Here is a 56,008-nt window from a genome sequence, read left to right as displayed (position 1 = left end):
AGTCAATTTGGATTTGAGTCAAAATTTATTTAAAAAAATGTAATGCCTTAACTACCATTTACCACGAAATCAAATATATAAGACCATTATCTTCATTGTTTCTCATCTATGCGTTCTTCTGGTTCATTTGAGTCGATTATGTGTTAAGGATTCAATCATTTCTCCATTTTTTTTAGCGCGAGTTATGAGAGAAAGATATAGAGGAGTGAATTGCTTTTGACTGATGAATAGTAAAAGGTAATTTAGTCATTTCTGAATTCATAAACAGTAAAAAAATCTAAAAAACAGAAGGAAAGACTAAATAGTTCGTCGAGAAAAAAGTTAGGGATCTTATCGTGTGTTTTTGAAAATATGGAGACTAAACAATGTGTTTTGTCAAAATATAAGGACTAATAAATTAATTATCCTAATTTTTTTAATAATTTACGTTGAAATGATTGAGAAGACTATATAACAAATAATTAATTTATGATGACTATGATTAATTTATTAATCAAATATGTCAATTGAAGTTTTGATATTTTATAAAGGCTATTGAGTTTTTTTTTAATAAAATAGTTGAATTTTATATTTACTTTGAGTTATTTTTGTTGTTATACAGAAAATAATGAATTATATGTCAACTAATTATTATGTAGGACATGTTTAATTATTATGGCTGATGTGGAAAAAACATGACAATCATATGTGTCGTGTGCTATGTCGTATATCTAAATGCATTAGGAGCTTCCTGAACTTGATCCCAAAAAAAATAAATTGATATCGTAAATTTATAAAGTGTCTCATAACATTATGGACTTACTTAAAGTGACTTATTAGTCATCTTAATTTGTTTAAAGTTACATATTGGCCTCGTTAACTTGTTTACAGTGATCTATTGATCTACTGGATTTGCTCAAAGTGATATATGTTGTAATTTGTCTAAATCAAATCTTGTTCCGCCACGTGGACTTAGAGAGTTAGTCATATCATTTTAAGCATGTTCATACAACTAACAAAATATTTTGTAAGTTTAGAGAACCAATTAATTTTTTGGACCAAGTCTATGAGGCTTTTGGCCTCGTTTGGTACGTCGTTGGACGTTGTAATGGAATGTTCATTACAATAGATGCTTATTACCATGTTTGATTAGTCATTATTTTCGTCGTAATACAATCACAAATACATCACTTAATTTATTTATTTTTCAAATTTATGTAACGGACATTATGAGGAAAAAACGCATGAATCACCATTATAACTAGTTCTTGTATTTTTATTAATTAATACTTATTATCCATAATTGGTATTAAACGATAAAACGAAAAAAAATGAAAATAACGAGTAAAATGAAAAAACACAGTAATCATGAAAATGAAAAAAAATGAAAAGGAAAAGAATGTAAAACACAAAAAATTAAACAAAAAAAATTAAACGAAAAAAACGTGAAAAATAAAGAGAAATGGGAAAATAGAAAAAAATGAGAAAACTGTGAAAACCCCAAAAAAGGGGGAAATGAAAAATGAAAATAAAAAAATAAACAAACACGAATGGTAAATCTATTGAAAATCTTACGTTATTATCAGTAGTGAAAAAGAACAACATGTTATAGAAGTTAAGGATTACCTATAAGAGTTGTTCATTATCAATGATCTAGGTCTAGTAAAGTATTTTCTGGGCATCGAACTTGCTAGATCAATGACAAGAACTATGGTGTACCAAACAAAGTATATCGATGATATTTTAAAAGATGCAAGAATTATCAATGCACACCAGTTACAAGTCCTATGGTCCATAGATTAAATCTTACAAAAACTAGAAAACCAATTCAAAATCTAGAAATCTATAGAAGACTTGTTGGGAGGTTTCTGTGTATGGCTTATTAGGACAGACATCGCATATGCTACACGCTAGCTTAGTCAATATATGCTGACACTAGGATATCATCATTTTCAAGTTCACTTCATGTTTTAAGATATCTTAAAGGTACAAGAAATTATGGATTATATTACCCAGTTTCGCCTAGAGATAGCTTAACAATTTCTGCATATTGTGATGCAGATTGGGGAACCTGTAAAAGCACAAGAAGACCCTTAACAGGATATTGTGTCGTATTGGACAGTTCACTCATATCATGGAACAAAAAATAGGTTGTTGCTAGTAGATCTTCAGCAGAAGCTGAATACGAGAGCATGGCTTAAACAAGCTACGAAGTAAAGTGGATTAGCTGCATGTTAACAAAATTTGGAATATATAACAAAGATTCAATTCTCTTATATTGTGACAATGCAGCAGCAATAAATATTGTAAAAAATACAGTATTCCATGATAACATAAAACATGTGGAAATAAATATTCATGTTTTAAGGAATTACATTTAAAAAGGGTTCATTCATACACCACGTATGTATTCAAAACAACAAATAGTAGAAATCTTTACAAAATCTTTAAGTTCTAGTGTAATGTTTCCTTCTAATGTAATGAGTCCTTCATTCATGTTTTAAGAACACAACAGATTGTATACATCGAAGTGTAGGAGATTATTATTACTTTTTTTTTATTTGAATGGAGGGGAAGAACCCCGGAAAACAACATAAAACAAGTTAAGTGATACTAGTCATCCTAGGGAGACAAGTACCACAAACATCAGAAAATAAAATATCCAGGATGCAGGGGCACCTCACACTCGTGAAGACCCAGAAATTACTATTTCTATCAATACAAAATTAGTTGTTCAGTTACAAGTTGGCGAGAACACTCGAGGGTATTTTAGTCTTTCGTTTTTCATTATGTTAGAAAATTAGAAGCTAAGCTAAATGTATATAAATATCATAGTTGTAAGTAATTAGCCAAGTTGAAATGAATGAGTTTCTTCTGATTATAGCTTCTATTCAAACACGGGCATCTTGGTCATTTTTCTGTCTTACCTCGGACGTGGAAAGGATTCCAACCATCACCGGAGCACTATCACACAAATTCTAAGATTATAAGAAAAATATCTAACATAAACATAAAATATATTATGCAAAAATGTGATAATATTATTTCATATTTATGCTCTGTTTTTAGATTTAGTGGATTAATTTATTTTATTTGTATTAAAAAGCAATTTAATTTTCCTCATGCTTTATTTTAATCTAAAAAGATTATTATTTTTATACAATTCTTATAATTTTTAAAAAGCAATTCTTATAATTTTTAGTATGCTTTAATTAACCATATGACTTCCTTTCCTAATTAATTGATATTGAGTCAAATGTATATACATCTTTCACAGAGTCAAATGAAATTAATTAATTGAACAAAAATAGACTTATTAATGTATATATTGTTTGATTTGAAACATTATTTTGGTAGTGTATTTTGTATGTATTTCTTTACAATGCAATAACTAGGAAGTTAATAATTACCTGAAAATGCAATGTATTAGCTTGATAAATATATATGGACTAATTTAGCTAACTATACATAACAATTGCTCTTTTTCTATTAAAAAAAAAAAACTTTATAAATCAAAACTCACTGAACTTGTGCAAAAAGTTTCATTAGTTCCGAATTTACATGGTATCTTATTAGTTCTATAAAAAAAATTTTAAAAATAACCTTTTATCACCTAAATTTGTTTAAAGTGGTCTATTAGCCTCCTGAATTTGCTTAGAGTGGTCCATTTGATCTCTATACTTGTTTAAAGTGATATATATTGTAATTTGTCTAAATTTTTAAAAAATTCAAAACTTCAGAAATAAAGACCTAATTTATGATTTTAAGTCTTTAAAACAAATTAACTTTTTTTTTGTATATTTTTATAGATTAGAGACTTTTTTTTTATGGAAATGCATATATCTTCATTAGATACGAAAAGAACAAGTACAACAAGAAACGAGAAAGGTAAAAAAACCCTTACAAAATCCACAATGGGACGAAAATGACTACAAGGAGCATAAAAAGCCATAAAAGGTACAAAACCAACAAAAAAACAAAAAAAAACATATACTTCATTGAAATCCAAATCCGCAGAAAATCAACTGCAATCGAATCTTCATCATTTAGGCCCTTCCGAATATTCGGATCTGGGTCATTTCGTTTGCTGCATCCACGTAGATATATTGATCCACGTATAAAATAAATCGTTTCTGCTCTTGCTAAATCCGAAAAAAATATAGAATAATAGAGAACAGATACAACTCAAATGGATAAAGAGATCCAATAAAATATATAAACACTGACTGAAAAAAAAATACAATAAAAAAATACAATAAACCTAACCCGTTGAGAGGAGGAAGAATGAACTTCCTTCTTCCTCCTTAACGTAGATCCACAAAAGAGAGAAAAAAACTTGAAAACATGGAGAAGAAAGCAAGGAGGAGCGGCAGTTTTTTTTCCAGAGAGAACAGTTCTCAAAGATATCCTTATAGATTAGAGACTTAATAATGATACTTTAAACAAATTTAAAAAGCCAGTGAAACACTATGTAAATTCAGGAGGTCAATAAAACTTTTTGGATAAATTTAGAATGCAACTGATGTATTAGAAAAAAAAAAACATTTGCTTCCTCTAAAAAAAACCTAGACTTAATAATCTCTCACAATTGAATATTTTCTTTTCCAGTAGTACTTTTTTTAAGTATATCACGAATATTCTTATGTCAATTATCACATAAAATACTTGTCATAAAAAAGAAGTGAGGAGGCAATTTTATTTTTATAATTATAAATGGTACGATTGGAGATTTAATATTCGTATTTACTAACTTTAAATATTATTAAAAGAAAAAGAATATTATGTTCACGTATTATGTTCTAGTTGCATATCAATCAATTCAAAAAATAAGAAATTTGCATTTTTACGATTTTAGAATAGATTTTAGAATGAAATGTCCTTAAACTCGATAAAAAAATTTAAATTTTTTTTTTTATTATTTTTATTCAATACATATAAAACAAATGAGTTTGAACAAAGATGAGAGCACATGATATCACGTGTGTACACGTATTTTGTTATCTGTTACTGATTATATGACACATAAGTATAGTGGAATAAGATTCATAACTAATAGGATAACTTTATTAATGATGTTTTGAATTAGCCTAATTTTCTAATGTTGGGATTTTAATTATATATTATTTATTTGTGGGGTTAGAGGTAAAATTATTTAGATGTATTTTTGTATTTTACATAAAAAACAAATTAAGGGTACGTTTAGTTCACATGTTGCAGTTTACTGTTGTTAATAGATAGTAGATATTAGTTGATTTTTTTTTATTTCAAAAATTTACCAAATATTTTTTATCTTCTGTTTAGAATTAATATGCAAAAAGTAATTTCGAAAAATAAAAACAAACAGACACTAAACGGTTGCTCATTTTCATGCTCATCTTTGCCTTTTCACTTCCTATTTGTCTTTCATAGCTGAAAAGTAGCTTTTTACAAAAGCAGATAATTTTTTTTTTTTAAAACAGTCTTTTCAAACAGCAAACAATACGTAATCCAAACAGGTCCAAAGGAGGTGTTTGGTTGTCACTTTTCATGCTCATATTTGCCTTTTCACTTCAAAATGAAGAGTTTAGGTGTTTGATTATAGACCTCCTATTTTCCTTTTACACATCAAAAGTAGCATTTTACAAAAGTAGAGAATCCCTACTTTTTAGAAAGCAATATTTTTCAACAGCAACAGTAAATAGTAGGTAAAGCAAATGTGTCCTAAATGTTTTTTTTTAATTGTTAACAAAATTGATGATAATTATGAGCAAGTGTAGTGGAGTGGGTAATGCATGATTGTAGAGGGAGCTATAATGTCACTTGGCTTATAAGTTAAGGAATATTCATCCAAAAACACTATAATGATATAAGAGAAGGTGAGGAATTTATTAATTTGTTATATTAATTAATATTCTTTAATTAAAATTTTGAAGTTGTAGGTAAGAATTTGTTGGTATTTCAACTTCAAGTGGTTGGCACTCTTTTTTATTTTTTATTTTATTTTTTTTACTCAATTTTGTTATGAATCTCTAATTAAATTATGAAGTATAGAATATTTAATCTGCCTAATTGATGCAATATTATAGTGATGTAACAACTAATTAAAACAATTAGCAAAACATTTGGTGCCTGCCTAATCAATAATTAATTATTTAATGTTGCTTTTTGTGGTAATGATGCTGAGAATTGAAAACATAAGAAAATGTTGTAGGATTAATGGCAGGATTAGTATAAATTAATGTTTTCTGTAAAAGGTAAAAGCAAGAATTAATAACCCTTGATTTTAAGAGAATAGTTATACGAGATTAGAGTTGTAATCGAGCCGAGTCGAGCTTTAATATGTTTATGTTCAGCACGTTAGAAAATTAACAAGCTCAAACTCGAGATCAACATCTTGTTCGTGAGCTGCTCGCAAGCTTGTTCACGAGCAATTTGTTAATTATGTCTATAAACTTTGCTCGCAAACAACTTATTAATTATGTTCATTTGAAAAAAAAAATTAACACAAAACTACGTAGTTTTGAGAAAAAAAATTACATTTAACACAAATTTATCGTTGTTTTATATTTTCTCCCTTTATAGAAATACTATTATTAAAAATATAATCAAACCAAGTTTTCCAATGAGTATGTTCATGAACATTATAATTGAGCTTGTTCATGAACCTATAACTGAGCCTACTCGAGAGTTTTCTAGCCGAGTTTCACCGTGCTCAAACTCGGCTCATTTATAGATTAAGCCAAAGATAAAGTCGAACCTCGAACTGCTAATGAGCGGCTCGGCTCATTTATAGTCTTATATGAGACAATGGTAAAAAAAATAACTCCCTAAAATTAATATGAAAGTTGAATTTTATCTCCAACGTAGAAAATGTGTTAATTGAGGGTCTCTCTTCAATGATGAATAATATTAAGGGTTAATTACAAATAACTAACATGTGGTTTAGCCGATTTGCAATGTGGTACCTGTGGTATTTTTTTTTTTTTTTTTTTGCAAATCCAGAATTCACTAGCAGTGGGTGTTTGAGGTGCTTCCTGGTGATCTATGGCTTAAATTTTTTATTTTTATTTTTGCAGAAAAAATTAAAAACTAATACACAATTCCATGGTATTTTCCGTCATTTTTCAGCGATCAGTGAATGCTCGAATCCTGTTCCCCTGTATATGTCTTGATTTGAAGTCACAACTGAGCGTGAACCATAAACTCGCTCTCAACTTGCTTAAAAATTCTAGTTGCGGCGATTTTATTTTAATAAGAATCTGATAATGAAAGATATAATTAGCCGATTTAACAATGTGGAGTTCTCAATTCATCATTTTATACGTTCAGGATAAAATTCAAATTCAAATGATCTCTCAATATTAATCGCCTCTTTTTTTACCATTATTCCTGTGTATATTTATTGTCTACACTACACAATTGAATTCTGAAATCAAAATTATTATATCTCAATATTGCAATCACAAATATTTGTATCATTAATTATCAATAAGAAATGATTAATATAATGATTATTGGTCCAAATTTAAGTAGGGAGTCCTTTAAAAAAACAAAGAGATACTAATTTATCAATGCAAGTAAGACAATCTTTTCGTACAAGCAAGGAAAATTTTGCCTTGGAGATGAGCAATTATTTGCTCCACTTCTAACTCTTGCCATGCTTTTCAATCAAAATTTATGGCCCCGTTTGTTTTATTTACTGTTGGAAAAAATTGTTTTTTTTTAAAAACAGAGATTCTCTGCTTTTGTAAAAAACTACTTTTCAAGTGTAAGAGGCAAACATGATCACTAACCAAACACCTAAAACTTTCATACTAGAGCATGAAAATGAGCAACCAAACACCCTCTTAATGAAATAATATCAATGACGTATTCCAATTTAGGCCTCGATAACGGAACAAGATATATCATTGATAGTACTGTTACTCCCTTAATGGAGTAATATCAATGACACCCCTTTTAAAATAGTATCAATTTAGCTCGAATTTCTGTTACTTAGTGCTATAATTGCACCATTCCATAACATTAACTCATTGAGGTTAAAAATGGTACTGTTTTATAGTTGGGATTAAATTGGCACTTTTCCAAAATTCCTTATCCTTATAATAACATTGCAAGTTCAAGGATTTTAGGCTAAATAATGAAGTTCAAGGACTAAATATGCATTTCGTCCAAATTTAATTGCAATTCAATCAAGACCATAAAATCAAAACTCACTTCATAAATTAATTGAATTTGTAGAGCAACCTTAATTATATTGTGGTAGAAAGTAGAAATCTTTCAAAATCAAAATTAGGTAAAACTTGTAGCAGTTAGAAAAAAGATTTGAAAACTTGAACTTGAATATTGACATTAATTTAGAATGACAATTAGATAAAGATAGTTTATATATCTCAATCATTTGGATTTCCTTTCTCATTATACAATATTTTCTTTTATCATGTTTGTAACAAATTCAAGTACCATTTGACAATGACAATGATTTGATAAGAGACACCATTTAATTCATTTGTATATGTTGATAGTTAATAAATAAAGAAAACTAATATATATATATATATATGATTTCATCGATTTGTAAGTAGAGTGAGAGAAATGTGTTATTTAAAAAAAATGTATGGCTTTAAATAGGTCCGTTTAGTTTGTTGATGCTGTTTAATGTTGGAAAAGCAGAAATTTTCTGTTGTTGGAAAAAGTTATTCTTCATGTATAAAAGACAAATAGTAGTTTCTTAATCAAACGTCTAAAACTCTCATTTTTAATATCAAAATGAAAACAAGAGGAGAAAGTAGAGTAAACAAACACCCCCACAGCCAGTGGTGAATACAATTGCTGGGTTAAGAGCCGATTTTACACGTGGTGTGTAAAAAAAATTGTTAAATCGAACTTGTTCAAATTTTTTTCGTATATATATGTGTTATAATCTAAGTGGTCAAGAACCAATTTTTAAATACCGTTGTAAAACTTCTCAAAATTAAGCTACATTGTGTTTAAGATCCTTAACATGTAAAAAAATTGTGTCTAATAGAAAAAATCGGATGTAGGGGAGGGCATAATAGACCAAAAAAATTTAAAAATTTGGATTTAAAAATGGTCTAACAGGCCAAAAAAATAGAATTTTAGATTTAGAGATGACCTAAAAGGTAAAAAAAATATATAGAATTTTAGATTTAGAGAGTGCCTAACAAGATCTGATCTAATTTTGGGGGTGCTAATTCAGCATCCGGTCTAAATTTTTTGGAGACAGGGGGACCAGAACCACCACAACCTAATATTTTATGGAGACAGGAGGCCGGAACTACTCGTGGTCATGGTAGTTCCGGCGGTCAAAGTGGCCCGGACCCCCTACCCACAGTTAGCAAAAAAAACAAAATTAGTTTTACTCTTCAAGGAAATAGAATTTTAACATTAATGACATGATATGCTGACGTAGATGACATAATACGCTGATATGATATAATAAAATATTGACTTTTATTAACGTATCATGTTGACTTGATGATGTGATAAATAGTGTTAGTTATTATTTATTTATTTTTTTTAATCGTGTAAAACATATATCCTCTTTAAAAAAAAAAACACCATCTATTTGTGAATTGGTGAAACCACGAGTTTTTCTTAGAAACCCACAAGATTTTTTTTTAAAACTCGCATATTAGTTGATTTAGATGTTTCTCAATATTAACTAATTTTTTTTATATCTAATGTATATAGTAGAACAACAAAAATGAGAACCGAACGTGCACTTTGTCACCATTTTAAACAAAACCTTTTTTATGGAAAAATATGATATAATCAAGTCGGGTTATTATATTATCTCTTGGAGCGTAGATAATCTTTGATGTTATAAGCAACCGAATAATATATCACCGCGATCTTCGTATTACTAGTCACCCTTCGACTACGATGGCATTAATCAAGAGATGAAACGATAAATCCACAAACTAAGAGTGATTGCATGTGAAAGAGAGAAGGGGCAACACGTATTACGAAGGAGATGGAGAGACAAAATTTTTGTCTCTCAACTTACTAGAGCATCAGATTTTTTTTTTTTTAATAAATAATAAGCTGCAAGAGCTGGCTAAGAAACCTTAGCCTCATTTTCCTCTTAATGAATTCGGGGCCTTCTATTAGATTTGTCCATGGGTCGGGCTCGGACCGGACTGGGCTCGGGTTTGAACATCAAATCCCAAACCCAGTCCATATAAACCCACCTAAAAAATATACATAATTTTTAATTAAATAAAATAAAAGATATACCTAAAAATAAATATTTAATTTATTAATTTATTGATTAATATTAATAGACGGGCCGGACTGGACCGGTCCGTATTATTTTTATCAATTTCAAACCCGTCCAAAATATAAACGGGCTTTAGTGGAACTGGGCGGATTAGGCCTAAGATCAATTTTCATTGTCCAAATCCGGTTCAAGGGATACGAACTTGGACTGTCCGGACGGGTACCCGGACCCGTAGATAGGTCTACCTTCTATTCACGGCGACTTATACCTGAATATTTCCAACACTTTTAAAAAAAAAGAATTCAATCAAATTCTCACATGATTTATAATTCTATCAAATTAACTTATTTTCTAAAGAAAATGATTGGATTGCAACAATTTTATTAATTTTCAAACAACAAATTTAAGAAAACAGAATTCCAACTATATAGGAGATTTGTCTTTCTATAAGGAAAGACAACATAATTATCACATATATGAAATGATGAGTCTTTTTCAATATTTTCATGTTGGTATTTTATTAAATAGTTTTCTTGTTTTAGATAAGACAATGAAGATTTAATAGTTCTCTTGTTTTAGATAAGACAAAAATTAACTGATTTATATTAAAAAAATTATATATAATTTGAGATAAATGTAATATTTTATTTACTTCCAAATTAAATCTTTTCAAAGTTCATCAAAACAAAAGTTTTGAAATAAATACACATACAATAATTAATCTAAATAAAAAATTATATACAATGATAAAACTTAGCGCATCTTTGATTCTGATGTTAGTTGATGTTAGTTGTAGCAGTTAGCTGTTTGTTATTCTGATGTTAGTTGTAGCTGTTAGCTGTTTGTTATTGTTGTTAATTGGTTTGTTATTAGTTGATTAATTATTACTCATTCTGTTTCATATTCCATGTCTTTTTGGAGAGTTGTACAGAAATTAAGAATATTAGGAAAAAGACTTTGTTGTCGCTTATTTATAGATTCCACTATTTATTTATTATATGATAAGTACATTATTTTAATTAATTTTCATAAACTCATGTTTTATAGCACAAAGAATGTGAGTTAATGTGTATTGGTCATATATTATGACATGTACTATGAAACAAAAAAAATCTCTAGAAAAACATGTAATATGAAACAGATGGAATAATGTTTATTGGGTTAAGGTGCAAAAATACCCCTAACGTTTTGGGTCAGGAGCAATTTTACTCCTAACGTCTAAAATGGTGCAATGTTGCCCCTAACGTTTGTAGCCAAGAGCAATTTTACCCCTAACGTTGGTAATTTGGGTCAATTTCAGACAATATTATAAAACACATATATTTTTGTTCATTATTTTGCACCAGTTGCATATCAATTCATTCTAAACAAAAAGGATTTCATGTTTTTTATAATTTAATAATAGAATTGGAGATTAATATTTATAAATTCGGTGAATTTTTTGAATTTTTTTTGTCTAATTCGTAGAAAAGACAGTATATTTTTTTTTTTTTTTTATTTTTTTCACATCCCAACATATGTTTATGATTTGTTGTTGATAAAATGATGCACATGTGAAGTGTAGATGATAAATTCATGACCGAGAAGACAGTTTGATGAATTATTTCTGAAATTGACCCAATTTATCAACGTTAGGGGTAAAATTGCTCTTGGCTACAAATGTTGGGGGTAAAATTGCACCATTTTAGACGTTAGGGGTAAAATTGCTCCTGACCCAAAACGTTAGGGGTATTTTTGCACCTTAATCCATGTTTATTAGAATTGTTATAAATTATTCCCTCAAAAAAAAGAATTGTTATAAATTATTGTTGTTAGTATGTAAAATGTCTAATATGAGTATATTTTAAATTAATAATACACAAATTAATAAAAATAACTTAAATAATTAAATAAATATTAAAAATAATAATTTATTGAACAAGAAAAGACATTATTCTTCCAGCAATAATATCATAAACATAGAAATAATGTTTTATAGATATAAGAAGGATAATTTTGTCAACCTTAAACAAATATAAACTGTTCTTTTTTTTTGTATGAAAAGCTTTAAACATAAACTTTTTTTGTAAAGCAAATTAAAAAACACTATAATTTCCATTAAAAAAATAAAAGCTTATATTATATAAACTTAATCAAACACTAAATTTATTGCAATTTAAAGTGGAACATATTATTCTAAAAAAAATTAAAACAAACGTCTCCTTAGAGATATTATACAATGTCATTCAAGTTATAAAACTTATGGCCTTGTTGATAGTTATCTACACTATCATTGTTGTAGTTATTTACGGGGAAAAACTGTCGTTTCAAATCCACTAGTTCGTTTTCTACTCCTCTCACAACACATGTCATCTTTTTTTTACGTGGATCCTGTTAATCCATATAATATATTATTTTAATTAGGTAACTCTTTATGAGAGAAAGGGAGATAGAGATTCGGAACATAAATTTTCTTCCGTTATGTACTATTATTAGTGGTAAAAATATTAACTGTTTTTCATCCTAATTAATCAGCTTATTTACTCTTGGCTCTTTTGGCAGGCCCATAGTTGGGCATATGCAAGGTGCCCAATTGCACAAGCCCCCAGTTTCTTTATATATGAAATTTTATTGTTGTTTAAATTTTTTTTTTTTTAAGATAGATTATTGTTGTTTAATTGAATATATAAGATTTTGCATATTTTTATTAAGGCAAAAATCATCATTAGGTCCCTGATCTTTTATCTTTTAGTTTATTGAGCTCTTAATCTTTTATAATTTAAGTCTCTTATCTTTTATTAAAGACAAAAAAAATCAATTTTGAATATAAAACTCGGTTAACAAAGTGTTACTCATTGCACATGCATGCAAAATTAGTATTTTTTCGCTGTTTGAAAACAGTTTTTGATGTGTAATTTAACTATAGGAAAACTGTAAAACTGTAAAAAATATTTTTTATAATTTCAAATACAGATAAAATTAATAATATCCCTTTAGCATAAATGTTCACAACTTACTAATTTAGTAAGCAAGTGTTTTTTCAATTATACCTTCTAAAGTAAAAAAAAAATACGAGTTTGGATGTAAAAAAAAAAGTCCAAGTGTAGCACAGAGCCCCAAAATCTTTAAGACGGCCATGCTCTTTGAAGTAAAATTAAAAAAATATAATTAAACTCATTGTTTCTCAATCATCCACTGAAGTTGAATTCCTACTTTGACTTTGACTTCTATTACATATGGGATTATTCGACTTCAAATGCTAATGTCTTAAATTAGGACTCAACCGTCTATTCCTCCCATTTTATGGTGTGACAACTTAAGTGCCAATTATTTGAAAGCAAATTCGATTTTGCATAATCGTGTTAAACATTTGGAACTTGATTTTTATTTTGTTTATGACAACGTTGCCGAGAAACAACTTCGTGTATGCTACTTCTCTACTTTGGACCAAACAATCGATATTTTCACTATACCATTGTCCAAATCGCGCTTTCAACATCTTCGGAACAACTTATTGATTCATCCACCATTAACGCGAGGGGAATAATCAGGATAATTTGAATTTCTATGTTATAACTGTTATAGTTTGAACTAGTCTCTGTATAGTTTTCAACTTCAAAATACAATCTGTTGTAATCATATCTTTTGTACAACTATAAATTTACAGTTTTCTCAACTAAACAATTCAATTGAGACTGAACTGTTTCATTTACAATAGACGTATCATGACTTGTCTGGCATGAATTGATCTTCAATAATTGGCACGCAATATATTACGAGTTCAATGACCGTATGCATTTATCTTCAATTTCCATAGTGATGGTTTACATGTAGCACAAATCTATGTACGGTTTAAAACAAGCATCAAAATTTTGGTATAAGAGATTTGATTCTTTCATCGTGAGCCTTGATACAAGAGACTTAATGCAGACCCTTGTGCATACTTCAAAAGGTTTGGTAATAATAATTTTATCATTTTATTGTTGTACGTCAATGACATGTCGGTAGCAGGCCCCAACAAAGATTGCATCAAAGAATTGAAGACACAGTTGGCTAGGAAATTTGAAATGAAGGACTTGGGATCGACAAATAAGATTCTAGAGATGCAAATTCACCGAGACAAGAATAGCATGAAGAATTGGCTACTCCATAAAAACTATTTGAAGAAAATCTCGCAGCTCATGAATATGCAAGATTGTAAGCCAATTTCCACCTATTTCTTGTTAATTTCAAGTTATTCTCCAAAATAAGTCCTAACAGTGAAGCAGAAAGGACGGAGATATCTCGAGTACTGTATGCTTCAGCAGTGATATGTATAAGACTAGACATTACACGTACAGTGGAATGGTTAGCCGATACATGGCAAATCATGGTAGAGAGCATTGAGATGTTGTGAAGAGAACCCTTAGATATATGTCACGGACACAACCTCCCGTAGTGCCGCACGGTCGACAGATAGACGGGAGGTTGTGTCCGTGACATATAGGGACCTCAGATATTGCACTATATTACGAAGGATCAGACTTTATTGTCAAAAGATATGATGATTCAGATTATGCATGTGATATGAGTAAAAGCAAATCTTGCATTATGTTACAAATGATCAGACTTTATTATCAAAAGATATGATGATTCAAATTGTGCATGTGATATGGATAAAAGCAAATCTACTACGGGCTATGTGTTTGCACTTGCTGGTGGAATCATAAGCGGGGTATCAAAACTGCAGCCAATTGTGACTACATCAACAACGGAGGTAGATATGTAGCAGCTAGACAAGCCAGTAAAGAATCGATGTGGTTAAAGAAAGTACTGAAGGAACTCGGGCACAAACAAGAAAAAAATTCTTTGTTTTGTAACAGTCAGAGTGCCTTGCATATTGCAAGAAATTCAGCCTTTCATTCAAAGATCGAACACATTCGAGTTCAGTACCACTTTGTTGGAGAGAAAATGAAAGAAATAACTGTAGATTTGCAAAAGATCCATATAGATTTGCAAAAGATCCATATTGATAATAACCTAGCAGATTCTATGACAACGGCAATTTGTAGTGATATGTACATTGATATGGTGTCGATTCTCAGATGGCTTGACATAAACATAAGCAGTGGAGGAGGATTGCCACACGTATATAAGAAGTTATATAGTTCTCTAATTAAGCAATGTGAGATATTTAACACAAACCCTCACGTACATAACCATTTGGAGCGTGAAGCAAATATGTATGGATAACCCTAAATCGAATATAATGCTATGATACCATGTAAACAAATGTCTAACTCGCCCCCAAATGGTACCTCAAAAAAGAGAGATTGCTTCACATATATAGTCATACAGCTCCCTAGTTAAACAATACGGGATATCTAATAAGAAAGGATATAGCCAATTATTGATAGATGAGAACAAGAGAATCATCTCTCCAAATTTCAGACAAAATTCAGTGGTACGTGGACAGTAAAAACTATATTTGAACTTTGAACAAGCAAAAGAACAGTAAATATTCAATGGTGAAATTCAAACTTGGCTCAAGAAGCTAGACGAATGTCAGCCTAAAAGGAATTAGTAAAACTATATTAAAACTTACCTAAAGAACCAGCTAATAGAATGTCAATGAACTACATGTATAAGAATGAACATCAACGAAAAAGAAAAAGGGGCCCAAAAATGAGGAGAAAAATTATCAGGAGGACTTACAAAGTCTGTTCCATTGTAACGGCCATACCAGACTATCAACAATCATTTGCTTCCATAAAAGTGTTATAGTATTCGTTTAGAAGTTGACCGGAGAATAGGTACTCCGGTGAACTTCTGTAGGTCCTCTAAATTTCCGCACCAAAGATGCAAAAAAGCTCTGCAAGGAAATTAGGTAATATGTTACTACTTTTAAAGACATTACAAACACGTCAATTATGTTCTACCAGTTTTGATTATTTGAAGCAGTTTCTAAGATTTCTCTCCACATATTACTGATCACTCACAAAGTTGACACTGGACAATTTCTAATTTTCTTTCCGTGAACCTATTCTCCTATTGAACTCTACCAAGGACCTAACATTTTGCCTCTTTTGAAGTGCATATATAGACAAGCATAGACTATAAATGAGAAACACGAATCAAAAGAATATTAGCATAGCAAAATTCCAGGACACAGCTACAAAGAAAATTAATAACTCGAACAAATACCGAAATACATAAGATGGGATACCTGTGTTTTCTGTGTTATTCTGGCCCAAAAATCCATATTCGGAATCATCTGATGAAATATGAAAACAATATCAGTCGAAGTACAATACGAGCAAGTTATAAAACTCGTATCTGAAGAAAGCATGATGAGCATACATCTCCAATAAGCATATACTGGTACTAGCACTATCTCCAAGATGTTTGATCATACAATAAAAGATGAAAATGCAGTATCATTATCAAGATGCTTTGACAATGTGCAAACAAATCCCATGTTTGTGTTTCCAAATAGCAGAATCAGTCTATGAAAATTAAAAATTAAGAAAACTTGGTGTCCGCTAATACTTAATCGATAAGTTAATTTTTCTGAAATAAGTTTCACCTCCTGATCAGAAAGCCAATTACATGTTTCTCCACCAATCCTAAGATCATATTCAGTACAGAGTTAATCATTTCAAATCTGCATTCGTGCTAGAATCAAATGGAATTCAAAGCTGACAACTCTTCTTGCTTGGTATTGGCTCAACACCTATTCAATATTCCAAGTACATTAACATACCCAATGAAATGTTATAAAATCCCGAATAACAACCGATTAATTGTCCATCCAAAGCCTTTAGCAGATCATCACATAGTTTGCTTACTCATCCCACTTAAAGATCATAAGAGACCCGATAGTCAATTTCAGCATTTTATTAATTAAGCAAAGATGTGAACAGTCTTATTCTGTAATGCAAAGATGAAATGAAGCATAGATTTTATCAATTAGGAAAAAGAATCTATTCAATTTAGACATTCTGATGGCACTTCATATGGTTCAAAAAAATCTCGAAACAGTTGATTCAGGAACATACATCTAAACCATGAACGCCAAGGAAGAAATATCGAAAACCTGTGCCCACCATCAAGTACGCTCCAAAAAGGCATAAGATACTGAAAGAATAAATATAAAACACATAGTCAATCAAAATAAATCCAAAGTAAGATAGTCTTAACCAAATTAATATAGAAAAAAGAATATCAAAACCATTACATGATTACTAGGATAGAAAACCAGCCCAATCCTTTCCCATGAATAAACAAAATTGTAGCACAACCAGCTGGATGTTGTAGTTCTGCAGCCTGTCAGATAAATAAATACAAGTTTCAAACCCGGATATGTATACCAAATGTCGACAAACAGAAGTTGATCATACAAATAAATTGACAAAATTAAACCCTTAGACATGATAAGAAAGTACAAAAACCACATTTCTCTATTTAAATAGCCACCCTGCTGCATTCACATGCCAAAATCTTCTAGCCAAATAGAAAAGTTACTCTGCTTTCCAACAGTGCACGGAGCAACAGACAATAGCATGGAACTGGTTGACAACACTTTACCCTTCCATGTGACAGTTAAAAAATCAGTCTGGTCATTCAACCAAAAGAAATTCAGCTGTTTTTTCTATTTATCATTCTGAACAAAAACTACCTACTAATTCTTGCTTTCACTGATCTTAAGAATGTCATCATCAGCCAGCAATAGGCTTCTTGTTACATGGTAATGCTGAAAAGAAATTAATTACGTCTAAGTCTATTTCCAGGAATGTAGAATCAAGCATAAAGCTATACCCCATGTCCTCAAGTTCATTAAACGGGAGAAGAGATCGGAAGCAATAGATATGATAAACTTACAAATACTAAGATTAGGTGATAGCAAATCATCACACAGACAAACACCCGACATTCCAATAGATTTTGGAAAAAGAAAAAAGTACTATGAAGTACATAATAATGGCTAGTGAGTTGATAGTCCATATTTTATTGTGACACAATTCATAAGAGATTTTATCTTCGAAACAAGAATACGATCATCAACTGCAACAGTTTTACATAAACAAACTTGTGATCTCATCCCGAAAATATTACACAATATTAAAGTGTATAGGAAATGGCTGAATTTCAGAGACTCACATAATCACATGTCCCTAATTTCTCCAGTGAGTGTGGCCCCTGTGAAGCAGAATGATAATGAATTCAAGAGAACAAACAAGGTATTAACAGCTGCAACCGAAATTAATGCATTATAATCAGCAAAATGGAACGGGTAGACCTCGAAGAAAGATGTATGCTCACCTGAACACCATTTGCATTGCAGATTACAGAGACAGTGAGTGAACAATTCATCTCAGAGCCAGTGGATATCTTAACTGTATTTGACATCTTAACAAGAACACCCTTCTCAGGTTTCTGTTTATCTTCAATATTGTAGTTATAAGAAAAGTTAGTTCATAGAAAAGTATCAATCTTAGAAGCCAGAGAGCATGAGATAGGATGAAATTGCTCATACCATCATAGCCAAACAAAAAGCTACAGGTCAAAAATAAAGTCTGTACATGATCAAACGGAAAATATATCTTACCAATGATTTCAGTGATGGTGTTTGAGACATGTCCAATAGTAGTGCATACATCATAACCTGCAAACATGACATTGCTTGAATTAAAACCCAAAAGGACACACTTCCAACCCAACCTTCCACAATTGATGTCCCAAAGAGAAAGCCGCATATTTCCTAAATCTTAAGGTGCACGAGTCTAGGAAATTCTTCCTTGTAATCCTTTGAGGGTGACCTCCTACTAATTAAATTAGTTTCCAATTTTCACCCCCTTCCCCATATGATTCCTATGAGTATGAACTCAAACGGAAAAAGTGTTCTACCACATCCTATTAAGTTATTCTCTATTTGGTCATACAGAGGTATTTTATATTCTTAAATTAAATCTGCAACTTGTTCCCTTTTCAATACAGCAAAGAATATGTATATTCTAGATGTCACAAATAATAAGGCTCACAATGATGCCTAGGAGCAGACTGCAATTTCTGCTAAATGTTCAATCAACAATATGGTCGATTCTTGTGAAATTTTGACAGATATAAATCACATATATATTCGGATTTGTATCAAGGAATAAATTGATGAAATGATTCCAGTGTAAGATAATGATATTGAAACTTGTTTTTGAACATGAACACTGGATTATGTCCTCTGTTATACATACTTAGTATGCAATACAAGAAATCCATCAACAGGAAGCGCCAAAAGAAACCAATTTCTATTTTCCTCCCAACAAATTTTTATCATACATGGCGAATCTGTATTCAGAACTCAACTAAATAAATCTTTTACTTTGTGACTACATCTAATACTAATTTGCAGGCCATCAAAGCTATAAAGTTTGGGAAAACATATTAGAACAGTCACTGTACTTGCAAATGGCCACACATTATATGTGCTGTGTATAGACAAAATACCGTTTAGAATATTTGCACAAGCTTCAAAGAAAAGCATTTTTGTAACATTTATTCTACCTCCTATACTGTTTGACACAAGTGCACTACATTCCATGCCACAGCGTGATGGGCCCCCACATTCCTACAGAATGAGAAAAATAGTTATATCAAAGAATAGATTATACACCTCAGGTTGAGAAGCCATATTTACTTCATGATAAAAGTACACACAATTGAGCATCTAATTAGTATTCCTGAATAGTGCTGATGCGAGTCCAAGACTAAATAATCTGTTTCTTAGATCTAACTATGCCTCATTGGCAGGGAGAAGAAATGAAAGCTACTCTATCTAACAATGCCTCATGTGGAAGTATGTATAGCACCTACATCTAATGAAATTATAGATTATTCTGGAACTACAACGAGACATATCCAAAAGGTTGTAACCCAAATAGAACACCTCACTCTCTAAATAACCTTGCAAATAATAATTTATATTTTCCAACTTTGGTAGAAGACAAGCTTTCAACAACATCACCTGTTTCATGACCCTATATACATAAGGAAAAAGAAAAGATGCATACGGGAACATGTTACTAAATGAACCAGCAAAAAGCACACTCAGCTGAGTTGATGTCCTTGCATTTCAAATAAAGCATAATAGTTAGACATATATTGAGGAGAAGAACTTACCAGACAATCAACACATCTAGGTGGGTTGTGATTAAAAATCATTCCATCGCATAGCTGTCCCACATGATCAAATCAAACTGAAAGAAATTACTATAATGGCAACCAAAAGACCACAATAACAAAGTAACATTGGAAGTAAGAAAAAAAACAGTAAGTCATTTGATTTTGTGCAGTTCTCCAAAATCTGAACATTAATGCATTTATGTAGAAAAGAAGGCCTAAGCATACTACAAACAACAACAACAAAGCCTTTACCTAAGCATACTACAATGGCAATAAAAATAACTAGAAAGCACTTTGACTGCCAGAAGTTCTTCAAAACCTGAATATTAATGATTGTGCCGAAATGAGGCATAGCAATACTTTACATTTTAATTAATGTGTTCAAGTTACTAGCAAGGAGAGACACATGCTCATTTTATTCTACATTATGAGGTCGCAAGGCAATTTGAAGACTGTTTTTGCATCTTTGAGGAGAGTTAAGTCTATCCAATTGCCAAGTTATGCTAATTTCAAATTTACTTTTTTTTTCCTTGATGAAAGGATGCCAAAAATTTCAACACAACCGCTTTTATACTCTGCCATGGAGCTTGACAGAGAGAAATGCACAAATTATCAAACATCAGAGTGTTCTCCTGTTTATACTTGTAAGTTGAGTGATATAGGACGAATTGACGACCCCTTCTACTCAACGGCGCACTCCTTTTCTTTCTCATATAATTTCATTTTTACTAAAACAATATCCTATCAGCATCTTTGACAAACCTAAGCATGGCATCATTTTTCTTGTTTCCTTGGAATGACTTGAATATCAATTTACTTCAAAATTCTAAAACTAATTGAATCCCAAAGAAAATAAAGTTCAATCTCCTAAACATCAAAAGAAAAGGTAACAGTAATTTCAATAATGACATAGATAATTAAGAAACAAAGTGTAACCTGATAGAGCCAACCTGAAACCAGAGCACAGACCCGTTTTCTGCTACCTTATAAAATCTACAGCAGAAAAAATGAGCATATTGTTAAACACTGCATCTAATTGGCAAAAGCAGGTATTATACTAAATTAAGGTCCAGGGTTCCATTATATAAGAAAGATTCCGATCTTGATAAAGAAATTATTTCACCAAATGGACAGACATGATTTTTTTAAAAAGACCAACCCTAAATTGGTTTCAATTAAATATAAACCACAAAATTCCAAGTCTATATAGTACAGCTAAGTCAAACAGCAACTGAAATTAAAATTAAAATAATGTCTATGCCTTTGACCCTTGCAAATTGTGTTAGATTATGAGCAAAGCAAAGCAGATATAAATATGGTCTAACTTAATTTCTTCCTTTATTATAATACACCAAACTATTATCTGTGTCTTTAAAATTGATGGCGGAGAAACCTACCAACATCAATGCAAAGAAATTTCAGTGAAGCAACATCAATGCAAAATAACAACTGAAACTCCTACATCGAGATCAATGAATCGAGAAAGAGAGAATTACTTACCCATTTTCGCTAGAAATTTCAGTGAAGCAATGTATCAAACAGTATAAGTGCAAACAACTGAAAGAAACTCAATCGAGATCAATTAAGGGAGAAAGAGAGAATTACCCATCTTCGCTGAGGATACCATGAGGAAATTTTGGGAGAGGAGATGCCAAAGTGAAGTTATAAAGCTTATTTCCGTCGAGAAAACTGAACTCGCAGACGGCAGCGACCGAGTTGAGAGACCCAACTCGGTGTAGAATCGTTATAGAGACTATAATCAGGAACCAATTCATCGAGTTGATTCCTGATGTCATTTTGGGGGAATTCCAATTGAATTGTGTTTTGATTGTCTTTCTCAATTTCTGTTTGGTATGGTCATTGTTGCTGGAATCGTCGCATAGATGAAAGAAAGAAATTGCATAGAAGGTTCTAATTCCAAAGCTTAAACAAAAACTTAGCTGGACAAAGGTGCTTGGAAATTAGAGTAACAATTCGGGTTAATCATAGAGTTAAAGGTACAAAAAAGAAAAAAAAAATCATTGGATCAGCAGCAATTTTACCTCTAACATAGATAAATTAGATTAATTTTAAGTTTGATATAAAATACATATATTTTTGTTTCTTATTCTGCACCAATTGCATAACGATTCATTCTAAAATAAGATTTCATATTTTTTATAATTTAATAATAGAATTAGTAATTAATATTTATAAATTCGGTGAATTTTTTTGAATTTTTCTTTGTCTAATTCGTACAAGAGTCCGGAAAAATTGGCTACGATTCAATCCGAGGACTCTACTCCACGCTCCCCTAAACCTAAGTCTGGGTTGAAGTTGGGGAAACCTCCCTTCGGTTTACAGAAATCTTCTAGAAAGGCTAACAAAGCTAGTAGCTCCTCTCACTCGAAGTTAATTGGTAAGAGCACTTCCTCGATTTTTGAGGGTGCTCCGGCAAAATACTATGTTTGAGTGTGTCTTTATTTCTGGGACCGTTTTCTTCTTATCCTTTTTATGATTGTTCTGTCGTGGAATGTTAGAGGTGGAGCTAGTAGAGATACTATTTTGCACGTTAAAGATATCATTTCTGTCCATAATCCGACTATTTTTGCTCTCCTTGAGACAAAGATTAGTGGGACTACTGCGAGTAAGGTTATTGCAAAGTATAGAGGCTAGAAGCATGTTGTTTCTGATGTTGAAGGTCGCGCTGGGGGAATTTGGGTTTTTTGGAGGGAGACTGAGGTTGAGGTCCAGGTTATTAAAACCCATTTTCAGTTTATGCACTATAGGATTATAAAGAATGGTACTCTATTATGTTTTTTATCCTTCGTTTATGCGTTTCCTAATCCTGTGAATCGCAATGTTATGTGGAATCGCCTTGGGGTTTTGAGCTCGTCGATTTCTTCTCTTTGGTTTTTAATGGGGGATTTTAATGATATTTGGTCTTTACATGACCAAAAAGGGGGTAGTTACTTGTATAATAGAAGGTATCTGAATCATGTAAGACAAATGAATGATTGTGGAGTGATGGATTTAGGCTTTAAGGGTCAAAGGTTTACCTGGCGTAAAAGACATCTTTCAGCCCGTCTGGATAAAGTGTATGGGAACCCGGATTGTCGGCTTATCTTCCCTGATTGTTTGATCACGAACCTCCCATTTAGGAATTCGGATCATGCTCCAATTCTTTTTAGACTGAAAGATCAAGTTGGTAAGGTTGAACTGAGGCCTTTTCGTTACCAGATGTGTTGGGATTACACGAGGATTTTAACAGGTTTGTGGCGGACATTTGGTCCTCCTTATCTGACCCTGTTCAAGCTGCTGTGGAGTTTAGAAATGGGGTTACTTGCTGGAATAAGAAGGTGTTTGGAAATGTCTTTACTAGAAAGAGGGAGATTCTCCAAAAGCTGAAAGGGATTCAGAATGCTCTCATGTCTTGTCATAATGAGTAGTTGGCGAGGAAGGAAATGGCTCTTCAGAATGAACTGATGGTTGTGCTTAGAAGGGAGGATGTTATTTGGTTTCAGAAGTCGAGAAGGAATTGGGTCAAGGATGGTGATAGGAACACCCATTTTTACCATCTCTCTACTATCATTAGGCGTAAAAAGTATTGGTCCAGTGTAATTAGTTCCAAGGGGGGGTTAGGGACTAATGTAACTTTTTCGCTTAATTGCTGACTTAATTTAATTCTTTAAACAACTTTACTCAGTTTAGGTCAGCAAGGCTGAGCACGATGCAAGACAGTTTTAGTAAGAGGCTGACTAGTACTGTTTTACTTGTGAGTTGGGAAATAACACTTAAGGTCAGCTTCCAACTCAGCACTCTGATTACTCAGCGTCGGCTTATACAGATTATATACTGAGTAATTTAAACAAGCAACACATACAGATATATATATCAAGAGAAGGGTTAGAAATTACTCAACAGTCTTATCCTGGTTCAGCCTCACCGCCTACGTCCAGTCCCCAAAATCCTTCCGGGCTTTTTTAATCCACTATTGAACTCTTTAAAGGTAGAGCACAAACCGTTTACAAGCAATTGAGTATGCAAGAGTACCGTCCTCTATTCGTCTACTCAATCCTACTGAGTGCTATAACCAAACACTCAGATTTTCTCTACCGCGAGTACTAAAACCGAGTACTCAGCACCACTCTCTCAATCTTTACAATTGATACAAATTTGTTCTTTCTAGATGAAGAACACTTTAGATGAATACAAATTCAATCTAGACTTTTACACAGAGATAGGATTTGGGTGTAAGTATTTGCTTTTCTTGTTTGTAAGTGCTTGTATGTATGCTTTTCTTTTTGTACTTGGGCCAAGGATCCAAGTGATGAACTTGTCCTTTTATAGTGAAACCTGATGCTTCAATCATTTGAATTCGGATGTATTCGTTGAATTCAAACGGTCTTCTTGCGTCATTCACTGGTCAGCATACAGATTTGCAGGCCAATCCTGTCGTCTGAATTTAGCAGGCGTCAGGCTTGTCTTCTTCCGCCAGTTTCGTCTTTTAGCCAAATGCCAGTTGACCCATGCGTCTCGAAACTGTCTCTTTGCATGATTCCAAAGCTTCTGAATTGGCGCAGATCCTTGTCGGTTTTTGTCTTTTAATTAACGGATCATTGGCGTTGTCCTGATGAACACTCAGCTTGACTTTAATAGACGTTGCCTTCGATCTTTATCTTTGACGAGGCTGAGTTACGTTCTACTCAGCTTCTTCGGTCAGACTCGTCTTCAAGCGTTTATTCTGAAGAAGACTTTTCTTCTATGGTACTGAGTTGTGTTCTTACTCAGCTTCTGTGGCTCATGCTGACTTCGTCCTGTCTTACTTTTTATTTCTGTTCTCATTTATAAATATATTTAACATTGAACAAACACATTAGTACAATTAAATCAAAGCATTTAAATTTAATTGTCTTAATCATGGGATTAACTTAAATAATTTTGTCAAATCAAAATCATGTGGAAAGGTGTTTCAACAAACTCCCCCATTTTGATGTTGGCAAAAATATTTAATTGTGGAACTCAGCATTGAGATTCCCCATGATTGTTCTACCTTTTATTCTTCTGAAGTTACTCCCCCGTAAGGGTTGCATCTATTGACTCAATTTAACTCTAAACCTTCTAAGATTTAATCGAGTGAAATTAAGACATGCTTTTACTAACTTAGTTCAGTTCTATACCTTCCAAGATCTAATTCAGATAAGCCTAGGTCAGCTTTCAGAAGAGGGTCAATACTTGGAACATTTAGTTTTTACTCAATGTCGCATATAAGTATCAGAGTTGTGTGCTGAGTAAATTTTACTTGTATATTTCTTACGTTCACAAGCTTTTATTTTGTTGTTCAATGAATGGTTAAGTATGACAGATCAGCATATAAGCATAACAAGTAAGCATCACATATATATAAGTCAGTTTGGATAAAAAGATGCTTTCAAATTATATAACTCAGCATAGCACGCCACAAAATACAAGTTACAAACACTATAGACTATTGCTAGCCCTATTTCCTAATGTTGGCTTGAACTTGATTTGACTTAGGTTTGATTTGGGCAGTGCGTTGTTGCTGAGTGTGGAAGTGCGGGTTAGCAGAAGTCTCCCCCGTTTTTTGCTGAGTTTCAGCAGCTTGCCTTGAGCATTCTTTCTCCCCCATTTTGCCAGCATCAGGAGTTGGAGGAGGAGGATAGAAAGTCCCATGTTGAACAACACGAGTCAGTTTTGATGAGTATAGTTAGAGTTGACTCGTACTCTCCCTAAGGCCTTGGAAGACTTGCATGCCATCGGACATAGTGGAAGCGAGGATCTTAATATTGGCACTAAGCATACTGAGCAGATACTCTTGAGATTTCCCGATCCAGGTTATTGATTCTATCATCCGGACATAGGATTGATGATACATCATGAGCAGGGCAGTGTCATATTGTTGACGTTGAGTATTTGTTTGTCGGGCCTGTGCAAGGGTGGTTTGAGTGCATTGCAGAATCTCATTTGTTTTCACTAGGTCAGTGTCCATTTCCTCTTTATTCAGGTTGAGTAGGCGAATGGCTTCACCAATCTGTTCGATGGAACACTGAGAGGAGGAGGAAATAAGGTCACGAGCTCCGGTCAGCTCAGAGGTCAGCTGGGATAAATGTTGATTGACCTCAGCAGAGGTTGCATATGTTGAGTTCACAACTGATAATGCATTTAGTTGACCTTGTATGGCGTTCATATGATTCACCATCATCAGTTGGAGTTCAGCCAGCTTCACTGTTGACTCTTACTTGGGCTGTTGAGATGCAAACGACGTCATGACACTCATCAAGTCTTTGAGACCCTTGATTTCTGTGAGGAGCTGAGTGACAGAGGAGATTTATGTTGGCTCAATATGAACAGACCCAGCAACATCGGCATTAGTTTGATGAATATCCTGAAGTAGAGCTTGAGCTGAGTTGATAATCTTCCTGCCAGACTCAGAAGCATTTAAGTAGGCATAAGATTCATCAGTTTGTAGTTCAGAGGCCGGAAATTTGTCAGCACCGGATGGAGGAGGTGTTTGGTGCTGAGAACTAGAGGTGTCAGCTTGGTCAGCAGTTGCACTTTTATCCTGGCCAGCAGCATGAGCTGACAAATTTTCATTCTGCTTTGTTGGAGTAAGAAGAGGGGGATCAACAGAGATATTGACCTGCTCAGTATCAGTCTGAAGTTGAGTAGATTTTGAAGGTTGAGGCAATTCAGAACTGACTTGAGCAGGAGTTTTCTTTGCTAGCTCGTTTGGTTGAGCAGCATGGACTTCGAGCACTTGCTCAATGGAGGGTTGAGCAGAAGTGTCGGCAGAAATTTGACCCTTAGGAACTGTTGGGTCGGCTTGTTCCTCAGCTCGAGAAACAGAGGCTTATTTTTCCTTGAGTTTTTCCGGAGTTGGCTCAGTGACAGTGGAGAAAAATTGGAACTGAAGCTTGTGAGGTCAGTGATTGGATCTCTGAGTGGGGAGTCATCCATCAAATCAATGAGGTTGGGCTTTTGAGGCTTGCTTTTGAGGCTTGCGTTTGAAGCGCTTGTCCGTACTGTCCTTAGAAGTTTTGGTTGTTGGAGTAGGATCAGCAGGAATAGACTCAAGAGATTCAGAGGAGGAGTTAAGGTTAGTACCAAGGCCTTCCACAACCTTTTCCTTCACTGGTGACTCAGCAAGATGCTCATATTGGTCAGCATCTACTGGTTTACTTTGCTTAGCATCACCCAACTTATCAGCTTGAGGCTATCCCTCAGTATCACCCAGTTCTTCCTCCTGACCAGAAGGAACTTTCTCCAGATCTATTTCTTGACTCTGCACGAAGTGGGATACCTTAGTGATCACGAAGTCAAGTGGAGGAGCGTCAAGTGGCTTTAGCCTAGAAGTTTTCTTCCTTTTCAGGGGCTGATCAGGTGTCTCCTCACTTTCTTCCTCAGGCTCAACTTGCCTTTTCTGTTTCTCCGCTGACTTAAATTCCCCTTGAGCTTGCTCAGCAGTAGCTTTCTTCGCACTAGATATTATCCGAATCTTCTTCGGAGCTGTGTTAATGTCTTTGGAGGAGGATTGGTCAGCTTTTCTCTTTTTATCCTGCCTGGTGCGGTCAGCGGGTTCTTTGTCACCCATCACTTTCTTTCCTTTCTTGGTCAGCGCATCCTGTGCAGCTTCAACCATATTATCCCCTTCTTCATTGTCATCAGTGGGATATTCTTCTACCATAGCCCCCTTTCCTTTTTTAGGCTTAATGGGTTGGTTGTAGGCTAAGCCGAACAGAATGGCAGCAGTGATTTCTGTACCCCAGATTTCAATTTCTTCGACTAAGCTCACCTTGTGATCCTGAAGTATCCTGGTGATGAGGGACCCCATCCTGAGTGACCCGGTACTTCGTTGAAACGCGCCGATGAGAAAGACGGGCATATTGAGTGGTTGGTAGGTCAGCATGTGCCAAATGAAGCACTACTCAAAGTTTGAAGCTGATGAGGAGGAGTTGACCTTGGGGAATAGGAAATTGGTCAGGATGTAGTGAGCCATTTTCTGAGGCTGACCCATGCAAGTATTGGTGATTTCTCCTATGTGGTCCTTTGGTTTACAGAACTCAACAGGGTAATCAATTCTCGAGTAGTCGTTTGTGGTCCTGAGTTCTGAACCTTTTGCTGTTAGTTTTAGAAGTTTAGCGAGGTAGGATGGAGTGATCGTGATGTCCTTACCTTTGACTTTGGTGACTAAGTGGTCAACATCATCTTCGGCAACTTTGAGGATCGTATAGAATTCCCTCACTAACTGTGGATAGGTGGTACCGGGGAGAGAGAAGAGCTCGGTCCGGCCGTTTTTGGAGATCCATTCACAAAAGGGTTTTTCAGCTTTTACGAAGTCATCGGAGAACCATCGGGAACAGATGACTTTACAGTTCTTTACGTTCTTATAGACTGGGAGGAAAAGCTTCTCCTTTGGCTGCTTGTTTTTCTTCTCCTTCTTTCTTGAAGGTGTTGCTTGGTCAGCTTTGGGGTTTTTGCTCGGAGTGCTGACCTTGGACTGGTCATACTGACCTTGTTCTTGAGACTCAGTGGAGGTCTCTTCATAGTCCTACTCAGCATGAGAGTAAGTATTTTCATCGGAGCGATTGTCGTCGTAATCGGCACCGGAGATGTTCTGAGAATCGTTAGATATGGTTTTCTCGAGGATTTTTGAGAGATTTGAAGATTAGGGATTAGAGAGACAGAATCGAATGCCAAGGATTTCAAATGTAAAGAGGGATTAGTGGGAATTCGTCCACTATTTATAGAAGTTCTGAGTTGATCTGATAGGTCGGAATGGCGGTTTGACCTCGAGATGATCAATCGACAGTTATCTCTGGCATTTATGAGACATTCGACGCATGTGTTTTCTAATTATTGCGCTTACATCATCCTAGGTGGATATTTAACGCGCGTGCTAGCATTTATTGTGCAAGTGGCTTCACTCAGTATCTAGAATTCTAAACGTTTTTTAGGTTCTGAGTGCTCAGTTTTCAAGTAGAAGGAATTTTATCATGCTTAGTAACTCAGTTCATAGTAATCACTCAGTATGTATGTCTACTCAGCATAAGGTGATTTTATGTTATTCATATTAGCTCAACATGCAATAGTTACTAATCACTCAGCATGTAATAATCATTCAACATTCATTTAAGCGCAGAAATCTATTGAAGAGGATTAGACATACCGATAGCTTCCCTTAGTATATTAAATTACTCACGAGCCAAGGGCTTCATAAAGATATCTGCACGCTGTTCATCTGTTGGAACATATGTCAGCTTGATCTCACCTTTGAGTACATGGTCTCTAATGAAGTGATGCTGAATGCTGACATGCTTCATCCTGCTGTGTTGGATTGGATTTTTTGGATAAGTCAATGGCACTTTTGTTGTCGCATTTGACTTCGATTATATCAGTTTGTACTCCATAATCCTCCAGCCATTGCTTAATCCATAGGACCTGGTCCACACAGCTTCCAGCAGCAATGTACTCAGCTTCAGTTGTTGACAGGGCCACTGACGATTGCTTCTTACTGAACCAATACACTAGACAACTTCCAAGGAAGTGACATCCTCCTGAAGTACTCTTATATTCTAGCTTATCTCGTCCATAGTCAGTGTCAGTGTATCCAATGAGTGTGAAGTTATTTGTATTTGGATACCATCAACCTGCATTAACTGAGCTCTGCAAATATCTAAAAATTCTTTTTACAGCTATATAGTGAGATTCCCTGGGGTTAGCTTGATATCTTGCGCAATAACATACTGAGTACTGAATGTCAGGCCTACTAGTAGTTAGATAAAGTAGAGAGCCAATCATACCTCGATATAACTTGTTGTCTACTGACTTACCTTTCTCGTCAGCGCAAAGCACAGTGTCAGTACCCATTAGGGTAGATATGGGCTTACATTCTTCCATATCGAATTTCTTCAATATTTCTTTGGCATACTTAGACTGACTAATGAAGATATCGTTCTTCCCTTGCTTAATTTGAAGTCCAAGGAAGAAGTTGAGTTCGCCCATCATTGACATCTCGAACTCAGTTTGCATCTGTTTACTAAATTCTTTGCACATAGATTCATTAGTAACACCAAAGATAATATCATCTACGTAAATTTGTGCTAGCAGGGTATCTTTACCCTTTTTCTTAATGAATAAGGTTGTGTCAGCTTTGCCTCTGACATAGTTCCTGGTCAGTAGAAAACTGGTCAACCTTTCGTACCAAGCACGTGGTGCTTGTTTCAGGCCGTACAGGGCCTTCTTGAGTTTATAAACGTGGTTTGGAAATTTTGGATCTTCAAACCCAAGAGGCTGACTAACATAGACCTCTTCGTTTATAACTCCATTAAGAAATGCACTTTTAACATCCATTTGGAATAGTTTAAAGTTTATGAAACTAGCATAAGCACATAATATTCGTATAGCCTCTAACCTAGCTACGGGTGCAAAGGTCTCACCATAGTCAATGCCTTCTTGCTGACTATAGCCTTGAGCTACAAGTCGGGCTTTGTTCCTGACTACATTACCTTGCTCATCTAGCTTATTGCGTAACACCCACTTTGTTCCAATGGTCTTTTGATTCCTAGGTTTTGGCACTAAATCCCATACCTCATTTCTCTTGAACTGATCAAGCTCTTCTTGCATAGCATTGATCCAGAATTCGTCGTGCTCAGCATCGGTGAAGTTCTTTGGTTCATGGACTGAGACGAACGCAACATTGCTAAGATATCTCCTAAGTTGATTTCTGGTCATCAAGTTGTTCTTAGTAGCATCAAGAATGGACTTCTTCGAGTGTCCTCTTGGAATTTTGATCTCTCTGAGTAGTGTTGAGTTGTCAGGAGCAGGTGTTTCAATAATCTCTGTAGTTTTAGATTGGTCAGCAAAGGTAATTTCAGGTTCGTTTTTAACTTTGGTCAGGCCGTGTGGTAATGACTCAATGGCTCCATTTTGGTCAGCGGAAGCTGAGCATGGGTCATCTTCGGCAGACTGACTTGACTTACCTGCAGGGTCAGTTTCATCGAACTCGATATGGACAGACTCTTCTACGACTTGAATTCGTTTATTGAACACCCTATATGCTTTACTATTAGTTGAGTACCCTAGAAAGATCGCTTCGTCATCTTTAGAATCAAACTTGGCAAGGTTGTCTTTCATATTGAGTATAAAACATTTACAACCAAAGGCACGAAAATATCCAATGTTGGGTTTTCGTCCTTTCCAAAGTTCATAGGGAGTTTTCTTAAGAATAGGTCTAACTAAAGCCCTATTGAATATATAGCACATTGTGTTGACAGCTTCACCCTAGGAATACTTTGGAAGCCTATTCTCACTCAGCATTGTCCTAGCTATTTCTACTAATGTTCTGTTCTTCCTCTCAACTACCCCATTTTGTTGAGGAGTTCTAGGAGCAGAGAAATTGTGGTCAATGCCGCTGACTTCACAGAATTCATCAAACTGTTGGTTTTTGAATTCTCCGCCATTATCATTACGGATGTGAGCTAATTTTAAATCTTTGTCATTTTCAAGTTTTCTAATCAGTGTTGAGAACATCTCAAAAGCTTCATCCTTGCTACTCAGCAAGATGACCCAAGTATACCGAGAGAAATCATCTATAATGACCAAGAAAAATCTCTTACCGCCCAAGCTGAGTGGCTGGACAGGTCTGAAAAGATCCAAGTGTAGTAATTCCAATGGACGCTTGGTTGAGACAATATTTTTACTTTGAAAAGACCTTTTGGTTTGTTTACCTTGCTGACAGGCATTGCATAATTGATCTTTCTCAAATCTAAGTTTGGGCAAACCCTCAACTAATTGCTTTCTTGTTAATTTGGCAAGGAGGTCCATGCTTACATGACCAAGTCTCTTATGCCATAGCCAGGAATTATCTTCCTTTGACACTAAGCATATGTTTTTCGAAAAATTCTTTTCTAAACTCAATATGTAAACATTGTCAACACGAGGGGCAGTTAAAATTAATTCATTTGTTTTTCCCTCGAGTATCCGACACTCAGTGACATCAAATACAACCTTTCTACCGCTGTCACACAGCTGAGCCACGCTCAATAGGTTATATTTGAGACCCATGACTAAGGAGACTGGCTCAATAGTAGGGTTTCCTCCGATAGTACCTGATCCTACTATCTTACCCTTTTTGTTGTCTCCGAAGCGTACACTTCCACCTCGTTTACGCTCAAGTGTGATGAACTGAGTTTCATCACCAGTCATATGCCTCAAGAATGCACTGTCAATATACCATAGCTTTGACTTCTCCGTGCACCTCAGGCTCACCTGCATTTTAAACTATTCATCTTTAGGTACCCAATTCTTTTTGGGTCCTCGTTGGTTAGCATAAACAGGTGAAGCATCATATTTTATTTTGTGACGGCATACATTTATGGTGTGGCCATCTTTACCACAATAGTCACAAAAAACTACCCTTTGAGGGTATTTCCTCTTTTGGTCAGCACGATGGTGTTGAGCATACCAACACACGTTTATAGTGTGTCCTCTATTTCCACAGCAGTCACACTTACTGTTCTGCTGAGTGTACTGTTTAGGCTGACCAGTACTATGATACTCAATATGTGGATAAAACCTTTTCTTAGCCGATGTACTCAGCTGGTTCTGTATAGATGTGATGTCCTTTCTCGGTTTCTTGGAATCTGATTGGACTTCCGAGACAAACTGATGCATGATTTTTAGATTTTCATCTTGCCTGGTGTTGTCCTGGAGCAGATGTCGGAGGTCACTCAGTTTGACCTCTTCAATCTCATCACATCGCTTGCTGAGTGCCTTTATTTTCTTGTTACACTTTTTGGTCAGTGTATATAGATCACTCAGGGCGTTAACCATTTCATTTCTAAGCAAGAGAAGAGATATTACCTCATTGGGATGTTCCTCTTGGTCAGATTCATCCGAGAGGTCAGCTTGCTCAGATCGGCATTGGTCAGCAGATTCGTCAGCCATGAAACATATGTTTGCTGACTCAGTGGCATCAGCTTCTGATGAGGTTGACTCATCATTGTCGCTCTATGTTGCCACCATTGCTTTTCCGCTACCTTTCTTTTCTTTCTTCAGAGTGGGGCAGCTTGATTTAATGTGCCCTGTTTGATGGCATTCAAAGCAAGTGACAGGCTTCGAGCTGTCCTTATATCTGTTGTCGCTGGACTCAGCTTTGTATTTATCGCTTTTCTAAATGGCCTTTTGCTGTTCTTGTCATTCTTTCTGGACAGCTTCTTCATCTTTCTTGTGAATATGGTCATCTCATCTGATGAGTCAGCTTCTGTTGAATCCCGGATGATCGAATTGCTTCGATCCATAGAACTTTGGATGGTGTTACTGCAGCTTGGGAGGTCTGGCCGAAGTTGACTGTAGGGGGAAGCAGACGAAAATTGCTTCAGTGGCAAAAACTGGATAGGGACTGGTTTAAACTCAATGTGGACAGCTCCTCTAATGTTTCGACGGGTCAGATTGCTTCAGGTGGCGTGATTAGGGATAGTTCGGGGAACTGGTGCAGGGGGTTTACTCAAAACGTCGGTCAGGGTGATATTTTAACTGCTGAACTGTGGGGGATACATGCTGGTCTTAAGTTAGCATTGGATTTTAATTGTCGGAGGTTGATTGCGGAGTCTGACTGTCTTTAGGCGGTTAGTATGGTTAATTCAAATACGCCTCTTCATCACCCGACTCGTGCTTTAATTCGGGGTATTAAATCCCTTATGTCTCGGTTTGAGAATATTGCGGTGTGCCACATCTACAGGGAGTGTAATAAGTGTGCAAATTTCCTTGCCCGTTCTACTATCGGTCTGGCGCCAGGTATTACGGTGTTACAGACAGCTTCTACCTTGTTATCTCATCTTCTTTATGAAGATCGTGCAGGCAGGCCCTGTTTGAGGCTTTTGGCTTCTTGATTTTTATTTCGGTTCTGTTGCTGTTTGTTCTTGTTTTGTCTGTTATTTACCCAAAAAAAAGACGGCATATTTTTTTCACATCCCAACATATGTTTGTGATTTTTTACTGATAAAATGACGCATGTGTGAAGTGTAGATTAGGGCTGTGCATTTAAACCGCAAAACCGAACTGACCCGCATTAAAATTCGGTTTTCGGTTTGGTTTTATTACTGTTCGGTTCGGAATCAGTTTATATTTTTAAACTTATCGGTTTTCGGTTCGATTCGGTTTTATAAAAATTACTAAAAAACCGAACCGAACTGATTATATATGTAACAATCATTTTATAGTTTCTAATAGTTTTTGATCCGTGCGATGCACGGATTCATTTTAATATATAAATATTAATAAAAATATAATCTAATAATTACAATTAATGATATAAAGGTGCTATATAAATTAAATATTATTATTTTATTTTCACATTTAATTTAAATAATCTTTTTATAGATAAATATAATAATATAATTAAAATTAATATATTATATACTATATTATATTTTTTATTAGTAAAAAAGGAGGAAGTGACAACTCAGCTCAATCGTTACTATTCTATATTATATATATATATATATATATATATATATATATATATATATATATATATATATATATATGCAGAGAATTAGAGAGATTTTAGGGATTCATTTAAATTCTATAGAACTCTTAGATATAGTACGAGTAAAATAATCTTTTTATAAATAAATATAATAATATAACTAAAGTTAATATATTATATTCTATATTATATTTTTTATCAGTAAAAAATGAGGAAGTGACACCTCAACTCCATCGTTACTGTTTTATATTATATATATAGATGCAGAGAATTAGAGAGATTTTAGGGATTAATTTAAATTATGTAGAACTCTTCGATATAGTACGGATAAAATAATCTTTTTATAGATAAATATAATAATATAATTAAAATTAAGATATAATATATTATATTATATATTTTATTAGTAAAAAATGAGGAAGTGACATCTCAGGTCCATCGTTACTGTTTTATATTATATATATAGATATAGATAGATGGATTTCCTATATATAGATAAATAATTTATAGTCATAAATTTATAGTTCCTGTTTCCCATAAATAATTAGGCATAAATTTAGGGTTTTGCTATTCGTCGCCCCTATTTTCCTTACCGTCGCCTCCTGTTTGACATTTTTGCCATTTTCATTTTTCATTCAAAAAAATGAAATTCTTTCAACCCCGAAGAACAAAACGAAGAAAAATCATGCCTCCAAAACAATGAAAAATACTTGAACATCTAAGTTTCGTATTAACCAATAATCTGAAATTTAACGAATTTAACTTGAAACGAACTTTTTTTTTCGTTGAATTTACTCTAAACGGGTAGCCCATACGGTCCGATCCATGGACCGACCGTATGAACTACCAGTTTTGCCTAGGCAAAACTGGTAGGCTACCCGTTTTCCTTTAGAAAAACGGATTTTTTTTAATTATAATAAATATTAAAAATTAAAGATAAATTATGTATTGATTTGATAGAAAAAACGTATAGATAAATTATTGATTGGAAATAAAAAATACGGTATTGAAGTGTCCAATTAATTTTTATTTGGTAAATTATATTTATTTACCTTTTAGAACGTAAATTTAATTATACGTAAATTATGTATTGACTGGATAGAAAAAACGTATATATAAATTATTGATTGGAAATAAAAAAATACGTAATAACGCGTGCAATTAATTTTTATTTGTTAATTTATATTTATTTATCTTTTAGAACGTAAATTCAATTATTGATAAATTATGTATTGATTGGATAGAAAAACGTATAGATAAATTGGAAATAAAAAATACGTATTGAGGCGTCCAATTAATTTTTAATATTTATTATAATTAAAAAAATAAATAAATCCGTTTTTCTAAAGGAAAACGGGCAGCCTACCAGTTTTGCCTAGGCAAATCGGGTAGCCTACCCCTTTTTACCTAGGCAAAACGGATAGGCAAAACTGGTAGTTCATACGTTTGGTCCATGGATCGGACCGTATGGGCTACCCGTTTAGAGTAAATTCAACGAAAAAAAAACGTTCGTTTCAAGTTAAATTCGTTAAATTTCAGATTATTGGTTAATACGAAACTTAGATGTTCAAGTATTTTTCATTGTTTTGGAGGCATGATTTTTCTTCGTTTTGTTCTTCGGGATTGAGAGAATTTCATTTTTTTTGAATGAAAAATGAAAAGGGTAAAAATGTCAAACAGGAGGCGACGGTAAGGAAAATAGAGGCGACGAATAGCAATCCACTAAATTTATAGTTCCTGTTTTCGAGAAAAAAAATTATACTAATTCCTAACAATCTATAAACAATTAGGCATAATTTTTTTATCAATCCGGCTAAGCCCCATCCCAACACAAAGTATCTCTTCATATTCCTCTTTGTAGGCCCTATGTTCACTGATTCCAGTGATGATATTAACATTATTAATCATCAATTCCTTTCTTCAAAGAAAAAAAAACATTAATTATCAATTCCCAAATTCAAAAAAGTCTCTTCCTCTTCCCATCCTATTTATCTTCTCATACTCACCGTAGATTGTGATAGGCTAAAACTAAGGTTTTAGATTTTTATATGATTAATAATATTTGTAATATTTAGATTTTTATCATAATGTGTTATTAATTCGGTTAAAAATCAAACCGAACTGAAAAAATCGGTTCGGTGTACTATCGGTTTATTTTTTTATTCGGTTTAAATCGGTTTAATTTTTTTTATCAATTCGGTAGTCGGTTAATTCGGTTCGGTTCGGTTTTACACCGATGCACAGCCTTGTAGATGACAAGATTCATGATCTAAAAGACAGTTTAATAAGTTATTCAAATTGACCAGATTTATCAATGTTAATGGTAAAATTGCTCTGGGTTTCCAACATTAGGGATAAAGTTACACAATTTTAAACATTAAGGGATAAAATTGCTCCTATCCCAAAACGTTAGATACATCTTTTTTACCTTAACCCGTTAATGATATAAATATAAATATAAATATTTAAAATTTTTTATCTAACACATCTAGAATGCATAATAATTTTGACTTATATGTTAAGAGGAATTTGGTCTATTCAAGTATCTAATTAACCTTTTAAATTTACTTAAAGTTAGGGGTGAGCATTGGTTCGGTTAACCGAACCGAAGTTCGTGCTATTTTCATAATCGAATTGAACCGAATAAGATTGGTAACCGAATTTTATTTAACCGAAAATTTTCGGTTCGGTTACCGACTAAATAAACGAAAACTCATAATATTTAATTTTTGTATATTTTTGTTTAATTGGTTTTCAAATAATGTTCTCGTATAAAAGTTATAATTGAAGAAATTAAAGACGAATGAACCAAAATTTATATATATAAAGATAAAAATATTTTTTTAGGGATTGGATTTTATATTTTATAAGTTATTTATATATGTAAAAATAAAATTATATTTTTTATATTTATATAATAAGTTCGGTTCGGTTATCGGTTATACCAATATATTTTTTCAGTAACCGAATCAATAACCAATTACCAAACTAAGTTAAAATTAAAACCGAACCATAATGTTAAAATAACCGAATCAAACTAAAATTTTGGTTCAATTATCGGTTTGGTAATCAGTTACCGGTTATTTTGTTCACCCTACTTAAAATAATCTATTACTTAAAGTAATCTATTACTATGTTTAATGTAACTTAATTGGTTAGATGATCTCAACTTATAAGAATGCTCTATTTTTTTAAATTCAAAGTAAATAATAAAAAAATTTAGTAAAAAAAAAAGATTAGAAGTAAATCTTTTTTTTTTTTGAAAGGCAACGTAACTTTATTATTAGCAAGTAGAAGCATCCCTAATTAGGGTGTCTCCAATATATACAAGAAAGAATAATAATGAGAAAATTAGCATAGGCCCGAGCATTCATTGCCAATGCATAGGCTGCTTCGTTCGCTAATCTTGAAATAAAGATTACTGAAAAACTTGAGTGAGAATAAAGAATAAACCTAATATCTGCAATCACGTTTCCCAATTCAGTCAGATCTTTTGTAGAAGAGTAAATTGATTCAACTACAACCTTTGCATCTGATTCAAAAATAATGTTGTTGTAGTCGAGTGTTTGAGCCCAAATTAGGCTCTCCCTCAGTGCTAACGCCTCTGCAAGTTTTGTTGAAATTTTTCATTCATTGTGCGTGCTTAAGTCGATTAGATATGTACCTCTAAGATCTCGGATAATAGCACCTCCACCAAAATAGCCAACTTCGTTCCAAACCGCTGCGTCAACATTACATTTGACATAACCCGAAGGCGGCATATGCCATCGTTGATTCCTGCATGTTGTCTGCCTTTGAAGTGTACCGGCTAGTGAATTATCAGTACCGCTGTCGACTCGTTGTGGATGAGAGCCTGCAGCACTGACCGGCGTCGTAGTCAGCCCCTGACCGACACATTGACGATTGCTTGACGGTTCTGCTGTGTGGATTTCTCCTCGTTTTCGCCCAGGGGAAATTGAGGTAGACTACTGTTGTCCGCCATTGCTCATCTCCCGCCTTGTTGATGTCGCAGCATGGAACTGCACTTGCTGGTGCGGGAAAAGTCCTCTCGGCTGAATGCTGGGCGTAGAAGTAAATCCTTTTGATATATTGTTAGACATTTTATAATTTTAATTAATTATTTTTTATAAAAGGCAATTTATATAAAAAAAATGTAATTCACGATTTTCAGTGAATAACAATTTTACCCCTAACGTCGTCAAGTTAGGTCAATTTAAAAAATATCCAGTTTTAGTTTTAAATAAGGATAAATCCTAATTGGTGAGCTTATACCTGCTTCCGAGCTCTTAGTTTAACCATAAAACATTTATATTTTGTTCATATTAGTTCGTTTTAAAAAAATTACATATTTTACGTGATTTAATAATAGAATTGAAAATTAATATTTATAAATTCAGTAATTTTTTTATCCAACTCGTACAACAGATAATATATTTTTTAATTTTTTATTCAAAATTGTCACGTCTAATCATATGTTCATGATCTGTTACTAATTAGTGATAAAATGACTCGCATGTGAAGTGTAAGATGACAAGATTCATGACCAAGAATACATTTTGATAAATTGTTTCTCAAATTGACACAACTTGACAACGTTAGGGGTAAAATTGCTCTTAACTGCCAACGTTAGAAGTAAAATTTTAACATTTTAGACATTAAAAATAAAATTACTATATGCTATAAATATTATGAGTACTTTTATACCCTATCTCTAAAAATAATAATAATAAAAGAAAATTTTATATCATTTAAGGTCAAAATAGTTTTTTTTTTTTATATATAGAAACAGGAAAACTACACTCATAGCCATTGAATACACTCATAGCCATTGAACACTTTTTTTTCAACAGTAATTTCAAAACTCAACATAAAAACTACTCAGTTTGCATATTTTAACATATGTTGCTATTAAATTTAATTTACTTTTCAAAATAATCTTAACAATCTCAAAATGAAAATATTCAAGAATTAAAGATGTTCAGAATAAATATTTATCATGAATTTAGATTTTTTATTTTTCAAAATATAACTTTTGGAGTTTTTCTCTCTAAAAATCCATCATCTGTTCTAATCAAACAACATCAAAATGAAAATTTTCAAGAAATAAAATTGCTTAAAACATCATTAATTTTTGTAATTTATTATTTTAAAACCGTCAACGATCGTTTTGAAACGTTACGTTACATGACTACAAATGTTAAAAATTATAAAACTAAGAGCATCTCCAACAGCCTCTTAAATTGGCTCTTAAGCTAAAATTTGAGGAGAAAGAATAAAAAATCAGCTCCAACAGCTTCTTAGTGGCTCTTCAGATCACTAAGAGCTTCTCCATCCTCTCTATTAATAGAGAGCCTTTCTCCATATCTTAATGCCTCATCACTTTATTTTTTATTAATAATTTATTATTGATAAGTCTCTATTCTCACACTATTGGTAAATATAACAATAAATAATAATCTTAATAATAAAATAATAAATAAAGAGTAAATATAAGAAGTATTATTGAAGATGATATATCTTAGTCCCTCTTAAATCACTAAGAGTCAATTATTTATATTATTTTTAGAGAGCTCATTAAGAGCATCTCTAATGGTTGGAGGGTTGCACACCCTACAACCATTCCACATCACCCACTTCTAACAACTCTCCCTCCAAAACAATCTCTACACAAAATTATGTGGTTAGCTACAATGAATACTATTTAATGGGCCCCACATGTAATATAATATTTTATTTCTTTTACTTTAAATCAATTAACTTATTTCATAATAATATAAAATTGATAATAAATTAAATAAAAAATATTTATTTTTAATTGAATAAGTATTTTTATTTTAACTATATTAAAAAATAAAAAATAAAAAATTATGTGTATGTGACCCATATAATTTTTTCTAGCAAGTCGCTAGAATGAGAGACTCGCCAGAGCTTGGAGACTTGGCAAAGAGAGTCTCTAGTGGTTAGAGGGTCTTTTGCAATTTTTCAAAATTACAAATTGGTCCCTTCAGCACACCACTAAGAGCAACTCTAATGGTTGGAGGGTTGCACACCCTCCAACCATTCCACCTCGCTCATTTCTAATAACTCTCTCCACAAAACAACTCTCTTTAAAATCATCTCTAGTGATTAGTCACAATCACACTATTTAATGGGTCTCACATGTCATATAATATTTAATTTTTTTTATTTTTAATCTATTAACTAATAATAATGTGATTGTTAAACTAATTTTATTTGAATAAAAAATATTTATTATTAATTGGTAAATATTTATAGAATTTTTAAAAATGTTGCCGTTATTATTACCAATCTTTTTATATTTAATGAGCCAAATGGGTAAATTACACCCATGGTTAATGATATTCTAAGGAACTTTAATTCTTGAAAATTTTTGTTTTGAGGTCATTTGGGTGTTGTTTGGTTAAGAGAGAGAAAGTGAATTTTTAGAGAGAGAAAGCTTAAAAAATATGATTTTTGAAAATAAAAAATGTGGTTTCATGATAAATGTCGTTCTGAACAACTTTAATTCTTGAATATTTTCATTTTGAGGTCGTTAACGATTGTTAATGGTTATTTTGAAAAGTTAGTTAAATTTGAGTGGTCACCGATGTTAAAAAAAGTGTAAAGTTCAGTGGTTATACCGAGAAGAAATGAAATTCAATTGCCATGATATGAAAATGGGTAAAGTTCAGTGGCCATAGATGTAATTTACCCTGAGTCAAATTTACATAATGTTACCATCTTATATATTTTAACCATTTTATATATAAATAAAAAATAAAAAAAACCAACCATTGATGTTTCAACGTTTGTTTGGAATAATCTCTTCCAAAACATTTTAAATAAAAAAGAAAAACAAAACAATTGAAAATCACACCATTTGAAAGAATTGTTTTTTCAATATTTTCCGAGACAAATGAAAGGACCCATCATCATTTACCTTTTTGCATGTAATTATATACACCACGCCTTTTGGGAGATTGTGAAGTACACGTACAAATTTGATTGCAACATTGCACCTCAACTTCTTCCCACACGTGAGCTTGATTTTTCTTGATTTTGTGCTCGAGAGTCGTCCAATCCAGGACATCTTTGAGAGACTATCAAACTTATGATTCTAATGTTTGGGAGTTGTTTACAAATTACAAATTGGTCCTTTTTTCCTCCACTAGAGTTGCTCTAAGAGTGTCTTGATGCTCTAAGCAACTTTTATATTTAAAATTTTGAAGTTAAAAACTACCCATTTTATTCACTAGCAGTGTAAATCCGCAAAGTGAACTGCTATATACCGTAAAAGTTATACTTTCCACCGCACCCTTTTGACATTTATACCATCCTCACAATTTCAAACCAATAACCAAAAACTCTCAAATCCTCTTTAGCTTTTGAAGCTTTTCATAAAACCCGACCTAAAGCGACATGCTGCCAAAGGAAGAAAGGGAAAAAGGTTTAATGAATCTTCCGATAAGTTTTTTTTTTTTTAAAATATGTCCGAAATCACGGGTTCCGCCTCCGAAATCGGAGGCGGAACCCGTTTTTTTCCCCTAAACCGAACTCCGACGCCGTTGCCACCACGGGCGGAACGGACGAACTGTTCGTTCTACCGTGGTGGCAACAACTTTCCACCGTAAGGTGGAAAGCATGGCGCACTCGTTCCACCATCAGGTGGAACGAGTGGCGCACCCGTTCCACCTGATGGTGGAACGAGCGGCGCATCCGTTTAGGCTTGTTCCTTAAAAAAAACCAAAATTTAAAAATCGAATTTTTAATTTAAATTTATATCGTAAGATTACTTTGTGTTCGAAATCATGGTCTTCGGGAATACTCAGGTCCATTTTCGTCAAATTCGGGTTTTTAGGCTTGGGAGAGAAAGAGGGAAAAAAAATTTGAGTTTTTGAAAAAAATAAAATGAGATGGGCATAAATGTCAAAAGGGTGCGGTGGATGAAAAAAAAGTTGTGGTATATAGCAATACCCATCGGCAAATCACGATTCTAACCCCCAAAGTGTAATTACAATTTTAGCCTTAGGTGATCTAGGGTTAGAACTATGGGAGCTATATAAATAACTTTTCTAAAATTGAGCCCTCCCACACCTCTTTCGTTCCTCTCTCAGTTTCTTTCTCTCTCAAATTTACCTACCGCCGTTTTCTTTCAAAAAATTCCATCAGCCGCCGCGGTTAATCTATCAGATCCACCGAACTCCACCATTTCTGTACCCCACCGCCTGCAAAGAAGGAAATCGCGACCAAGTTTTCTTCGCACATGTGGTATTTTTTCTCTACAGATGCTTTGCTGCTTCAAAATAATTTTGTTTTTGACTCAAGTTCTTCTAAATGTTTGTGTTTTGGTCACAAATCTGATTCGTTCAGATGTTTCTTTTGTAGAGTTTAATTTGCGATTCGTAGCATTTTAGTAACTCAATATTTGAAGCTGAAACCTAATTTTAGTAACTCATAGTGTATAAGCTGCTACGGTTTTCTCTCCTTAACATAATTTTCTCTTCTTTTCTCTATCTATTTCAGTAACTCAATATTAGAAGCTGACACTTGAAAGATTCAGATTTGTTTTGGTTGTACCGAATTCGTAGCATTTTTAAGATTTCAATCTATGGCATATGACATATGGCAGACCTGAATTATACGAGTACATATTGTGGAATTGGGAGTCTGGAAAAAAATTATGTAAGTTCTTTTTATATTTAATTTTTTATGTTAGTATTTTTTATTTTTATAATTATTCACATCCATTCAGTTTTAAAGTTTATAATTTGGGGTTTAATGATAAACAATGTGTTTATACTAAATCTGAAAGTTGAAAGAAAATGAAATATTATTATTGATAGATGTTTAATAGAAAGTAATTATATGACACATCATACATGGAGGATTGATACCATCACTTCAATAAATAACAAAGGAGAAAATCGAATGTACAAGTCTAGTGGATTGGCTTTCTTCTTTTACATTATTCTGAATGTCTGGTCAAACCCTTCATGGAGTCAATACTATAAACAATAGGTTAGTTGAAGTAATCTCTTTCAAAGAAATAAAAGAAAAGAATAAATACTTGAATGTTGACGATAATTACTGCAGCAACTTGTTTTTGTTTCACAAGTGGCACAAAGGAAGTTATATTTTTCACAATAGTTGTGAAAGGCAATAGCCTAAGGCCACTGAGGTGATAATTCCATTGCCTCGGTGCTTTGTAAGGCGGACACACTAGTGGAAAAAGGGCTATTTGCATCAGCCCTTTTTAACACGCGATGCAAATAATGCATTTGCATCGGTCCTTTACTAGGGGCCGATGCAATTGTCGTTAGGTATAGTATTTGCGTCGGCCCCTTAGTAGGGACCGATGCAAATACATTTGTTATTTGCATCGGCCCCTTATTACGGGCCGATGCAAAAGCCCGTTTATCTATTTGCGTCGGCCTCTTAATAGAGGCTGATGCAAATACTTATGTTATTTGCATCGGCCCTTTGGTAAGGGCCGATGCAAAAGACCATTAATGTATTTGCATCGTCTCTTTTTATAGGACCGACGCAAATAGGGTTATCATTTGTATCAGCTGTTTTTTTAGGGCCGATGCAAATGAAAAATTACCTTTTTCAGAATTTGCTTAGTATTGATTTCACAAGGTCTTCTGTCTAGTCTTCTTCTTGTCAAGGAGGAATCGTTGACGACGCTTTCTAGACCCATTTACACTCCGACTTCGTTGGTGTTCTCTCCACCACACCCATTAATTTCTCATCAAGGTCTTGAATCTTCCTGCGACTCTTCTCTTCAGCACGCCTTGAATCTTTTGCAATTGATCACCTCTCTGTTTTGCATTCAGTGCGTATCGTTTTCGATTTCAGAAGATTTTTTGGTTGCCTTCAGTCCTTCACCCAGGTTAGCTTTGTGGTTTTCGATTTCTGGCATTTAGATCGTTAATTTGACCCCAATCCTTCTTTCTAATTGCTTTAGCTGATGCTTTCAGTGATGCGATCATGTACTGTTCAAAATATAATTTTAGTTAGGAACTAGCCCTAGCAAACCAGAATAGGTTAATTTTTCTTTCATTTTGTTTTAATTATGTAAATTTCCATGGTCACTGGCAAACTTTACCTTGTCGTAGCATTGAAATTCTCCAATTCTTGGAAAGCTCCATGTTCCATTGCTTTCTGAATAGGCTGGGTATCTTAGCTCTCCATAAGGACCCGTTCCCACTTGGATTTCCTGCAATAGAGTTGAGTTAGTTTCTTAAACTAAAAGACATAACATCTAGGCATATAAAAGAAAGAAATTATGGGCTTGTGCTTTGAGGGCGTGATACTCCATGGCTATGATTTGATTTCATAGCATATATTAATCTGATATGAATGAAAGCACACCCTTTGAAGTGTTAACCAAATCACAGGGTAGTAATATGTACCCATTGTTTCTTCTTATGAAATGATTTGATGATATTTGGGTTGTCTTTCATGAATTCTAGCCTCCCTCGTGAATGAATATCAAAAGGTGGGTAGTATGAAACCTCTTTCCATCAGGAATTAAGACCATTACACATAGAAACCTCTTCCAAAAGGGCTTAATATATATAATGGATGTGTGAGGGATAGGTGCAGGAGTGTAGGCTCTATTAGAATCATTTTAGTCATTACCATTGGATCATGATTCATGAGATGAGACTAATAATTGTTGAGGTTTTTAAGTGCAAAATAGTAGGATGTTACATTTGATTATTTTCTCTTTCTTTTCCGGTACTGTTACTCTGTAATATATGTGAATGTACATTGTTATTTTGTCATTCCATTCATTTTTGTTATAACATGTTCTGGATCTACAAGCATATATGGGATGGGTTGTAACTTATTCCAACCCATTGACACTGTATACAACCATAACTGAGCCAAAACGCCAACTTCATCTGATCTGATATTTTAGCCTCCAAATATACAGCTCAATTTTTCTTAGTGATTAAGCATTTTAGGATTCTCTTTATTAATGATAATAGAAATTCTCATAATTAATATTATTTCAAACTTCAATTTATTAATAAAATTGCAGAAGATGAATTATTGTTATTACTGAAAAACAAAAAACATGAAGTCAAAATTCATTATATTGTATATACAAGACCACACGAATTAAGCAACAGCAGAAGAAGAAACTAAAATAAAAAAATTGGATAAAGTGGTTGATTTTTGATATTGAATCCATTGGTTATATTTGCAGACAGAAATAGATTAGGCCATGAGACCAAAAACATTTAAGAAAACGTTGTAGGTAAGTAGAGTGATGTACAAATGGTGTGTCCATTTTCAGTCTTATTGGGAGGAAATGGTAATGAAATTAACAAGGAAGTTTGGATAGAATAGGAATAGGAGTGGATGTTGGGGTAGGGAGTCCCATATATGAAAGTCTAGGTGAGACTCTGATTTTTGGGGTTGGACGAGGTGAATAGATTGGAAGTCTGTTATGGTGTTGGTAATTAGCACTATTAAGTGGCCTTGGTGACAAATTGAGTTGTTCAAGTGCTAGATTTTGCAGCTCTTGTGGGTAATCCCTCACACACCCAATTCTAGCACCTATCCCACTACTCCACATAGAAACCTCTTCCAAATATTGAACCATTAGCAGCATCTGGAACCTTAACCCCACGCTTTCTATAAGCAGCAACAAAAACTTGAACGAGGCCAGAAAAAATGCTACCTTGTGCCTTGACATGAACATAAATTTTGGTTCCAAAGAAGAAGAGAATTATAGAGCAGAGCATGAGGCCAGTAGGAATTCCAAATCCCAGAACCCAGCTGATAGAGTCTTGAATGTAAACCACTAAGGTTAAAGTGATCAAAATTACCACAGTAAAAGAGTTGTAATACCAATTGTAGAAGCTGTTAATTCCTTTGATTCCTTCTTCAGTTGTAGGGTCAAATTGAGCAACCCCAAATGGAATACTGCATGGCCTAATTCCACCTGTGCCTATAAGAGGCCTAATCCCATGAGCAGGACACCTAATTGAGCTGATGTGGTCTTTTCACATTGTGAATTGTGGCATTGAGGATGTAGGTGAGGTACCCGTGATGTTAAGGTCACTGTCACCATTCCCTATTCATCAATAATGCCTGATCATAAACAGTCCAAAGATTTAGGGCTATATGATTAAGATAATAGACCTTGATTACAGTGCTACTGTTGTGTTATAAGTTGAACTTTTAACAGTTGTAGTTATTAGTTAATGGTTGAAAAATGTCATTAACACTTGTTCCTTTCATTGACTTTAATCTTTGTAGTAGATGTCAACCCTCCCATTAGTAAAATGAGCCAAAAGTGCTGGATCACCATATAAGTTATGACATTTCATTGAACTTGATGTCTTATGATAGTTTCTGTGTTGTAGTGGTTGGCAATGGATCGAAGTTGGAAGTATGAGTTAAGATATACTGCAAGGTTTCTAGAAGGGCTTGAGGAGTTTATTAGTGTTGCCCTTAAACACCAATCCGATAATGAATCTAGGACAATTCTTTGTCCTTGTATTGATTGCAATAACTCGAAGGGATATCGTGACATAGTTGAAATTAGGGATCACTTAATTCGTCGAGGGTTTAAACCTAACTATACAAGTTGGGTATGGCACAACGAGTTCAGAGATCATGGGGAGAGCTCGACTAATTTAGGGATTCATGATGATGATTGTTGTGATGATAACAACAAAAATGAAAATGACGATATCAATGTGGATGATGACGTTGGGAATGAGAGTGAAATGGAGAGGGATGGAGAGGGATAGGATTGATGCGATGATGCATGATGTAGAAGCCCAATTTACAGAGCAACCCTGTATGTATGAAAAAATTTCGAGAGTCATCGAGAATCTGTTATACCCTAGATGTACAAGATTCACCGTACTCTCAGGCATTCTCAAATTATTCAACTTAAAGGTGAGCCACAGTTGGACTGATAAGAGTTTTACAGAGTTGTTGGGACTTTTAGCGGAAATGCTTCCCGAAGGGAACGAACTTCCAATTTCTACCTATGAAGTAAAGAAACTTATGTGCCCCATGGGTATGGATTATGAGAAGATACATGCATGTCGAAATGATTGTGTTTTGTATTGAAATGAATATACCGATTTGCATGAGTGTCCAAGGTGCGGAGTGTCTTGTTACCGGAGAAATGATAATTCTTTGAATTCTAGTAATAAAGGATCTCCGTCAAAGGTACTATGGTATCTTCCAATTATACCAAGATTTAAACGCCTTTTTTCGGATGAAAAAATTGCAAAATTATTGAGGTGGCATGCCGAAGTGAGAAAGAAGGATGGGTTACTACGGCATCCGGTCGATTCTCCTCAATGGAGAAACATTGATAGAGAGTTTAAGGACTTCGGTCAGGAAGTTCGGAATCTTAGACTTGGTCTTTGTACTGACGGGATGAACCCATTTGGAACACTTAGTACCCAATGCAGCACCTGGCCCGTTCTTTAACCATCTACAATTTGCCTCTTTGGTTATGTATGAAATGCAGATACATCATGTTGTCACTTCTAATCTCTGGTCCTAAACAACCTGGAAACGACATAGATGTGTACTTAGTGCCACTAATTGATGATCTGAAATTGTTGTGGGATGAAGGTGTCGAGGCGTTTGATGCATATAATAGAACTAATTTCACCTTATATGCGATGATATTTTGTACGATAAACGACTTTCCAGCTTATTGAAATCTTTCAGGCTACAGTGTAAAGGGAAAAAAGGCATGTCCAATTTGTGAGGATGACATGTAGGCAGTGCGTCTGTAACATTGTGGGAACCATGTATACATAAATCACCGTAGGTTTCTCCCTCTAAACCACGCTTTTCGAAAAAAAAGAAAGCTTTTAATGGAAAAGTGGAGATGAAAGAAGCTCGTGCGCCCTTACTTGCAAGTCAGGTTTATCAGCGAGTTAAAGACATTGAGACCGTGTTTGGTAAGCCTAATAAAATTAATTCAATGGGCGGTTACAAGAAGATGTCAATATTTTGGACTCTCCCATATTGTGATGCATTTGGAAGTTAGACATTGCTTGGATGTGATGCATATTGAGAAAAATGTTTGTGATACCATTATTGGGACACTTTTGAATATGCCAGGGAAAACAAAAGATGGGGTGAATGCCGGATTGGACATCGTTGCAATGGGTCGATCCGAGTTGGCACCAAAAGAACGAGGGAAACGTTACTATCTTCCCCCAGCCTGCTACACTTTATCTACAATGGAGAAAACTAGTTTGTGTGAGTCTCTACATGGCTTAAAGGTACCTGCTGGATACTCTTCAAATTTTTCGTAGACTTGTATCAATGAGTGATTTGAAATTAGTTGGAATGAAATCTCATGATTGTCATGTTTTGATGCAACAATTGTTATCGGTTGCAATTCGAGGAATATTGCCCCCACAAGTGAGGTATACTATTACAAGATTGTGTATCTTTTTCAATACTATTTGCAGCAAAGTGATAGATCCCGATATGTTAGACGAATTGCAGGCCGATGTAATTCAGACAATGTGTGCATTTGAAATGTATTTCCACCATTTTTTGACGTGATGCCTCATTTGGTCCGTGAAATTAAGCTATGTGGGCCAGTGTGTATGAGATGCATGTATCCTTTTGAACGAGAAATGAGCATTTTAAAGGGAAGAGTGATGAATCTAGCAAAACCTTGAAGCTAGTATTGTCCAACGAACTGTGGTCGAGGTAGTTGCAGCATGGTGTGCTCAATATTTAACATGTGTAAAAGAAATTGGATTGCCAAAATCACGACATGATGGTAGGCTTGAGGGTAAGGGCACTATTGGTAGGAAAATGATGAGAATTGATGTTGAAATGAGAAATAAGGCAGAGCTTTTAGACTCTCAGTGACGTTCATCCTTACTTGGAAGAGCATATGGTATTTCTTAAAAGTAAGTGTCCTTCAAAAAATGATCCTCAATTTATTAAAGCGCATAATCTCGAGTTTGTAACTTGGTTCAAAGAACGAGTGATGTTTGAATTGTCTAACACAGGTCATGTCATATCTGACACGTTGAGATGGTTGACATATGGTTGTAAAGAACAAGTCACCTTATATGAAGGATACGACATTAATGGGTATTCTTTTTACACAAAGCGGCAAGATGACAAATCAACAATGCAAAACAATGGTGTTACAGTTGTAGTCGTGTCATCAGAATATGTTAGTGCAACGGACAGAACACTGGTTGATAAGAAAAAATCCTACTTTGGAGTAATTGAAGAAATATTAGAGCTAGATTATACAACACTTTCAAGATTGATCTCTTCCAATGCAAGTGGGTTGACAATAATCGCGGTGTCAAAAAGGATGAACACGAGTTTTTGACATTAGTAAACTTCAGTCGTCTAGGGTATCATGAAGACCCTTTCATAGTAGCGTCACAAGCAAAACAAGTTTTCTACATGGTTGACCCTGTTGATTGTAAATTGTCAGTTGTGCTAGAAGGCAAGAGACAGATACTTGGTATTAATGATGTGGTTGGTGAAGAAGAATATGATGAGCAATTTAATGGGACCCCACCTTCCTCATTTGATATCACAAATATAATTGTTGATGATGTTGATGCAAATTTTACACGATAAGATCATGATGAGGGGTTTTATGTTATAATATAGAATGAGTAATAGATAGGTAATGAATAATTTAATTAATTGTTATAACTTTATGAATAATTGTAATTTTTATAGTTATTTCTATTACTTATTTGTATCCTATCTAATCTAATTGCAGGCATATATATACTTATGGAAGATGAACATATGCATGATCAAGATGACTCAAGTGATAGTAGTGAGTCACAAGGTAATGCATCAAAGAAAAACATGAATTTTAAGCCACGAGGTCCTTCAAAAGGATTGAAGGAGAAGGTTGGAGTTGTAAGAGATGTGGAATGGGATGAATTTTATCGCCACCGTGGAAAATGCGCACAACAGTTTAAGGCTCATATTGGCACCACGACTCGGTCAAAAGTGTCCATTTTGATTGATGCATGGTCTAAAGTTCCACAAGGATTAAATGACACATTATGGCTAGATGTAAAGGTAAATAATCTATAAGTTTTTGTTATTGTTGAAAGCAATATAAACTGATTATTATGTGTTTTCTTAAGAGGGAGTTTCAAATGGAGGAAAATGAAGAATATAAAAAAAGTGTTACAAAGGTGTTGTAAGGCATGGACGCGATTTAAATCAAGATTGGTGAGTGGCTGGATCGAATGTTTTCAAGGCCAATGCCCGAAAATAAACGAATGCCTTATGAAGATTATAATTTTATTTCTAAAGAGACGTGGGATGAATTTGTGAAGAAACATAGTACGGAAGAAGCTAAGGTACATATATGATTATGATTATAATTATAATTTTAAGTTATAATTGTATTTCTTTATTGTTATTAATTAATTTTTTACTTTTCCATTACGAAAAAAGCGAGACGTAGTCAGTCTTTCAATAAACATCCTCATCATTTGGGGCAAAAATCGTATGGTGAAATGGTGTCGGTTTGGCTTGAACAAGGATTTTTGCCCCCACTCTCTACCTCTTTTATGAGTTCCTTCGATTCAGCGGTTCATAATGTGTCAGATAGGGTTGATGCATGGATTCTTGCAAGATCAAAAAGAGATGAGAAAGGAAATCTGTACGTGCCTAATGAGGAAACACGAGAAGTAAAAAATAAAGTTGTAAGTATATATATACATGTTTAAATATGTCAATTTTTTTGATTGATGTAGGTTATTAAGTTAGTTGTAAATCTGTTTACTAAACTTCAGTTGGAAATTAATTTGATGTAGGATGAATGGAAAGAGAAACAATATCAAGGGGAATTTGTGCCTAGTAGGCGTGATGATGACCTAAATTGTGCCCTCGATAAGAAAGACCGTCATGGTCGCGTACTAGGATATAGTGGTGGTGTACGCGTTTCACTTGTGTTTGGGCCGAATACTGAACGTAAGCGAGTTAAAGAAGTCGAAATAGAGGAATTAGAGAGAAGAGTGAGCCAACGGATGAAAAATGAGATGAGATCGGAGATGGATGTTTTGTTCAACGAGAAGTTGTTGTTATTTGCTAGACAAACGGGTATGAATCTAGCAAATCAAATGATGCAAGCAGAAACCCGTAGCCCAATCGTTCCACAGGTTCCTAGTAGTTGTCATTCGGGGGTGTTAATTCTTTGGTCAACCAAGAATTATTGTATTTATGAACTTTAAGTTGATCATTACTTTTTCAATTTGATGTTATATAATTTTTTAAAAATCTAATATTTTTCAAGATAAATGACAAGGAACCTCATTCATGTCGGCTAACATTGTTCATGAATGATCCAATGGAGAGAGTTATTGTTGCAGATGGTATGTGTTACCCACAGATGAGGATTATTCACCAAAAGTCCATCCCTTTTGAAAATGTGAGAGTGAGCGTTGATCGTATTGTAGAGCAATATAAAGATGTTTCCGTTCCAACTGAGTGGATTAAGAAACTTCATCAAGCTTATGGTATTTTTGTATAATGACAAAAGAAACGGTTGATTTTCAACTAATAATGTAACTTGTCAATACAATTCTTATAGTGTGTAGTTATATCATACACAATGTTTGTTAATATATATTAAATTGTTATTAGGAAACAACATCAAAAGATAAGTGTGCTATAAGGAATAGGGTTGTAGATAGTGCTAAAAATAAAAATGTTGAAAGTGGGCATGGCACAAAGGGATCATCTACAAAACTGAAAAAAGCCTTTGTTTATGATAATGAGTTTCAACATTAAAGTCAGAAGTGTAAGAGTATGCACTCTTCGATGTCTGTTTTTGTTGAACGTCAAATCATTTCAATGCCGTTTGATAAGAATATTTTTCTATATGACACTGACAATATTCCTATCATGAGGGAGGACGTCATGGAACTTCTCAAAGGAGATTGTCTCAATGTTCCAATGTTGCAAATTTTTATAATGTAAGATATATAATACTTGAATTTGTTTAAAGTTTTAATTTGATATTTTCTTGAAATCTAACTGTTACTACACTATATGCAGGGCTCTCTGTGACGAAAATGTCGACAATTTAAGTTTTCAAAATTCCTTCGAATTCATGTGCCCGAATAGGATTTCAACATGTATGCAAACAAATGGCTTTTGCTTATATGTTGTTCTTGTTTCATGATTTTTGATTGACATGTCGTAGAAATGGACTGTATTTGATTGATGAACACGACAAATTGACCAAAAAAACTTAATACTGAATGAAACATGTTCACAAGCTGCGTTAGGCCGAGTCTGTACAAGCTAGGTTCTAAAAATGCTCGACCCAAACTCAGACCTTATGATAAAGCATCTTGTATTTTTTTTAGGACCCAAACTTAGACCTTATGATATAGCGTCTTGTATTTTTTTTAGGACCCAAATTCAATGAACTTGGGATGATTTTCAATATTGTTTCTGTTGCACATGTTAATTTTTCAATTTTCACATGTCAAGGGCTCGTATGGAGCAAACCCCTCAATGTTAACTTCCCTGAAAAATATTTACTTGTCATTCATTGGATTTCGTCCAAAATAAATAGTATGGACTTGTATTTTTTTGCCTAGTGTTGACTACAGCTGTAACTACTGCCTAAGAGCATCAACTTTGACCTGCAAAACTAATTGCAAGCCAATTGCAAATGCTTATGTGGTGTTTTTGGGTTAATATACATATTTGCCCTCGTATTATCACGTTTAAACAGATATACCCTTATATCAAATAAACCCACAAATATACCCTATAATTTTTTAAAAACAAACAAATATATCCTAATCTAACAGATTACCAACGTGGCATAAACGACATGGCATATTAAACACCTTCTGTCAATTACATAAACCATTTTAATTATTTTATTTTATTGTAATTCTCCATCAAAGAAACATAGAACCATATACCAAAAACATATGTACAGTTCTCCATCACCTTCGATCTCTGACCACTTCCGCGCCGATATCCATCGCCGCCGTTCTTCCTCCCCGCCAGCCACCTCCACAGAAATTAGCATTATCCATCCAATTTTGAGATTTGCAGAACGGAAACTGCAGTTCCGCTTTTGCAAACATATGAATTGACAAAGATTTATAGAAATTTTCAGAGATTTTTCACCAAAATTGAAGTGGAAGAAAAAGAAAAAATCCTCTATATTGAATCGGAAAAAGGTCATGGAAGTATGCAACAAAAAAACTTAAAATTAACAGGAAAAGAAAAAGGCCATGGAAGTACCCAACAAAGAAGGAAAAAGGCCATGGAAATACCCAATAAACAACTTTAAAACTAATCGTAAAAAAAAACAGTATATTGTCTATTTTTTTTCTCTGTAAATCAAAAACCAATTTTGACATTTCAATCAATCTATGGAACACAATAAAAATTAAGAGTTTGTGTGTTTTTTTCTCTGTGAATCAAAAACCAATTTTGACAAATCAAAAACCAGTTTTTTACTCTTCTCTTTCTCTTCTTCTTCTTCTTTTTTGCTTTGCGATCGTTGAATTCGAACACTGTATTATGAAGAGTTTGTGTGTTTTTTATTCTTCTTTTTTGCTTTGCGATCGTTGAATTCGAACACTGTATTATGAAGAGTTTGTGTGTTTTTTAAGATGAGTTCTATGAAATGAAGAACATCAGAGATGTGAAGGAGTATAATTGAGTTTTGTCTTATAATTTTTTATTATTTAGTTATTTGAATTTAAACACTTGTCATATTTTGAATGGCCAGAAACACAGTAAATTGACGACGTTTATGCCACATTGATAGTCTGTTAGATTAGAGTATAATTGCAGGTTTTTGGAAAATTCAGGAATAGGTTTGTGGGTTTATTTGATATAAGAGTATATCTGTTTTTCTGTGAAAATACATGGGAAAATATGTGTATTAACCCGGTATTTTTTGGGTATAATTTATTATGTTTTATTTAGGAATGACTTTGCTTATATTAATTGTTCTTGTTTCATGATTTTTGATTGACAGGTCGTAAGATTTTGCTGCAATTTGAAGGGTTGATTGTGCATTCTGTGTTTTTGTTTTATGTTAAAGCTAGAGTGAAGTCATTCTCCTTTTTTGTAAATATAACAAATTTCGTAGGATTTTACTGCACTAGAATGAAGTGGTTTTGTTTTTTTTGTACCAAAAACTTGGAAATAAATGGTAACCTTTTGTTCTTATGAAGAAACTATATTAATTTGTTAAAGAGTACTGAAATGATGCAATATATTGATTTAGTATATTTTTTCTTCAAATTGAACAGGATAATAAAATGAAAGATATTAAAATTAAATTTTGGATAAATAAATTTATTTGTGCAAATAAATTAATTATTTGCATCGGCCCTTAAATATGGCCGATGCAAATGATATAATCATTTGCATCGGCCCTTGAAAGGACCGATGCAAATAAGGAATCATTTGCATCGGCCGTGGTAATGGGCCGATGCAAATGATTGTGTCATTTAACGTGGCTGACATATCATTTGCATCGACCCCTTACGAAGGGCCGATGCAATAGAGGTGGCCATTTGCATCGGCCGCTTTAAAGGGCCGATGCAAATGACCACCTCATTTGCATCGGCCAGCGGCCGACGCAATTGCATTTGCATCGCGTTGTGGTCGATGCAAAAGGCCCTAAACGGCCGATGCAAATGACCCTTTTTCCATTAGTGACAGGTGCTAAAGGCGACTGACTCACCTCGTTGGGTGAGAGGCAATCGCCTCTTGCATCTGAGGTGTTTTAGCCAACTTTAAGAAAAAAATAATTAAGGGTGAGATTTCAAATAAATGAGAAGAAACAATAAAAACTTCCAATACTTAATAAATTTTCCTTGCCTTTCAATAGAATTTTGCTGTTTTATCTCTATTACATCTAACATCTATTTATTGAAGAGCCCTATGTCTCTTTACTTAAAGAGCTTCTCTTCTACTTTCTTAGATATTATTTCCTACTCTGAATTTTGAATTTTGAATTTTTTTCCCACGCGCTTCTTTATTTGTTGTTGTTATGATGCGGTGTGGGTTAAACTAGGTGTGATGAGTAGGTAGTAGTAGAAGTAGCTAGTAGTAGTGACATTGTGGCTGTTGAATTTAACAACGCTCATTTCATCACAATTAAATAATAGTTCTATCAGTCATTGTAGGTT

At 33.8% G+C, this 56,008-nt stretch overlaps 2 protein-coding genes across 5 annotated transcripts; one reads left to right on the top strand and one right to left on the bottom strand.

Annotated features, from left to right (window-relative positions):
• Positions 1-15,437: 15,437 nt before the first annotated feature.
• LOC136227761 (uncharacterized) lies at positions 15,438-22,278 on the bottom strand. 2 transcript variants are annotated; one of them, XM_066016501.1, is made up of 11 exons: positions 21,941-22,278; positions 21,286-21,328; positions 20,333-20,386; positions 19,718-19,781; positions 18,768-18,824; positions 18,482-18,603; positions 18,320-18,358; positions 17,397-17,485; positions 17,218-17,296; positions 16,386-16,433; positions 15,438-16,031 (listed from the first exon to the last, which is right to left on the bottom strand). In XM_066016501.1, exons 1-11 carry the CDS (start codon positions 22,129-22,131, stop codon positions 15,951-15,953), a joined length of 867 nt encoding a protein of 288 aa, XP_065872573.1. In that variant the 5' UTR covers positions 22,132-22,278; the 3' UTR covers positions 15,438-15,950. The 2 variants fall into 2 exon arrangements, with proteins under 2 accessions (XP_065872573.1, XP_065872574.1); XM_066016502.1 differs by having other exon boundaries at positions 21,272-21,328; positions 21,941-22,016.
• A 20,653-nt stretch (positions 22,279-42,931) lies between these two features.
• Positions 42,932-54,861, top strand: LOC136227667 (uncharacterized). Of its 3 annotated transcripts, XR_010688175.1 has the most exons (8): positions 42,932-43,091; positions 43,347-43,505; positions 50,590-50,900; positions 50,969-51,187; positions 51,285-51,535; positions 51,647-52,807; positions 52,890-52,969; positions 54,847-54,861. XR_010688175.1 is itself a non-coding variant. In XM_066016394.1 (6 exons), exons 2-4 carry the CDS (start codon positions 43,439-43,441, stop codon positions 51,026-51,028), a joined length of 438 nt encoding a protein of 145 aa, XP_065872466.1. In that variant the 5' UTR covers positions 42,932-43,091; positions 43,347-43,438; the 3' UTR covers positions 51,029-51,187; positions 51,285-51,535; positions 51,647-52,489. The 3 variants fall into 3 exon arrangements, 1 of the variants encoding a protein (XP_065872466.1); XM_066016394.1 differs by lacking the exons at positions 52,890-52,969; positions 54,847-54,861 and having other exon boundaries at positions 51,647-52,489; XR_010688176.1 differs by lacking the exons at positions 42,932-43,091; positions 43,347-43,505; positions 54,847-54,861 and adding an exon at positions 48,873-50,490 and having other exon boundaries at positions 52,890-53,167.
• The last annotated feature ends 1,147 nt before the right edge of the window (positions 54,862-56,008 follow it).

The sequence above is a fragment of the Euphorbia lathyris genome, chromosome 4, assembly GCF_963576675.1.
Source record: "Euphorbia lathyris chromosome 4, ddEupLath1.1, whole genome shotgun sequence".
Taxonomy (NCBI): Eukaryota; Viridiplantae; Streptophyta; class Magnoliopsida; order Malpighiales; family Euphorbiaceae; genus Euphorbia; species Euphorbia lathyris.
Note: the sequence above shows the minus strand (reverse complement) of the source record. Positions and strands in the feature narration are given on the sequence as shown.

What these genes read in the sequence shown, in the direction of transcription:
- LOC136227761 (XM_066016501.1), bottom strand. Translation starts at nt 22,131, where the DNA reads ATGACATCAGGAATCAACTCGATGAATTGGTTCCTGATTATAGTCTCT. An exon ending in CTAGATGTGTTGATTGTCTG is followed by an intron (nt 19,782 to 20,332) that starts GTAAGTTCTTCT and finishes CTCATTCTGTAG; the next exon opens with GAATGTGGGGGCCCATCACG. An exon ending in AATTAGGGACATGTGATTAT is followed by an intron (nt 17,486 to 18,319) that starts GTGAGTCTCTGA and finishes TTTATCTGACAG; the next exon opens with GCTGCAGAACTACAACATCC.
- LOC136227667 (XM_066016394.1), top strand. Translation starts at nt 43,439, where the DNA reads ATGACATATGGCAGACCTGAATTATACGAGTACATATTGTGGAATTGG. An exon ending in GGAGTCTGGAAAAAAATTAT is followed by an intron (nt 43,506 to 50,589) that starts GTAAGTTCTTTT and finishes ATCTAATTGCAG; the next exon opens with GCATATATATACTTATGGAA. An exon ending in CATTATGGCTAGATGTAAAG is followed by an intron (nt 50,901 to 50,968) that starts GTAAATAATCTA and finishes TGTTTTCTTAAG; the next exon opens with AGGGAGTTTCAAATGGAGGA.